Source organism: Mandrillus leucophaeus, unplaced genomic scaffold, assembly GCF_000951045.1.
Source record: "Mandrillus leucophaeus isolate KB7577 unplaced genomic scaffold, Mleu.le_1.0 Scaffold1433, whole genome shotgun sequence".
Classification (NCBI taxonomy): Eukaryota; Metazoa; Chordata; class Mammalia; order Primates; family Cercopithecidae; genus Mandrillus; species Mandrillus leucophaeus.
Window position 1 is genome coordinate 338,807 of NW_012101403.1, and position 72,089 is coordinate 410,895.

The following is a 72,089-nucleotide window of genomic DNA, read 5'->3' on the forward strand; positions in this document are numbered from 1 at the left end:
CAGCTTGATGGCATAGCATCAGAGAGGAGTCCGGCTGGGGACAGCTGATGGTGTAGCATCAGAGAGGAATCCAACTAGGGACAGCTGCACTTCAGGGAAAGATTACCTTCCCGCTCCATCTCCTTTTCAGCTCCCCTTCCCGTTGAGAGTCACTTTCAACAGCACTAAAATCCCCCTCATTTACCATCTTCTATTCATTCGTGTGACCTCCTTCCTCCTGGACACCAGGCAAGAACTCAGGTGGTCTGAGCATCTTGGCCCAATTCAGGGAAATCCTAAGGGTTTTGGCCAAGATTGTTGTTGGGTCTATAACAAACAGGAGAGGTAGACTTCTCCCACTGCCCAGTCTTGCTCTCTTCCCTTCCTTTCAACAGGCTTGGTCCCTGGGGTACTCTTGCACAGGGTATTCAGCGTTGGCTTTTCAGGGGGCCAAATCTGCAACAGGGCTCAAGTATGGGAAAAGAAAACTATATTTGGAATCCATTTCCTCTAGAGGAGAGGTCAAAGTTCTTGACATTCCTATAAGGTCCAATGCAGATGGAACCTCCCCTTCAGAGGTGCTGAGTGGATCAAGCATTCAACAAACTGTCACTGGCTTTCAAGAGGGCCCTGTAGGTGCATTTCAGAAAGTTCCTTGTCCTCATTTTTTTGGAAAGGCAACCCCCAGCAAGCAGTGCCACTCTGTCGGAGGAGAGGGAAAGAATCTGCCTCTGCTCAAATCGTCCAGCGGTATTAGCTCGTTGTTTCTTAGAATTGTGCTGTGTGATTTTGTCTCTCGTTGAGGCTGCACTTCAGATGAAAATAATCCCTGGCCCTTCTGACTCATGTTTCCTCACAGTTCTCCTAGAAGGAAGTGTCAAGTGTTTCTGATTTGTGTTGTACCATCTTCCCTAAATAAGGTGAAGGATACAAGCTCCCTAATCCCTCCACTGGTTTTATGAAGGAATTGGTAGTACCTACAGTGGGGCCTGAGGGCTTATGCCAGCTTAACCAGGAAGCCTGTCTTTCTTGGTTACACTACATTTCTCTTCAAGTGTACATATAAGTACACTGGGGACAAAGCAGCTTTTTTTCCTTTAGAAGGCAGATTTTCTTTTTCCAGAAAGAAGTTGTCAGAACTGGGCATACAGAAGGTTCTTTTTGTTCAATTTCCATGTGGCAGAGTCAGATTGCCTGGGTGAATTCATACAAAGCTTTAGCACATCCTGATTCTAGAGGTAAGATACTTTGTAATACTAACAGATGCTTTTCCTTCCCATATTACCTTCTATTCTTTGACTCTCTCTTCACAAATATTCAGCCCCCTTTCCCCAGTCAATTTCTATTTGGCTTTCTTGGTCCATTGCTTCAGGAAGGGAATGTGTAACTCAAAGACCTCAGGATAGAGATAACTTAGATTTAGGACAAAAATGTGAGTCAATGTCTCCATGATCAGAAAAGGATCCTCAGGTTAGGGAAGAAGGGAAACCAGGAGAGCTTTGGCGCTATCGCCTCATCCCCACTACCCCAGCATGTAGTTGAAGGGAGGTGGGTAGTCAAAAGAATTACCAGACAGGTTTGAGGGGTCTGTCAGAGGCGTGTGAACCAGAGAAACTCCATCTTAAATAGTGTTGGGAAAAAACTGAGGCAGGGCTTGCATGTCTGAAATAATGTCCTCTGGAATGTGTCTAGACTTGCTGGCTCCTTGCTACTAGCCCTCCTAGGCTCCTAGATCAATTGTATTCCCATTATCTCAAGCATCAGAACATGTTCCATATAAATGCTAAACCATCACAGCTGTAGATCATGCACCTGCCCTTTTAATCCCCACATTCTCACCACCTGTTTCTTTGTTGGTTTACCAATAAATAGCGTGGGCTCCCAGCGCTCAGGGCCTTTACAGCCTCCACAATCGCGATGGCTCACTGGTTCTACTTTCTCTCTCAAACTGTCTTTCAGTCCTTTGACTCTGCTGGACTTGGCTGCCCCCACAACCTGGTGTCGGGTCTGATCACCCCAACATTCCTGGCTGCCCAACATGGGGTGACAAAGACCCAGGTAAAGGAACACTACAGCATGTAAAAGCGGAGGACGTCTAAAAGAAGCTCGGGAAAGCTGAGTGCTCGGAAGAACCAGGGTAACAATGAGACAAAGTGAAAGCAGACATTCCACTTATTTAAATTTTTTAAGGCATTTATTACTGAGAGGTGGAGTGAAAGTTAGTACTCAGAATTTATCACTCTTTAGTGCAATAAAGCAGTTTTGCCCATGGTTCCTGGAATAAGGGACTATGGAGTTGGATGAATGGGAGAGAAATGGCAGAGATTTTAAAAAAGCATATAAAGATGGAGCAAAAATTCCACTCTCGGTTTGGTCAATGTGGGTGCTAATAAAAGCAGCTCTTGAGCCCTTTCAAACAGATGATGAGGCAGATTCAGATGAGGAAGAGGAGGATGAGTATAAAAACTAACTATAGATTCTGAATGTGAGGAACAGGAAATGGAGGAAATTAAAAGAACGGGAAACTGAAAAAAGTATGTTTTACTAGCCTGTCGGCTCCACCTGCTGAGTTAAGTGAAATGCCACCTCCTTTCTCTCCCCTTAATGGGCGAGAAGATGAATTAGCTACAAAACTTACTGCTCCTGTAGTTGCAACATTAAAACCTGGAGCAATTGGTGGTGCTATACAAAATTCTATTCAAAAGGCTAGAGCTGAGGGAGACCTTGAAGCATGGCAATTTCCCATAACTATAATCCAGCAGGGAGGACAGAATATAGCTAATTGGACCACCTTTCCTTTTAAGCTGTTGAAGGAATTCAAGCCATTAGTCAATATGGGCCAAACTCTCCTTTTGTGCAAACTTTATTAAAAAATGTTTCTCTTGATAATAGATTAATACCATATGATTGGATACTTTAACAAAATCTGTTCTCACTCCATCTCAGTACTTGCAGTTTAAAATCTGGTGGGCGGACGAAGCTCAAACTCAGGCAAGGGAAAATACACAAGCACAACCACCTGTGCCTGTTTCCTTTGAACAGTTAATGGGAGTTGGACCTGACTGGGGTCGATTAGAAAATCAAGCAGTAATGGAGGATGTTGCCATTGTTTGGCTGTGCTCTGTGTGCTTATGGGCAAGGGAAAGGATAAATGTTACAGGGGAAAAATATCCTTCTTTCAGTTCTGTCCGACAAGGACCTAAAGAATCATATATTGATTTTATTGCTCAGCTCCAAGAGGCTGTGTATAAAGCTATAACTGATAAAACAGCTCAAGATGTTGTAATACAGCTTCTTGCATATGATGATGCTAATGCAGAGTGTCAAACTGCTATTAAACCCCTGAGAGGGAAGGCTCATTTAGCTGGATATATTAAGGCTTACAATGGCATTGGAGGTAACTTACAGCTACTCTTTTAGCTCAGGTTACAGCTGGATTAAGAGTAGGAAAGAATATGCCCCATTTCTCAGGCTCTTGCTTTAATTGTGGGCAATTTGGACACACAAAAAAGGAATGTAGAAAAGGAAATCAAAAGGCAAGAGCTACCATCAATCAACAGAAAAGTCCCAGTGCATGTCCCCATTGTGAAAAAGGCCATCACTGGGCAAGTCAGTGTCATTCTAAATTTAGCAAAGATGGACAACCTCTTCTGGGAAATGGGAAGAGGGGCCCACGTCGAGCCCCTCAACAAACTGAGGCATATCTGGCATAGCCAGTGCCCTTACAAATGTACAAATTGTCCCCTGCCTCAAAAGGCAGTGCTGTCATAGACCTCTGCAACACAATTTCCGTCTCCCTATTTCCTGGAGAGCCACCAAAAAAGGTCCCCATGGGAGTTACGGGACCCTTACCCTCAGGAACAGTCTATTACTTGGAAGGTCTAAGTTTAAAAGGGGTTATTGTACATACATGAATAATTGACTCTAATTATACCGGAGAAATTCAATTAGTTATTAGTTCAACTCCGTGGTCTGCCTCCCCAGGAGAAAGAATTGCTCAGTTGTTGCTGTTATCTTACATAAAACTAGGAAGCAGCACAGTGAAAAGAACAGGAGGCTTTGGTAATACTAATCCAACAGGAAAGGCTGTATATTGGGTTAATCAAGTTTCTGACAAAAGACCTATTTGGACAGTAACTATTCAGGGAAAAGATTTTGAAGGATTAGTAGATACTGGAGCTGATGTCTCTATTATTGCTATAAATAAATGGCTCCAGCATTGGCCTAAGCAAAAGGCATCCATTGGTATTGCTGGAGTAGAAGCTGCCTCAGAAGTTTTTCAAAGTTCCTTGATTTTACCATGTCAAGGGTTGGATGGTCAGGAAGGGACAATTCAGCCTATGATTTCACCTATTCCTGTTAATTTATGGGGTAGAGACTTATTGCAACAATGGGATGCTGAAATATCTATTCCTATGGATCAATATAGTAGTAATAATAGACAAATGATGAGAAATATGGGATATCACCTCGGGAAAGGACTAGGGAAAGATAAAAATGGCCAATCAGAACCTTTAGAGTAAGTAAAAGGACAAACCAATTGGACCAGATTGGGGTGTCATTTTTAGAAGCAGCCATTGTTGAGCCTCCGGCTCCCATTCCTCTTGTTTGGTTAACTGCCAAACCGGTTTGGGTAGAGCAATGGCCAGTGAAACAGGAAAAACTGGAGGCTTTAAAAGAGCTGGTGCAGGAACAATTGCAAAAGGATCATATAGACCCTACTTTCTCCCCTTGGAATTCTCCTGTATTTGTCATTAAGAAAAAATCAGGGAAATGGAGAATGTTAACATATTTAAGGGCTCTTAATGCTATAATTCAACCTATCAGTGCACTACAACCAGGGTTACCCTCCCCAACGATGATCCCAAAATACTGGCCTCTCATAGTGACAGAGCTAAAGGATTGCTTTTTTACCATTCCTTTAGCTGCCCAAGATTATGAAAAATTTGCTTTTACTGTTCCCGCCATAAATAATAAAAACCAGCAGACAGATACCATTGGAAAGTACTACCACAAGGCATGCTAAATAGCCCAACTGTTTGCCAAACTTATGTCAGGAGAGCTATTAAGCAAGTTAGAGAACAGTTTAAAAAATGTTATATCATCCATTACATGGATGATATTCTGTGTGCAGCTGAAACTAGGGAAGAATTGATGTTAAGCTACAAACAGTTAGAAAAAGCTGTAAATGTGGCAGGGTTAATTATAGCTCCCGATAAAATCCAAACTTCTCCCTTTCAATGTCTAGGAATGAAGGTAGAGCAAAGAGCTATTAAGCCTCAAAAGGTTCAAATTCAAAGAGATAATTTAGAAACCTTAAATGATTTCCAAAAATTATTAGGAGACATTAATTGGATTCGTCCAACTTTAGGCATTCCTACCTATGCTATGTCTCACCTCTTTTCTACTTTATGAGGTGATTCTAACCTTAACAGTAAACACTCCCTGTCCAAAGAAGCACTGGAGGAACTTCAACTAATTGAGGAAAAAATTCAGCAAGCACAAGTAGAATGAATTAATCCAATATAGCCATTACAGTTTTTAGGTTTTTCCTACTAAGCATTCGACTACAGGAGTTATAATTCAACAGAATGATCTGCTTGAGTAACTTTTTCTACCTCACAACACAACCAAAACATTCACTCTGTACTTAGATCAAACTGCTGTGCTAGTAGGACAAGCGAGGGGGATATGATCCAAATCAGATTACAGTTCCATTAACTAAACAATAAATTCAACAAGCCTATGTAAATTCCCAAGAATGGTAAGTTAATTGGGCAGGTTTTGTTGGCATTTTTGATAATCATATCTTAAATCTAAGATATTTCAGTTTCTAAAATTAACATCCTGGATATTGCCTTCTATTACTGAAAAAGCCCCTATCAAAGGGCCATTACTCTTTTTACTGATGGATCTAGTAACGGAAAAGCCTAATTTGCAGGACCTCAACAACAAGTTTTGCACACTGACTTTGCTTCTGCTCAAAGGGCTGAACTTACAGCTGTGACAACAGTGTTAAAAACTTTTAAACAGCCAGTAAACATTGTTTCTGATTCAGCCTATGTAGTGCAAGTCACACAAAATATTGAATGTGCCTTAATTCGAAATGTGACTGATGAACAACGTAATCTGTTATTTCATTCTTTACAGCAAGTAGTACAACAAAGGCATTCACCTTTCTATATATCACTCACATGAGAGCACATACTAATCTCCCTGGCACTTTAACTAAACTTAAAGGGCGGATGCATTGGTGTCTGTGGTCTTTGCTGATGCACAAACATTCCATTCTTTAACCCACCTTAATGCTGCAGGCCTTAGGAAAAAATATCGTCTATCATGGAAACAAGCTAAAGAAGTTGTGCAACACTATTCTGCCTGCCAAGTCCTGCATTTGCCCCATCAAGGAACAGGAGTTAACCCTACAGGTTTATCTCCAAATTCCCTCTGGCAGATGGATGTAACACATATTCCTGCTTTTGGAAAACTGTTCTTTGTACATGTTTCAGTAGATACCTATTCACATTTTATCTGGGCCACATGTCAAACAGGGGAGGCTACCCCTCATGTTAAAATATATCTTTTATCTTGCTTTTCTGTTTTGGGAATCCCAGAAAAAAATCAAACTAATAATGGCCCAGGATAGTGTAGTAAAGCCATGGCTCCATTCTTTCAACAATGGAATACTGCCCATACTACAGGTATTCCAAATAACCCACAAGGACAGGCAATAGTGGAAAGGGCTAATCATACTTTAAAAACTCAAATACAAAAGCAGAAGGCAGGAGACCAGGAATATAAAACACCACATATGCAATTGCATCTAGCTTTATTAACGTTAAATTTTTTAAATTTACAAAAAGATCAACCCATAACTGCAGCAGAACAACACCTGACAGGACCAAAGGAAAATAAAAAGGCTGGGCAGGGTATATGGTGGAGGGATGCACATACTAAGAGCTGGGAAAGAGGAAAGATAATTATATGGGGAAGAGGATTTGCTTGTGTCTCTCCAGGTGTCAATCAGGTGCCTGTGTGGGTGCCCACCAAACATCTGAAGATCTACCATGAGCCACAGCATCTAGTGGACCCACCTGTACAGTGCAAACTGAAGTTCTGAGAAGCCTTGATTTGCTTTCTCTGTGCCTTCTGTTAGAAGGGGCCTGATCTCATTATCAGTGGCCTCCCAGCTACAGCCACAAAAATTTTTGCTTCTGTTTCAGTAGATTTACTAATGTGGGGGTGAGGGTATGCTTGTGTTTTTGCAGGAGACAAATGAACCATATGGATGCCCTCAAGATGTGTATGACCATAGAGTGGGAGACTGGAGGGACCCATGGATGCCAATCATGGACCGGGTTACCCCAGTGAGCCATGAGCCAGTTGAATCTGAATGGGAAGATGGAACAAGGACTGACTGGAGTCACGATGCTTAAAGGACCAATCTTTTCTAACTGAGCTCCTCTCTACCCTGAATACAAGAGACCGTAATAGGTAGGAATATTATTGCCCCTATTCAGCATGACGAAGTTACAGAAGACAGACCTTCATCCTTCTGCAACCCCTAGGATTAAGGATCCTCTTGTAAAAGGGAAAGGGGAGATATGTGGGAAGCATTCAAACCAGAGTGAGTCCATTTTGAATAAGGGCTAAGAAAAATGAAGCTGGATCACCAACCAGCAACCAAAGGCTGCACAGCCTGCAATTGCCTTGCTCAATTAAAAGAGGCCACCCTTTATGCTAGTCATAATGATAGCTAGTAATAATGATACCTTCTCTTTTGCAAAAAAGAGAAGGGGAGCATGTTGGGAAAAAGCTGAGTGTTGGGAAAAAAGCTGAGGCAGGGCTTGCATGTCTGACATAATGTCCTCTGGAATGTGTCTAGCCTTGCTGGCACCTTGCTACTAGCCCTCCTAGGCTCCAAGATCAATTGTATTCCCATTATCTCAAGTAGCAGAACATGTTCCATATAAATGCTAAACCATCACAGCTGTAGATCATGTGTCTGCCCTTTCGACCCCCCCCCCACATTCTCACCACCTGTTTCTTTGTTGGATTACCAATAAATAGCATGGGCTCCCAGAGCTCAGGGCCTTCACAGCCTCCACAATCGTGATGGCCCCCCGGTCCCACGTTCTCAAACTGTCTTTTTCTCAATCTGTTGACTCCACCAGACTTCGTTGCCCCCACAATCTGGTGTTGCCTCTGATCACCCCAACAAATAGGAGCTGGGTAAAATGAGGCTGAAACCTACTGGGCTGCATTCCCAGATGGTTAAGGCATTCTAAGTCACAGGATGAGATAGGAGGTCAGCACAAAATACAGGTCATAAAGACTTTGCTGATAAAACAGGTTGCAGTAAAGGAGCTGGCCAAAACATACCAAAACCAGCTGACCAGAGGTCACTCTGGTTGTCCTCACTGCTACACTCTCACCAGCACCATGACAATTTACAAATGCCATGGTGATGTCAGGACATTACCCCATATGGTCTAAAAAAGGGAACCAAGAATAACCCACCCCTTGTTTAGCACATCATCAAGAAATGATCATAAAAATGGGCAACCAGCAGCCCTCGGGGCTGCTCTGTCTGTGGAACAGCCATTCTTTATTCCTGTTGAGTGCATATACTCAGGTAAAGAATGGGATTGAGTTAGAGGCCCCAACTTAGGGGAGTTAAGACAGAGTGGGTTAGAGGCCCCTCTTAATAAAAGGCAAGGATGCTTGACTAACCTTGGGTTAGAGGCCCAACTTAATGAGGGTTAGAGTCCCTTCTAAGATTTAGGGGGTTAGAGGCCCCACTCAGTAAAGTCCCTCTTGGCTAAGTACAGGTTTGGCACTATAGGGTGTTAAATGCTATTCTCTTTGAAATAATCTGCCTTGCATGCTTTGCTGATGGCTGTGGGTGACAGGGTTAGGCAGGTACAGGACGTGGGGGAGGTTTCTCCTCCTTAAAAGTAGAAATTGGAGAGCTGATGGGACTGCTGGAAAAGATCTCCTTGTTACTGACAAGCAGTCAACTGTACTTTTCACTGTTGGCTGCAATGAGTGGGTCTTTTCTCTGGCCTCCCTAAACTCTTCACCTTCCCCACCCTGCCACAGGCAATACTTCTTTACTTTTCCTTCCCTATCTTTTCTGTTACTCAGGGCAACCATCTTGCCCAGAGACCATGTATTGAAACTCCAAGTCAGAGGTTGGATTAAAGATGATGGGGCCCATCTAGGGGCAAATTTAAGCCTTGCCAGTTTGATATTGGGTGCTAAGCAGAGTGGCTAATGTCTATGTTTTATCACATGTATTTTGCTTTGGCCAGAAAGAAAAAAATAATTTTCCTTTATGATGTGGCTTGGCCCCCAGGGTGATGCTGCTGCAAGCTGGATCACTAGGGCCACTCAGGAAAAGGGAATTCAGAAGCTTGGCATGCTGGCAAAAGGGTAAGAATTTCTTACCAGTCAGATTTCTGGCTTCTTTCTCTTTCTGCAAACGGCTGAATGAATGGGAAAAAACAAACCGGTGTTTATCTCGTCTGTAAAGTTTTGATTAATGAGAAAAAGAATTCTAAGGTTAGTCTTAAGCTGGTGTATTTTGTGCTATGAATTTGTTTTTCTGTGCTGAGGGGTACTTTAGGATAAAACATGGGCTTAGAACACCTGTAAGCCCACTTTTCTAAGACAACCCAACAAGCTGGTCAGTAACAAATTTGGTTGCAGGTTCCTGAAACAAACAAACAAAATTGGATGAAGTCTCCACCTCATTTTATGTCCTTGGAAGCTTGACCTTTTAACCATGTGGCAGTACTTTCTCTTGGTCTCTGCCTTCCAGGGAACAGAAATTTTAGGGTTCATGTCATAGTTAGCTCTAAAAAATCACATTAAATAGTTAAAAGCCTTTGCAAACTCAAAATTAATGACTCTAGACTCCTTCTGGTAAAGGAAATGGAGAGTGCCCCATGCTATATAGCTCACTAGCCAAGGTTTTGCACTTTTACAGTGGCAGTCCAGGTTTGATTCCCCACCTAGGAAGTAAGTAATCTCTGGTTTAATATATGTATGACCTGTCTATTCTCTTCTCCTCCTTGTACTGTCTTAAATTTTCTTTAAGCACCTGGGAGGTTACCTTTGATAAAGTTCAAAAGCCGAGTATCAGCCATTTGGCATAAGAAATTCTAAAAGGGCTTTATTAAAGAGTGCTATGGTTAAAATCAGTTTAATTAAAAGCAGATATTCAAGCTCTAACAGCCTGGAATTCTTGGGATAAACAGAAGGCACCACAGACCCTTTCCTGGCCCTGTTCTTCCAAGGGCTCCACCCTAAAGCTAGTAATCCAATTAAGAAACTTAAAAACTGGCAAATGAAAAACATTCAACTACTGTAGTAATCTTCTTCTGTCTTTGAGTGTAGCTATATATGTGTTGTATGTAATGTTTATATAAAAGAACTCTAATTGGCTTAAATAAAAATAAGCACTTAAATATTTTGAAAGTTAAATAAAACTGTAATGCCTTTTAGTTCAGGTAACTTTAGTAATCTTTGGGAAATAAAAACAGCTTTAAACATTATTGATAAAAACATTTAGTCTAAATTATGCAGGTCAGATATTAAGTTTGTTAAATGCAGTACGGTCATATAAACCTCCTCTAACTTTTAAAAATTGTTCAATTTATTAAAAATTATTGATAAAAATATTTAGTCTACGCAGGTCAGATATTAAGTTTGCTAAATGCATTAAGGTCATATAAACTACCTCTTTAACTTTTAAAAATTGTCCAATTTATTAAAAATTATTGATAAAATAGAAACATTTAGTATAAATTATGCAGGTGAGATTAAGTTTGCTAAATGCTTTAAGGTCATAAACCACCTCTTTAACTTTTAAAAATTGTTCAATTTACCTACCTTAAAGTCATTAGATTCTAGATAAGGCCTGGGGACATGTGGAATTAGCCATGCCCCCTAGCTACACAAAGATTATAAATAGAGAGATTTTATATAAGAAAGGATCTCATATGTTAAATTCTTGTCCTAAAGTAAAATGACTGGTTGTTTAAAAGGAGGGATATTTAGGGCAAGTCAGAAAGTCCAAGAATGTCTCAGATGGTTTGTGTAAGTCATGAAAGGGAATTTATGCAAGAACTGTTGTATAATTCAAAGGTTGTTAGACCTCCTAAATGCCTCATAAAATGCCACTATGGCTCTTACTATACAACTTGCTTGCTTAAGTAAGGTACGGCCTCGGGACATGTGGAGTTAGCCGTGCCTCCTAGCTATGCTGGAGAGTCAGCTCTTATCTGCTCTTCTGCCTGGTGTCTCCTAGGCTAGGCTCCACACCTAGCACCTAACTACAATCTTGAACTTCACCAAAAATAAAAGTTTCTAAGCATTAACATTGTAACATGTAATTGAGACTCTTGAAGAAACAGTTGTACATGCAAGATGTGTAAGAAAAGTAAAATGTGTTTATGGAAAAAAAAAAAAAAAGATTGTAAGAAGGCATGGAAATGTGGATTTTTCTTGCCTAAAGGATTAAAGGATTGTTTTAAGTTAGGATAAATCTGAAGGTGTAAGCAAGTTATGAAAGTTTTGTGAAAAATTAATTGTAAAAGAGATTCTGTGTGAACATATTGGCTAAAGTTAAAGGAGGATTCAGTTTTTCTGTAAACTTAACAATGGAATAAATGCAAACCAGGTTTTTCTTAGAGCAAAAACCTGCTTATGATCTGCTCTTTAACAAAAATTTGTAAAAATGGTGTTTGGTTTTCTTTGGGCTGTATTTGTATAAATGTGTTATTGGTATATGTGTTCCAAAATTATGGGAAACTCCTATAATTTTGATATGAGTCAGTGTACATTATCAGTAATAATTATAGTTGTTGTTTTGAATTATTGTATGCCACAAAGGTAACCAAATTTCTTTGTCAATTGTGTTTTTAACTGTGGCTATCCTAAGATGTTTTGTCATCCACAAACAATTGTTACCTTGTTTTAATCCTCTTTAGAAGGTGGTTTATAATCAATTATAGAACTCTAACAGGCATTCTTAAATGCAGGTTTTCTGATAACTGGAGACTGTGATATCAGAGTAGAGGAAAACATTTTCAGAACTCTCATGGAGAAATATAATGTTCATAACTATCAAACAGAAGTTAACTATATGGACTAAGCTGAAGAAGGCTAATCTTTTTAACTTTGCTTAAAATGCTGCTGATCCTTTGTTTTGCTTTTCAGAATAAATGAAACTTTTTTTTGAGCTATTTGCAGGTTTTAGCAATTGAGTAAAGTATGCTCCTTGAACAAAATTTGCAGCATATTTGTTTCTCTCTACCTGATTTCTCCAAAATGTGGAAACTGTGAGTATTCTTAATTTATAGCAATATAGTTATTTGCGTAAGTGCAACAAGAATCTGTTTTCTTTTGTAACAGGATACAATTGGAGAAATTGATTATTTTACCAAGGCTTTGACTGGAATGGTGTGCTTTCCTTTAAGGAATCAAACTTGACTTGTAGAGCCAATAAAAGCCCTTTGGGGAACTGGTCTCATACCTTGCCTTACACAGTCCCTGTACAGGGTTCCTGGCCTGTATAAGTAAAGAAGGGTAAGCAAAGAATGCCATGTTCTCACAGGTCCAGGAGCCCCAGGTTATCTTGGGACCTCAAAAGAAGAGAAATTTACCCAACTCATAGGTATTTGAGGATACAAACCCGTGGCAGGGCTTGGCTTTAAAAAAGTCTTATCTGAGACTGTGCTATGGAAGAGAGTTCCATCAAAACCAACTTAAAAAGAGTGTACATGAAAAATAATCATTATTCTTGTACTTTATACAAAGAATCAGGGCAAATATAATAACACAAATTGGTCTTATCATGCTTTGTCTTTAGCAAAAATTGGAATTATTAGATTCTAGTCTTATCAGTTGTTTTTAAGTTTGTCTCTGCAAGTAAGGCTAACCCTGCTTATTCCTGTGAAACAACTAGTAATCTCTGACTGCTACTCAGAAGAAACAAGAGGGTTGGGTAATGTAAAAATCTGGATCAATACTCTAATCCTGGGCACATATTGGAATCATCTAGCAACCGCGTATCAGCTTGGTTCCAACAATTGCCCAGTTCATGGAAAGCTTTCTAATTCAGTTTTCTTGGAATAACTTTGTTTTGCTTTACCCTTGTGGAATATATTGCTGTTATACTTTTTGTGTAGGAATACAGGACAAGCTTACTGAATGTTTTCTTAAACACTTACTAATCTTCCAGATATCACTTTTTGTCAAAACTCAAGCATTATGAATGGACCTTACCATACTGAGGCTTTCTGACTGAGCTCCTCTCTACCTTGAATGCAAGAGACCCTCATAGGCAGGCAGGAGTATCATTGCCCCTATTCAGCCTGAAGAAGTTAGAGAATATGGATCTTTGCCCTTCTGCAACCCTTAGGATTAAGGGTTCTCTTATAAAAGGGAAGGAGGAAATGTCAGAGGCTTGTGAACCAGAGCAATTCCATCTTAAGATCTGGGTAAAATGAGGCTGAAACCTACTGTGCTGCATTCCCAGACAGTTAAGGCATTCTAAGTTACAGGATGAGACAGGAGGTCAGCACAAAATACAGGTCATAAAGACCTTGCTGATCAAACAGTTTGCAGTAAAGGAGCTGGCCAAAACCCACCAAAACCAAAATGGTGACCAGAGTGACCTCTGGTCATTCTCACTGCTACACTCCCACCAGCACCATGACAGTTTACAAATGCCATGGCAATATCAGGAAGTTACCCTATATGGTCTAAAAAGGGGAGACATGAATAATTTACCCCTTGTTTAGCATATCATAAAGAAATAACCATAAAAATGGGCAACCAGCAGCCCTCGGGGCTGCTCTGTTTATGGAGTAGCCATTCTTTTATTCCTTTACTTTCTTAATAAACTCATTTTCACTTTGCACTGTGGACTCACCCTGAATTCTTTCTTGCATGAGATCCAAGAACCCTCTCTTGGGATCTGGATTGGGACCCCTGTCTTGTAACAGGTCCACAAAGCTGGAACTTCTGGGGGGAGTAGGAGAGAGACAGCAAGAGAGCAAGAGTGCATGTCAGAGCAAGGACGCAAACTGCTGGCAAGATGCAGCTAAATGGTATGTTTTAGTGAGCAGGGATGTTTCTTGTAGCCCACGGAGGCTGAAAGGTTCTCATATGCCTAAGAAGAGCCCAGAGATAGCTGACAGAACCAGGGCAAAACAGGCCTTCAAAGTAGGAGTAAATGATGATGCAGCAATAGCTTGGACCACAACTAAGGACCAGATGGAAGGATGTATGTTATCAGGAGATGCCAGCACAGACAGAAGACCAAATACTCCTTACACTACATCCACCTCACCCTAGCATCACTCCAGGAATTTACACAAAACTCTGGTGAAAGGAAAAGAATCTGACATTCTAGTAGAATGGGGGGGTCACATAAAATCAAGGTAAGATATAGAACTATAATTGTTTTTAAACATAAAGAGCCAAAATTTCTCGAATAGGCAGAAAACCCCAAATCTTGGTCAACTCTTCTCCCTTCTGCTCTGACTGGATTCCACACATGAGGGACTATAATGAATTTATTTTGTTAAAAACAATGCAAATGAAAAAAATGCAAATGAGAGACTTTGCTCCAACAGATTAAAACTCAGTTACTTAGCTCAGTCTTGTCAAGATTCTTGGTTGCAAAGAGCAGGGACCACTGTGGCAGAAAAAGATACCCCCTGGAGCTGCTCCTCTAGACACCAGCCACCCAGACTGCTGAGTCTCCTGACTCCCCCAAGCACATATCTCTAATTGTCCCTACTTACTTACACATTAGTGAGAACAGGGAAAGGTGGGGTATGGGGAATGGATATATGTATATACTTGAATACACACAAAAAAATAGCTCTGGAAGGATACACAAGAAACTGGATAGCACTGACTTCCCCTGGGGAGAACTGGGTGGTGGGGAGACTAGAAGGAAGATTTCTCACTGCTTGTATTTTAATATTTATTGTACCTTTTGAATTTTGATCCAGGGCAATAAATTACCTATTTCAAAAACCAACAACTAAAGGTTCCATCCAAGCCAATGAAAAACTTCAACCTTATACCTAATTTAAAGCTCCTCCCCCTCCCTCCCTCCCTGTCAGGCCTCTGAGCCCAAGCCAAGCCATTGCATCCCCTGTGACTTGCACATATATATGCCCAGATGGCCTGAAGTAACTGAAGAATCACAAAAAGAAGTGAAAATGCCCTGTCCCTGCCTTAACTGATGACATTCCACCACAAAAGAAGTGAAAATGGCCGGTCCTTGCCTTAAGTGATGACATTACCTTGTGAAAGTCCTTTTCCTGGCTCATCCTGGCTCAAAATCTCCCCCACTCCTGCCCACCAGAGAACACCCCTTTGACTGTAATTTTCCTTTATCTACCCAAATCCTATAAAATGGCCCCACCCTTATCTCCCTTTGCTGACTCTCTTTTCGGACTCAGCCAGCCTGCACCCAGGAGATTAAAAAGCTTTATTCTCACACAAAGCCTGTTTGGTGGTCTCTTCACACGGAAGCGCATGACACTCCCATGTCTGGCACCATCTGACTCCACAATCAGCAGCTGGGAAGGAAGGAGCTGAGGTCTGTCTCCCCCTCTTCTTTTACTCCTCCTCCCTTCACACCCTTGCTGTATGTTCCCGCAGTGGGTAGATTTGATTCGGATACAATCTCTTAGATGGTGTTGTTTGTGGTTCTCTCCTGATGTTCTATTCTCTCTTCGGAATGCTGGCTCTTTCTGAGCACTTCATGGATTTTTCAGAAACTCCTCTCCCACTCCCCTGCACAGTATCCTGATGTCAGTTGGGTACTCTTTGGCTGGCCTCCTTGTAACTCTTCTGCCTTCCTCCTCCCTCTGGGGGTTTTCTGCAGTCTTTTATGTTAGGGTTCCTTGCCTCAGAGGATGGCATGTCTCTTAGGGGGAAGTTCAACTTTCTTGGCATGCATTTTACTACAGGAAAATTAACACATCTTGATACACCAAATATTGCCCTGTCTGCTGATGAGGACTGCTCCAGCTAGCTTCCTGCCGTTGCAATTCTCTAGGAAGGAGGCAGACATAGCTTAACAGTTAGGCCTGCCTTCCAAATTCAAGTTTCCTCAAGCATTCTCTGACCAAGACCTATCTAGCTAACTAAGGTGGGCTCATGAATTTCTGCAGTCCTGTAGGGATTTATCCTGAAATTTAATACCACCAATGTTTTGGTAAGAAGCCCTCACCCACAAACTCGGCTGGGAGTGGAAGGAAACAAGAACATTAAACTGACAACTCTAGACTCAGAAGCATCAATCCCCTTGTTAATCCAAAATATCTGAGACAGGTCTCAGTCAATTTAGAAAATTTATTTTGCCAAGGTTAAGGATGCACCCGTGACTCAGAAAGTCCGGATGACATGTGCCCAAGGTGGTTGGGGGTACAGCTTGCTTTTATACATTTTAGGAGGGCATGACACATCAATATTTGTAAGATGTACATTGGTCCATCCAGTAAGGCAGGGACTTCTTGGTTAGAAGTAGATAAGCAACAAAAGGTTGCATTCTTTTGAGTCCTTGATCAGCCTTCCATTGAATACACAATTTAGTCTGGCTCAGTGAATCTGCATTTTTACATAAACAATAGGGCAGAGGTAGCAATCAGACATGCATCTGTCTCAGGTGAGCCTCAGAGGGATGACTCTGAGTTCTGCCTGTCCTTTATCCACAAGGAATTTCCTGTGGGCAAATTGTGAGGGAGGCATGTAGCTTATTATCTTTGTAGCTATATTATTTAGGAATAAAATGGGAGGTAGGTTTGCCTGTTGCAGTTCCCAGCTGGACTTTTCTCTTGGCTTGGTGACTTTGGGGTCCTGAGATTTATTTTTCTTTCACACCCTCATACAATGAATTCTAGTCTTCTGCTTATCTGAGCCGGCTGGGATGTGGGGGTGAGAATTCAAAGACACATTTGGCCACCTCCTATCAAACTTCAGAGAGAAGTAGCTCCTAGACTGCCCTCCTTATGGATGTGGAGGTAAGGCTTGTTGTCTTCAGCTTTAGAGCTTTAGACAAAGTTTTGAGACAAATAGAAATACCCTGTTCTAATTTGGTTACTCACTTTAGTTAAAACCTTTAAAACATGATCCTGCCATGTAAAAAAGACAGTTCTTTAATGATAATAACTACCATTATTGAATATTTGGTACAAGGTGACAGTAGCTTTATATACTAAGTGTATTAAATGTTCACAACCCTCTTAGGAAGTTTCATACCCATCTCAGTAATAAAACCTGAAACCCAGAGGTCACGTAGCCAGTGGCAGAGTTGGAATCTGAACCCAGACCTGTCTGATTCCCAAACTCAGTCTGCAAAGATGAGTGGTTGGTATTGACTAGTGTAGTTGTCCCCTACCTGTGAGCTACAGAATTGAGGTAGGGGTGTTCCCGGACCAAATTGAGGGTTGGGCTGCTAGTTTTTGTGGCCCAATAATGAGATGTAGATGAACTGGGGAGGAAGAGAGTTTTTATTTCTGCAACCGGTTACATAGAAAAGTCCTGGAAATTATCGCCAGACCAACTCAAAATTACAGTTTTCTAGAGCTTATATACCTTCCAAGCTATGTTTACGTGTAAGCGTGCATTTATCTAAAGACATAAGTGATTAACTTCTTTTAATCTATAACTAAGGTCTGAGCACTGAAGACCTTCCTTGGAGGCTCAGTAAATTTACTTAATCTACACGGCTTTAGATGCTGGGGTGATTACCCTTATCTTGTCCCCTGCTAAATCACAGAGGTTTGGAGAGTTCCCTCAGACCTCCAATAAACTTGTTTGTGGAGGCCTGGGGAGTTTCTTCAGATCCCCAATAAAACTTGTTTAATCTTAAATGGGTCCCGTTAAGAATTCCTTCATTAATTTGTCATGCTTTAAGGCCCAGGAAAGGCCTAGGCAAAAACCCTTGGTGGGCTTTTGTTACATCCCAGCCTTTGTACAAGGGCACTGGCTTTTAATATTTAACTTAGCTACTCAGTACTGAAACGTTGTTATGGAGGCTTGCATTAGTGAGACCTGGTCTGCCACAGGGGTGCAGTTATTACAAGAGATTGAAATATCCTAAGTTCATCAAACATTGTCTGTGGATCCAAAAAATAATCTATATACTACTATTCTCCCATATATATCAATTCAATTCAACAATGAGTTATTTGTGTCAAGCATTGTTCTAGGTGCTGGGGATACTTCAGTGTACAAAACAAACAAAAATACCCATCTTCATGGAAATACAAATTTTCATTAAAAGTGTACTGAAATTATACTTTTTGTCATCATTTTATCAATTAAATGAAACTAAACATATAACTCAGTTCACGAAGAATTTTGCTATATAAAATAGCAAGGGATTTTCTATTTATTTGCTATAAAAATGTCCAATTTGTTACAATGGATATATCTGGAAACCACTGATACTATTTAACTCTGAGTAATTTAATTATCACAAGAACATGATCCATGATCGAGGAGTTTATTTGCAGTGAAGTCCAACCTGATAATGGCAATAATTGGATCATAAAGGAAGTATTGGGCAATCTCCTTGGGTAATCCCACTCATCCATCCCACAGCTCAGTGCCAATTATAATGACTACCTAAGTAAATTACGATTGCAATTTTATTGACAATTCTGATGAGGAATCTCAGGAGCACGATTTTCGGCAGAGAGGCAGATTACTTCATCTCTTGTTTACCTTTTGACTCTGGGACTCCCTGAGGTTCCTTCTAAAGCTGTTACAGAAGAGGGAACTGTTTGTCCAAACAGGGAGCAAAGTCGCATTTGACCTCGAATTTCAGCCCTTAGGATACCCAGGGAATAAACACTCATACACTTAGTGCTAGTCAAACACTGCATGATTATTTAACTAGAAACTCCACATTCCAAGAAATTAACTGTCACTAAGATAACTTTTGTTTTTTCTCATCACGTCTTTCCCTTCACATGCCACCAGCGCCAGTTCGAATTCCCGTCCCCAGAGGCAACCCTTCCGGGTCCAGGCACAGGTACGCGGTGAGAAATATTATTCTTTCTAATAGCAAACGAGGAAAACGAAGGGGGGAGGAGATGGGCCTGGGATACAAAGTTCTGGCACTGCTCTTCGCACCTCACCTCGCTGTTTCTTCCCTCCTAGTCTTCAAGTCCCTTGTCTCCCCGGTCTCACTGCCGCTCTCCCCTCGCTCCCTTCCCGCAGCCTCACTCAAAACCTACGAACCAGTCGCGGCCGTCAGACTACATTGCCCACAATGCCACGCGCCGGCCAGTCTCACGTGGGGGTTTACCCCCAGCTACTGTTATAATTCATGTTAATCAAACCCACATTTCTAGGAAGGAGCCGAGTTATTATCTGCCTCTCCGACAGGATGCCTCTTTGTCTTCACCTGCCATCGCCGCTGTTCCGTGAAGAATCCTCTGTAGAAGGAAATTTGTTCAGGCGACTGCTGTGGCCACCCTCCGCCTAGGCCTCTGTCCCTGTGAGGTCCCCGGGGGCCTGGGAGTGTCATTGGCGGATGACCGCGACCCTTGCGGCTGCCGCTGACATCGCTACCATGGTCTCCGGCAGCAGCGGCCTCGCAGCCGCCCGTCTGCTGTCGCGCAGCTTTCTCCGTGAGTCCGGCCAGGACTGTCTTCCTTGCGCCCGCGGGTTCTTGGCCTCGCCGGACCCAGCGTCCTGGCCCAGGCCGCGGCTGGGCCCTCAGGGCGGGACCCCGCGGGGGCCTGGGAGCGGTTTGGGATTCCGGCTTCAAGTCGGCGACCCCTACGGAGGAAGGAGCTTTGCTGGATACGTGCGGTGGGGGGCATGACTTAGGCCGCTGGTAGATGGAGATACTGGGTGGCTGAGCCAGGATTCGGGTCTGGGAGCCCTGTAAATTTGGAAGCTTGCTTTCGGCCCAGCGGTGACAAGTGACAGGGTGGGGGTGGCGTCTAGACTGGCCTTATTTGGAGTTGGGGGTTAAGAGGTGGGGAAGGTAAGTGTCTGGGTTGAGAGGTAGGGGAAGTGTCTCAGTAGGAAGTTGGGGGATGAGGCTGTCCCTAGTACGGAAAGGTCCTACACTTCGAATTTCCCCTCCGCAAGATTGTACGTCAGGGGAAAGATAGTTTCTTTACACAGAGTGGGTCGGCATAGCCGCATAGACTCCTAGAAGCTTATGGTTGGCTGGGATCTAAACCAGCTTATTTGCAGTGCCTCCAACAGGCGGTTTGTGGACACATCAGTTCCCAAAAACTTAGCACCCAAGGTTGCTAGTCTTTGAGACACGCTGACTATGGAAAATTCTTGCTATATTCAAAGTCTCTGTGCTTGTCAGGTAGGTTATAGTAGAAAGAAACTTTGTAATCATCCACATCAGGGTTTGAAATCTGGCTAGTCCCTTTTCAGTCTGTGTAATAACCCTGGACACTTTTCTTAATCTGTTTTTCAGTGTTTCCAATCACATGAAAATATTAACACATTTCAGTGAGCCTGAAGCACCATCACTTGTAAGGTGGACCATTATTTTGTTTACCACTAACAATGAAAAACGATTGCTTATTAAAATTGTGACACACCAGTGATTGTCACATGTATCCTGGTTTTTTAAAAAGTGAAAAAAAATGTGCGTTTTAGCAATGATGATGTACAGGATGATCTGGCTTCACTGCAGAATAAGTGGAGCAATTTATATAAAGTATCTCGTATGTAATAAAGTTAGTTTTCTTTTTCCGGTTTGTTCTTAATTCTGCTTGTACTGAGTATTTTATGAGACTTAATTCCTTTCTTGAGAAGATTACATTCTAAAAGTGTGCATTGATGAGTGTGCACTCAGGAGCTAACACTTAGTTGCCAATCACTTGAGGACAAAGGTCTGGCTCTAGATAATGTTAGCAAGCATGAAATAGTTGGTTTGTTTGGTAAAGCTTTCTGGAGATTCTTGAGGGTGTTGTAGGCAGAAGGACAAAAAGAATTCGTTATACCCAGTAATCACTCAGGGCAATAGAGTTTGAGCACCAATAATGAAGTATATTGAATATGGTTTTAAACCAGCTTAATTTGAATAGATAGTGGGTTAGAATGTAGACGATCAGGTGCGCAGCACAACCACTGTGGTGGGAAACCCCAGGAAGAAGTTGCCCACCTGTGTCTTTCGCTTCTGTGGTCTTGCTAGTCTGAGGTTCTGCAAGATCCTAGCCTCAGGTAGGTCTGCTGTCTAGAAAAATCTAGAGAATAAAGGAAGAGTGTCTAAAAGATCTAGCTCCTTACTCCACCCTTAGCAGAACTCTCGATCCTCTTCCCACAGAAGTGGAAGTTCGTTCTTAGACTCCCAGGATCACTTGGCTTTAGAGTGACCATCTGGTTAAGTTTTGTTATTGGAGTGGGCTTGAATTATCTAAGTCATGTGATTAACTTGTTGTTAAGGGTCTGAGATCTAAACCAAGATATCTTCTATATCAAGAGGGGTTATGGACAACAATGTTTAATGTATAAACACCTCTAAATTCACAAAACTCTAACTCCTATTTCCCATGCCACATTTCTGAGCCCATTTTCACTCCCACTAGAAAAATAGTAGCTCCAACATCACCTTGCAAACTTTTTTTTTTAAAGGGGCCAGAAATTATTTAGACTGTGAAGCTAATAGAGCTGCAGATGTTAGGGAATTTTGTTCCCTCTGTTAAGTTTAAACTTATGGTACGTTACTTGCTGAAGGTCATAGTGTTGCAATATTGATTAGAGTTAACAGCAACAACAACAAAAAACTCAAGTGAACACTGGTAATTGTCTTTCAGAGCCCTGTTTTACAGCTTATGAAAAAAGGAAAAGGGGCCTGGCACAGTGGCTCATGCCTGTAATCCCAGCACTTTGGGAGGCTGAGGCGGGTGGATCACAAGGTCAGGAGTTCAAGACCAGCCTGGCCAAGATGGCGAAACCCCATCTCTACTAAAAATACAAAAATTAGCCGGGTGTGGTGGCAGGCACCTGTAATCCCAGCTACTCAGGAGGCTGAGGCAGGAGAATTGCTTAAACCCGGGAGGTGGAGCTTGCAGTGAGCTGAGATCGTGCCACTGCACTCCAGCCTGGGCGACAGCGTGAGACTCTCAAAAAAAAAAAAAGGAAAAGGATCCAGTTGAAGTGGAGAGAGAAAATACAATGAAAAATGAGAAAGATTTCTTCCATGAGAAAGTTTAAGGATTTCATAAGCACCCTTAAAGTTGAAATACTGACGTTTTAAGAGAAGCATAAAGTAATGCAAGGTCTTTTTAAAACTGGTCAGTAGTTTCTGTAACTTGAATCTTTTAGAATAAATAGGGAATAAGAGCCAGTATTTTTGAACCTCAGAACTTTGGTATTTTAATGCCAGAAAGTAAAGCTTAAAAGCCAACTGGTCCCAAACCTTTGTACGGCAGATGAGGAAATCCTGAAAGTTCCCAGTGAGTATCAGAAGGGGTACTAGCACCCAGGTCTTCTGACTCTGCAGTATCCTTTCCACCAGCATGTACCATGTGATAATTTAAGCTGCTTTCTTCGAAGCTCTGATTTTTTTTGGCAGCCTCAGTGATGTGTTGAGAAGGTGACTATTCTGCTCAAAGGTGTTGCCTTCCTTTTCCCTGTGTTTACCAGGTGTGTAGGCCTGTTTTTAGAATCAGAGATGCCTTTAAAGTGTAGTTTGGAAAAGGAGATACTCAACAGTGATGTTTTGGATACTAGTATCTGTTGCCATTGCATCTAACAACCAAATCTTTATTTCAGAAATACAAAATAGCTTTCATTCAAATGTACCAATGTAGCCATGAGAAAGTGATTTGATTTTCTGACATCAAATTTGTTTTTCCATAGAAATGTAATTGGGAATGTTAAAAATAATTTCTCTTAAGTGCAGGGCAACAATTTCATTTCATCAAGGGACTGGCATGCCATAGACCCACATTTTTTTTTTTTTTTTAAGACAGAGTCTCGCTCTGTCCCCCAGACTGGAGTGCAGAGGTGCCATGTCGGCGCACTGCAAGTTTCGCCTCCTGGGTTCACGGCATTCTTCTGCCTCAGCCTTCTAAGTGGCTGGGACTACAGGCACCCGCCACCACGCCTGGCTAATTTTTTTGCATTTTTAGTGGAGACGGGGTTTCACTGTGTTAGCCAGGATGATCTCAATCTCCTGACCTCATGATCCACCCACCTCAGCCTCCCAAAGTGCTGGGATTACAGGTGCGATAGACCCACATTTTTTTACATTATAACATTTCTTACGTTAGGATGTGTCTTATTATTGATATATATGTAATTTTTTTGAGACAGAGTTTTGCTCTTGTTGCTCAGGCTGGAGTGCAATGGCACAGTCTCAGCTCACGGCAACCTCTGCCTCCTGGGTTCAAGCAATTCTCCTGCCTCAGCCTCCTGAGTAGCTGGGATTACAGGTATGTGCCACCATGCCCTATTAATTTTGTATTTTTAGTAGAGATGGGGTTTCTCCATGTTGGTCAGGCAGGTCTCAAACTCCTGACCTCAGGTGATCCGCCCGCCTCATTTTTTCTTTTTTACCAGTAATTAATAGTACATCTTAAAAATCAATGGTGTGTTATATTTGATGAAATATGGTACTTACAGCTTATTAAACTTCACTTGTAAGTCAATATTAAATGAATATATAATTTAACATTTGAATAGTACGGGTTGTTTGGAGTTTAGGGGTAAGTGGCTGCTAGCTAGTCTGCTGTATTATAAGGTCCTGTAGGTGTAGACTGCAATAGCCTGTGTCTTACATATGCATAATGCATATGGTTAATAAGTGTGCATTTGTTAAATTCATGAGTATATGCATGAATAAATGTTTACCAGGGACACAGTTTGAGAGGTGAGTTGAAGGAGTATTGAGTATTGCATGAATAGAGCCTCGGGTTATTGGTTAGGAGCATGGTACTGGTCATACAAGGCCCATGGTTTGAGTCCTACGCTGGGCAGGTGCTCTTTGACCATACATTGCATCATTCATCCCATCAGCCATCTTATAAATCATGCAGTTACTATTATGGTGAAGAAGACCAGTATGTGGCTGACAGGTACAAATCTATCACCCCCGTTGAAAACACATCTCTCTCAGATTACTCAGCCTCTTTCCTTCATTGTCTTTATTACAGTTTGTACTGTTGGTAGTTTTGTTTTTCTTTGTGTAATGTTTAGCTCCTTTACAGGGCAGGAAACTTCACGCGGGTAGGACCCTGAGCCTGTCTTGTTCACCTGTGAATCCCTAGCACCTGACAGATAGCCTGTCACAGTGAACATCTCAAAGCAGTTTGGTCTACTCATTCTGCATCGGTAATAATAATGGTAATAAAATAGCTCTTAGGGATATAACACTTGCTCTATCCTAGGCACTATTTTAAATGCTTTATATATTACTAACTCATTTAATTCTCACATCAGCCTATGAAGTATATACTATTATTGTCCCTGTTTTACAGTGAGGGCTGCACCTTTACAAATGTATTATATGTTAAAAACTTAGAAGTATATTTGTGCATACTGCACATTATATGTAGACATGGATTAGTATTTTTATAAATAAACATGTAAGATGTGCACAAGGACATGTAGAAAACATTTTTGGCTAGACTTATTTGATTTAAAAATATGAACTATTTTTTCTCTCTTTTTAGGGAAAGATTTGCCTTTGTGTTCATGTAGGGTTATAAACCCAGTTTTGAAAGTGTACCAGACACTGTGCTACCTGGTGCCAATTTAAGGAGTAATTTCATATTAACATCACAGCCTCCTAGGGGCAGCTGTTTTCCCACTTTTAGATGGGAAGACTAAGGCTAAGGGAGATCAAAAGATATGCTCTGGGTTACATGGCTGCTGAAAGGCAGAGCATAAACTCAAGACCAGGCCTGTCTGATTCCTGTGATGATGTTCTCAGCTGCTCCTGGGATGCAGTCCTAAGGTTAAGCTGGACAATTTCTAAGAATCTGAAGATAAGGAGGTGGCCTAGGATGTGACAACTATAGCATTCGCCATCAGAAACTATTCCTGGTGGCCAACCTCACCTTTCCTGCTCTAATATTTAATTTAAAATACTTATTTTCGGCTGGGTATGGTGGCGCATACCTGTAATCCCAGCACTTTGGGAGGCTGAGGCAGGCGGACCACTTGAGGTCAGGAGTTTGAGACCAGCCTGGCCAACATGGTGAAACACCGTCTCTACTAAAAGTACAAAAAAATTAGCTGGGTGTGGTGGTGTGGGCCTGTAGTCCCAGATACTCAGGAGGCTGAGGCAAGAGAATCCCTTGAACCCGAGAGGTGGAGGTTGCAGTGAATTGAGATCGCACCAGTGCGCTCCAGCCTGGGCTACAGAGTAAAACTCCATCTCAAATAATAATAATAATAATAGTAATAATAATAATAATAATACTTATTTCTTTTTATTAGTAAAGCTAGGCATCTCATCATATATTGATTTGTAGTTTGTCATCCATTGTGTTTCTTGTTCATGGTCTTTATCAGTTTTTCTCTTAGGCTTTGAGCTCCACTTTTTGCTGGCTCTTCCTGTTGCCCAGGTTAATTCCTTGTCTGTTAAATGTTATGAAAACACTCCCCTGGTCTGTCATTGCCTTTAACTCTGCCTATGGTGTGTTTTACTCAGTCTGAATGTTTTCTTTTTTCATGTAGGGAAATATTCAATTTGTATTACTGCTTTTGGGTTTCATTTATTAAAAAAAATGTTAGCATGGCATTTGTACTAGATTAATGTAGCTTTGGGGACTGCCAGCAGCATTTTAGGGCTGAACTTCCATGCAGTCTCTATATGAATTTTAGAGAAACCTATTGTCTTTATATGTACAAAAAAGATAGAGAGTTCTTTTCCCTCTTTCCTGATACATGGGAGTTCAAGATTGACTTTTTCCAACTCACTGAAAAAGAGATGAACCTTATGATGTTTAGTTTGGTGTAAGTGTTTCTTTTGGAGACCCTTTTTTTTGTCCTGTAATTAAGTGAAATGCTTCCCATGCACCTATTGTGTGTAAGTAACTGACCATATACCATAGAAGATGAGATGACTGAGACATGGTCCTGACACTCATGGAGTTTACAGTTAGCAGTGCGAAAAGTATTTAGATGGTACTTGAAATAATCTTGAAATAAATTTAAGCTTAGATAATTTCACTTAGAAATAATGTGATAAAGAGAGTAAGGATATATGTGCACTCAGTAGTGTACTGTGTGATGGTGTTTATTGTATACCACATGAAAGTGTTCATAGCTTCTATTCTTAATCTCAGATCCCTTTTAAAGTCCCCCATTATATTCATAAATCATATATATCATGTGAAGATATAGGAATTCTTGACTGTAGTGTTTTATTTAAATGTTAATTTATATGGATTAACGTAAGTGAAATTCTCAGGAAGTTGAGGACATTAAATCTTTAATTGAAAGGTAAGAGATATTTGCAAGATGGTTTGGCTACCAATGTATGCCTTGTGTTCTAAATTTCACTTTAGGAAGTCACTTACTCTGGTAATTTGATGGCTTTGTCCCAGAGGTCAGGATTGTATTTAAAACCAAAATATGATTAAGTTGGGTTAAGCAGTGGACAGTGGAAGATTTGCAGTGTGAACTACTTTGCATTCTCTAGCAGAAGCAGAGTAGGCTACTTTTAATTACTTAAGGTATTTGCTTGATAATTTGGGTGGAGAAGAAATTCATTAGGGAAAGAAAGTGTAGAGTCAGTTTGATTTTAATATTTATAGCAGCTAGTGGTTTGCACTCTTTACCAGCCCAAATTAAGGAGAGTGGTGGAAGGATTTAAGGAGAGTGGTGGAAGGATTCTAGGAGGGAAGGTGGGGGTGTGGGGAGTCTGCTTTTGTGGGGAATCTCAAGCCTGGAATTCTGGGCCTTAAATTAGTTAAGGTGGGGAGGAATGAGGAGAATGACAGTGATTTAACATTTGGTGAGTTTTACTTGGAAAAGCATATTTTGCGTTATTTCCATTTGAATGCAAATACAGCAACAAAGAATTTCCTTCATTCTATGATGTCAACAATAGTAAGACTTGTCATTGATTTGATAATAGTATTGCCTCAAATATATCCACCAGTTGTTAGGTGTGTCATGGTAGCATGGAGTGGCAGGAGACTGAGAATTGGTTCTCTCTGGAGTGTGTTACCTCAAGCTGTTGAGGAGGCAGAAATTAAGTTGAGGAGTATTACATCATATAGCTCACCTTCAGGTCCTCCTTACAGCCATGACAGGTTGGGGAGCATGCTTGATATAAAGGGCCTGGGGTAGGGTGGATTCATCTTCTGATGTAGGTTGAGTTTCTGGGATTCAAAAGGCGTTTGTGGTGATTATGGTATACCCTCATGGCTTGCTGGGCTACTCACGGTTTTCCGCTGGGTTTTAGAGTCTGCTCTGATTGCCAACATTTCTCACTTGGCTGGCCTAACATATTAGAGCAGTATTCTGGAAAAGGAAGCATATGATGGTCCATGATTCCTTGTCTGGATCTCCTGTGACAAGTTAATTCCTACTGTGCAGGTGCAGCTATCAGTTTAGATGATAGGGGCTCAAGTTAGGTAGCATGGGCCAGGGCTGGGGCAGAGGTGAAGAGAGTTTTTAGTTGTGGAGAGGTCATAACAGTGGACCAGGAACCAGATGAACCTCTTTCCTTTCTTTAGGAGCTTGGAGATCAAGTTATTGGGGGTTTTAGTAGTGAACTGCTGATAACCTAGGTTTCAATTTGGAGGTAATCTCAATGAGGGATTCATTCCTTAACTCCACCTCTCACACATACATAGGCTTCTCTACCTTGAATAAGTGTGGGGAGTTTACCCCAAATTCCCAAGGCTTTTTTGTTGTTGTTGTTATAGTACTTTACACACTAAGCAGTTATGGCCGACTTTTATATCAGTTCATATAGATTGTGAGTTATTTGAGGGCTGAGACACTGTCATTCGTCACTTTGTCCTTGACACCTGACATTATGGCTTGGTATAGGTGCTCCCCAAATGTTGATTGAATCAATGAACGAACTCACATTTCAGTACAGATGATAACCTTGCCTGGCATCATACAGGTTTCTTGTCAGGATGGAATGTGATCAGGAATTTCACTTTCTTGCCATTGAATATATTTCTTGGATTTGCCTGTAAGATGATAATAGTCTATTAGTTCCAGCTTATCTAGAAGTGGGTCTGTATGAGCCTAGGCCTGGTGTGTAGATGGGGAGATCACACATGCATGAGTGCACACACATCTACACCTATGCATTAGAGGTTTCCCAAGATTTACTTCATTAGATGCTATAGGCTCTTAGGGGCATTGCACAGACTAATACTAAAAGGCCAGGGGATTGGGAGGTGAGCTGCTGTTTATCACACTTCTGATACACTTCTTATGAGCACCAAAGATGTGATGTTGTAAAATCTTGTGCTCCATAGAATTGATCCAGGAGATCTGGAGTTACTATGAGAAAGTAGAGATCTTCGTTGGTCTGTTATTGGAGCTGTGCTTTAGGGACACAGACAGACCTGTCTTTTCTCAGGGTGACTTCTGCTCCTTTCGAAGGAGAAGTGAATTGTCTGATCTATGTTAAGTTAGTGAGTATAAGAGTACTGGTGCAGAACCAAACTTTACCCAGAAAAAGTATTTTGTATGAACAAGTAGGGACTCCAGATATCCTGATCACAACATCTGATCTTATAATCAAATTTTCTACCTTCTGGTCTGAAAACATGTGATATGATAATGATATGATATAATATATGAAATGATATGAGCCTTTGTTGAAGATTCAATGGGAGGGACTGGTAAAGACGGTTCTTCTACTAGTTAGGAATTGTAACAGGGTAGGAAAGGGTATAGCTTCTACACAAATATCATGGTTGTAGGTGTTCAGCTGGGAGAAGTGGGAGCCAAGGGCAAGGATGGGTCTGGAGTGCAGCACTGGCGAGGGTGGGCTGTGCTGCACAGCTCAGTAGGGACAGAGTCTCAGGCCATAAATCCCTGCTGTGTCCACTGGCCTAGAGTCAGATGCTTAGCTGTGACTGCTGTGCCAGAACTTGACCTGCAAAGCCCATGGCCCCTTGTTGATCACAGTCTCGTCTGAGAAAGCTGTCTGTTACATAGCGGTTCTTTGTGTGTACCAAATATTATCCAGGTGGTAAGGGCTAAATCTGGGCCTGTCTCTTCCCTGGAGGTGTAATGGATTCCAGATACTTCCGCCAGAAGCAGATGTTGTTGCTCTTTCAGTTATGGAATGTGAGGTCAGGACTTAGGTGGGCATGAGGCAGTGATTTAAGGCAGAAAGCATGGAGTGGACTCTGGGCAAATATGTGACAGGTGTTCTTTTTTTGTTGTTCAATAGAGATTACTCCTTATGTTCTTTTCTTGGGCTGGCTTCGTGGACTACCACAATGATAGGCAGAAGGCCTGGCTACTTTGAAAGGGCCAGAGATGGGCCACAGAGAAGTCAGGTTGGTAGTATTAATGGACATTTAGGAGGTAGCCTACAATTTTAAGTCATCTATGTTCCTCCCCCTGTTTTTTGAAACATGGGGAGCTGGTTGTAGTAACTACTTAGATTTCTCAATTAATTTCCCTTTTAGGTAGGTTGCTTCAATAACCTAGGTTTGTTTTTTAAAACAAGCTTTTTCCTCTCTTGTCTACTTGCCTATTTATTTTATTTTCCCTGTTTCTTTTATACATGAGTTCATATCAGAAGAGATTAAGTGATTTTTTATTGTATTTTAGGTAAATTTTATCCTATGGCTTAACATTTAATATGTTGTTCCTACTAGAGAATAAGTTGCTGAGCAATTTTTACTTGTATTCCTGACAAAGTTTGCCTCTTAGCTTACCTATTTAAAGGTATTAGACTTCAAAAATTTGGGTCAAATGGGGAAACATGTGGCTCTTTAGTAAACAGTATTAAAAGGGGTGACACTTCGTTTTCAGTCCCTGGATTTAATTTTAACTATTTATCTTTGAGCCCCAGTTTTTTTCTAGGAAATAAAAATGATAAACATTAATTTTTTTTTTCCTCAGTTCAGAAAAAAACTACAAGATCATGGTTCTTAATAAAGAGGGGATCCTGGAGAATGGAACGATGTCTTTTTTGTTTGTTTTTCTAACTTATTACTGGGGTCACTGTGTCTTATTTAAAAGGTGACATTTAGGTTTGCTGTGATCACAGGATAGCTCGTGCATTAGAGGATTGTGTGTGTGTGTGTGATCAAGTTGAATTATTGTTCAAAAGTTTAGAAAAATTATAACGTGTCTTTTTTTTTTTTTTGGTTTTTTACATCTTAGTGGCACAGAATGGAATTCGGCATTGTTCCTATACAGCTTCTCGGAAACATCTGTATGTTGATAAAAATACAAAGATTATTTGCCAGGGTTTCACCGGCAAACAGGTATGTATATCTAGGTTTTTATTTTGAAATGTAGACTAGAGATATAACAAATTAACAATTTTTTTATTTTTAATATCACAAAAATAACACATGATTGTTGCAGAGAAATATACTGTACAGCAATGGGGTTGTATCTCAGGAGAAGGTTAGTTGCTATTGTCGGCCTATAACATAAAAATTGTGTTTAAACTTACCTTGCAAAGGAGTATATTGTAGGCTTACTAGGAGTATATTGTGCTGGAGGCCTATACACTTTCTTTCAGCAAATATGACACTAATGATTTTCCTCCAATGTTGAAACAGATCACCGGTTCTTTGACTAAGCACTAGGTAAACTAGATTCTTGTGTTTAGATTTTGTACAAACAGACAAAAAACCATACTGTTAAACACAGAATCCGTATTCAGTGTGGAGAAATGCTCAAACCCAGAGAGGCTCATGGGTACTGAGACAAGCAGAAGAACCAGCCCACTGACTTTTCCCATCTTATACTTTTCTGGGACCATGGCCTGGGACTAGCAGGCAAAATTGCCTGAAGTGTTTTAATTTGTTCTCATTTATTGATATTCATTCTCTCATCCTCTTTCCTGTTCACATCACAGATTTTGTATAAGTGTAAATAAATATATCTGTGATGAGATTCTATAATAAAATGCCACATAAGAATCTTCTTTCCTTTTTCCTACCTTTCTACTCCCCAGGAATTCCTTCTGTTAACAAGTTGGCATGTATCCTTTCAGATATTTTTCTTGTGTATACAAACACATTTATAGGTGTTTTGTAGTGTTTATTATACAGAACTATATATATTTATATAATATTATCCAGCATATAATATATATACAATCCATATTTCTATAAAATAGATACCTAAAAGTAAAATTGGATGTCATATGGTCTGTGTATTTATAATTTTAATAGCTACTGCTAAATTGAACTTTAAAACATTGGAACAAATTTATACTTCCACCATTAGTAGATGCACAGAATTTTTTAAAATGAGGGAATACTATCAAATCAATTAGAGTATAACCACGTATCTTAACCCAAAGTATCCCTTTTGTATTATTAAAGGAGCATGGCAAGATAAAAACAGTCAATTTTTAAAAAATAGTTTAAGGTTAATGATTTTTCTGTAATTAAAAGAATTGTCTTGTCAATTCTTCAGTATTTTGGTAATCTAGAGCAGAGGTCAGTAAACATATTCTGCAAAAGGTCAGATTGTAAATATTTTAGGTTTAGTGGGTCATACAGTCTCTGTTACAACTACTCAAAAGCATTTTAACAGCAAAAGCAGCCATAGAAAATATTGTCAATGAATGGACCTGGGTGCATTCTAATAAAACTCAATTTACAAAACCAGGTAGTGGGCCAAATCCTATAGACTGCAGCTAGCAGGTTGTTTCATGTGAAATGGTCCTTTGCTTTTCTATTTTATTTTCTGAAATGACAGGGCACACAAATGTGTTGCAGTAGACCTTTCTTCTTTTTCTTCTTCCAGTCCTCTATTACCATAAAAAAAAAATCCACCAATAACAAAAAAATGAAACACCCATAAAACCTTGAAATTTTGTTCCTCGTAAAAATGGCAGGGTGTGGTGGCCCACACCTGTAATCCTAGCAATTTGGGGAGCCAGAGTAGCAGGATTGCTAGAACCCAGGAGTTTGAGACCAGCCTGGGCAACATAGTGAGACCCATCTCTACAAAAAATAGAAAAATTAGCTGGCTGTGGTGGCGCATGCCTGTGGTCCCAGCCACTCAGGAGGCTGAGGTGGAAGGATCACTTAAGTCCAGGAGGTTGAGGCTGCAGTGAGTCATGATTGAACCAACTTGGGTGACAGAGTGAGACCCTGTCTCAAAAAAAAAAAAAAAAATAGGTTTATTCTGATAGCCAAATAATGTTATGTATGCCACTTCCCTTATATACATTCTAAGGAAAGTAGATCTTCGTCCAAGATTTGAAGTGCATTCTATCATCCCCTTCCCAACTGATGTTATATTCAGCCTGTTTTTTGTTATATATTAATATTATTAGCATATAATCAGATGTTTGATTAACCCAAATTCTCCACATAAATTTATTATATATAATTTTTTTTTTCTGTTTGCCAAGTATTATATGATTCTATGACATTTTAAGCTCTGAGCTTTTTTGTAAAATCCATTGCCCATGGTGTAAGCACTATTCAGAACTGTCTCTGTGTTCTAAATAAGGTAATGGTTTGCCTAAATATTTAAATCAAAGGGTAGTTTTAGTGTTTTTCAGTTACCTGCAGTTAACATTGTTTCTCATTCACTCTCCTTTTTCTTTGTTTTTGTTTTTAAAGTTAAGTGAGAGCGTTAATTGCCTCAGGTTTGTTGATTCAGATTCATTATAGAGATAATGATGATGTCTGAAGTTTAGAACTTACTTCCACAGTAAATCTGCATATTGCCTCATTAGTTTTTCTCAGTACACACATTGTTCTACATATGAATGAAAAATCTTTGTATTTTTAGAGTATGTTTCAGCAATGCAGTTTTCCAGTGGGTGCCATCTTGTTTCTTTTACTGGGTTTATAAGCTGCTAAAATTATTACTATTCCTAACTGTGTACTGGCTGATGATAATTGTAAAACTAAGGAAAATAAGCTTATTTTGAATAGATGTGTTATTCCTGTTTAGCACTACTTTAGGATTAAAATTTGGTACTTTTGAGTTTACCTGGCAGTGTAGTCTAGGGCAGTGCTTCTCAGTGTCTGTAGCCAAAAAACAGTGTAGGTGTTTGTTTTTAATTTTCAGTCTAATGTAGATCAATATTTTAATAAAATACAATAAAAGCTGTAGCAATGTCATACTGCTTTATTTGCAAACATTTTTACTTTTTTAAAAATTAGATTTTCCCCTTCCCTCTCCCCCTTCCTTCCTTCCTTTTTTTGTTGTTTTTCTTTTTCTTTTTCCTCTTACCTCATTGCAGAGCAGCAAGTCTGCAAACTATGCTTTGAATAGCACTGCTTTAAGAGAGAGAGCAAGCACTGGCCTGTGGTTCTTTCAAAACCCTGCCCCTGACTTTAGACAAGTTAATTAACATGCTTGGGGTCAAGTTTCCTATTTTGAAAAATAATTTGAATCAGAAAATTTCTGAAGTCCTTCCTAAGGCCCTGATTTGTATTCCTTTAATAGAACGTAAATAGTTGGGACCGCATTTTGAAGGTGCTTGAAATGACCACATTGATTCATTCATTTTTCAACAGCTATTTATTGAGTGCCTACTGTATGTTGATTTAGGTGTCATATTGCAATGAACAAAGTAGACACAAATCACTGTCTTCATGGAATTTACATTTTAGTGGTTGGGGGGGAATATATCAACAAAATCAATGAGTATATTATGTGGTATGTTACAACGTATAATTGCTTTGGAAGAAATAAGCCGGGGAAAGGAGGAGTGTGTGTAGTCCTGGTGGTTAGGATGGAGGAGAGGGCGATTTTATATCAGGTGGTCAGCAAAAGCTTGATCTCTGAGTTAAGATGTAAAGGAGACATAGGAGTGAACCAAGTGGATATCTTAGGGAAGGATATTCCATGCAGAGGACACAATGAGGCCATGAGGCAGGCGTGTGTCTGCTGTGTGTGGAAGCCGCAAGGCCAGCATGGCTGGAGTGTAATAAGGAGGCAGGTACAGGATTCTGATGTGGGGAGACAGCTTGTATATTGACTTGTAGGCCAGTATATGGAGTTTGGCTTTTACTTGACTGAAATCTGAAACAATCAGAGTGTTTGATTAGAGGAGTACTATGATCTTCCTTATGTTTTGACCAGATCACTCGGGCAGCTATGGAGATTAGATTGAAAGGGAGCAAGGGCAATAACCCATTAAGAGTTGAAGTGACTTAGACCAAGGTAATAGCAGTAGAAGGGGGAGGAGTTGTTGATTGTACTTTGAAGATAGAGCAATAAGATCTACTGATGGATCTAATATGGTACATATGAGAAAGAGAATAATCAAGGACGACTTCAGTATTTTTGGTCTGATTATCTGTGAGGCATGAAGTTGTCTTTAACTGAGATAGGGTAGATGGAGGGGGAGTGATCGGGAACTCAGTTTTGGACATGTTGAGTTTGAGATGCCTGCTAGTTCTCAAAGTGGAGGTGTCAGGTAGGCAGTTGACAATGTGAGTATGGAGTTCAAGGCTTAGATATATGTGGGGGGTGTGTGTCTTTGTGTATGTGGGAGGGGTCACCATATGGATGATATGTATTGCCATGATATGGGATGACATCACCAAGGGTATGAATTTAGATGAAAAAGAGAAGTCTAAGAAGAGAGAAAGAGAAGAGGGGAAGTCGAACCCCAGAAGCCTAGTGAAAATGAATCTCTCAGTCCTTGGAGCTGTTTTTGGTTGTCATTAATTGGATGGAGTTATGACAGTTAGGAGGGTATGCTAATGAGTGGAGCCCATGGTTGCTGCTAATTGTCCCACTAGGCACTGAATGACCTCTCATAAGAAAGAATCATCCTGTCCAAAATGTCAATAATGCTGAGACTGATGAGGAAAAGTGAATGGATAGAGAAATATAGGTTGTTGGGTGGGCAGTATTAAAGGCTTACTTAAGATGAGTGATCATTAATTTAAAATGAGACCAGTTGACATGTTTTTTTTTCCCCCTAGCCACTTTTTGGCTGCACATGTATAGACTTAGAGTAGGGGGAAAATTGGATATAACCCAGGTTTTGGTTTTGCCAGAGATTTAAGTTGAAGTGACAGAAAGCCAAGGTTGTTGTGGGAGGGTGATGATCTACCATGGATTTTAAACTGAGGAGTGTGAGCCCATGAGGAGTTGAGAAACAGGAAGTTTCTGGTCATCAGCCAAGTTTGAAAACGGAATCAAAGAGGCCCTTGTTTATAGCTATTTTGGTTTTTCAGAGGCTTGTTTTGCTTCAAGGTTCAAAGCTATGTTTAGTACATTGATGGGAATGCTTCGTATATGTTATTGTCTGGGAATAGCTAACCTATTTGTTTTTCTTTTCCTAAGTTGCCAAGATTGCTTTTGCTTCTCTTGGGCTTTCCAGTCTGCGGTTTCTCATGGATCTTGTGCTTTTTCCCCTCAGGGCACCTTTCACAGCCAGCAGGCATTGGAATATGGCACCAAACTCGTTGGAGGAACCACTCCGGGGAAAGGAGGCCAGACGCATCTGGGCTTACCTGTCTTTAATACTGTGAAGGAGGTAATTAGTGGTATCTGAGTTTGGCAAGATAAGAAAATCAAGGGAAGAGCAAGCATTCTTTGGGTAGAGATCTTAATTATGTTTCTTTTGGGAGAGTCACTTGCTGTTTGAAAATTCAGTAACCTAGAGAAATTTGAATTGCCCTCAAAACCTGTGTGTCATTTTTGTTTTTAGATATGCATCAGCTATTAAGGGAGGAAGTACTGTGGCCAGGCTCCTGTTTGGCTTTTTACGTTTCCTTACCTTGCTTCTTCCAGTGTGTTAGTAGTACAAATGTCAGCAACCACCCCTTAATTCTTCTGAGTGGGGACTATGCAGCCGGCACTGTGCTAGGTAGTTCATTCAAATTGCCCCATTCAGGCCTCACCACAACCCTCAGAGGTAAGTGCTGTTATCATCCTCATTTTAATGGTAAGGATGTTACTAGTGCAAAGAGGTTAGAGATCTCGTCCATGGTCTCACAGCTGATTAGAATGGCTTGGAGTTAAGAGTGGTCCCATGTGAATAAACTAAATTGTAGAGTCAGATTTACAAATCACAGTGTCCTAGATTCTCCTCACACTGCTGATTTCTTAATAATTACCTTTTAAAATTATTTTTAAGTTAAACTTTAATTATTTGTTACAAAACTGATAGGTACTTTTTGTAAAAATTCAGATGATACAAAAGGTAAGTAAATTACACAGTGTTTCTGACATCTCAGATTTTGCTTCTGTAGGGACCTAATTTAAGCTCAGTGTGTAGTCTTGCATTCTCTTTTGACTCTTATATGAATAGATACAAAACTGAGAAATTGTAGTGTAAATTCTTGGATATTTAATTTTAAAAATCTAGGAAATAAACTTAGTTCTTTGGGATGATGTATTGATCAGCCTTAAATGTATTCTTCCCCTCTTCTTATGCATATTTTTAAGGTATATTTTAAAGCATCACATGTTTTAAAGCACAAATTTAAAGTCCTTCCTGCTGTAAATTCTATTATGGCTGATTTTATAACCTCAAAATACAGAGAGGAGATATTTTTTCACAATTCTTCTAGGTAGACTTTTCTTTTGTCATGAGCCTCTTTTTGCTTTTTTTTTTTTTTTAAGAAAGTTCTTGTTGCTCAGCAATCCATTTATAATTTATAGTGACACAAGTAGTTGTGACATTTGGAATATTCTATAAGTTTTTTGACAGATATTGTTTTTCACCCATTCTGCTCTTTCAAAGAGCTTTTTGAATGAGTAGGGTTCGTACCTTTCAGCCATATGACTTCCCAGCACAATATTTGCTGTTGTCACAGTCTAGCTTCTGGCAGTATTTGTAGCCTTTAGAGGTAGAAAACTATGTACTGTAGGTACTTTTCAATAAAGTACCTACATCCCCATGATATGACTTTTTTTGGTTCCACACTAGTTTTGATATTTTTTTTGTCTCCCCCTCTATTATCGTCTTGAATAGAGTTTTTAAAAATTATCTTTTAACCCCCGACATCATTTGTGGATGATCTATCAGCATCCTTTGACTCTGTTTACTGTCAAGGTGCTTTCAGGTTTACTGACATGCCATAGAGAGTGAGATGTCATAGAAGCTTTCAATTCACAGTGGCATTCAAATTGGCTGAGAAAGAGCTATGCTTGATTCTGCTCTACTCTGACACTGTAGCGAATTTGAGAATGGGAAAAATGCTATGTCTCTGGGTAGTGTCCTCTTCTTACCCCAAGACATTATTAAAATGATGGTATTGAATTTATTTTACAATGTTTATGATTTAACCAATAATAAAGTGCTTCATTGTTAATGTTTCAGGCCAAAGAACAGACAGGAGCAACGGCTTCTGTCATTTATGTTCCTCCGCCCTTTGCTGCCGCTGCCATTAATGAAGCTGTTGAGGCAGAAATTCCCTTGGTTGTGTGTATTACTGAAGGAATTCCCCAGCAGGACATGGTACGAGTCAAGCACAAACTGCTGCGCCAGGGAAAGACAAGGCTAATTGGGCCCAACTGCCCTGGAGTCATCAATGTGAGTGCAAAAAATAAAAAGAAACCCAGATTAAGCCTCTCACAGGGCTAAACAGCTTTGAGTGAATGTGAGTGTATTTGTGTGTGTGACCTGTGAGTGACTTTTTTTTTTTTTTAACTTTTCTGAAAACTGTGATTTACTTTCAGCCTGGAGAATGTAAAATTGGCATCATGCCTGGCCATATTCACAAAAAAGGAAGGATTGGTGAGTTTGTTTGTTACATTCTTGTAGATTAAAACATTTGCCTTAAACCCTCAAAACTCACAAATAATTTTTGACTTTACAAATCAAATTTAATTTGACTTGAGTAGAATTTACCAGGGAGTTTTGTAGTCTATCAATTCTGTGTCTTGAATATAATGAGTTTATTTGAGAAGCCATTACAATTCTACAGAATCAATGAAGATTTTTTTGGTGGTGGGAGTTTGAAGATTTTTTTCCTGCTCAGCACTCTGTGGATTCTTCCATGTGTTTGCATGTATCAGTAGTTCATTTCATTAACTATTACAACTTAGTTATTGCTAAGGAGTATTCTATTGTATAATTATACCACAGTTTGTTTATTCATTTTCCCATTAATGAACATTTGGGTTGTTTTCATGTTTGAGCCTTACAAACAAAGCTTAGGTCAATATTTGTGTACAGGTCTTTTTGTGGAAACATTTTCATTTCTCTTGGGCAAAATGTGTAGGAATGGAATTGCTAAGTCATGTTCATATGAACATAAGTCGAATATGTTTAACTTTATAAGAAACTGCCAAATAGTTCTGCAAAGTGGCTATATCATTTTATATTTTCATCATTAATGTAGGAGAGTTCCAATTGTTCCATATCTTCACAAACATTTGGTATTGTTAGTCTTTTCATTTTTTAGAGACAGAGTTTCACTCTGTCGCCCAGGCTGGAGTGCAACGGCTTGATCTTGGCTCACCCCAACCTCCGCCTCCCAGGTTCAAGTGATTCTCCTGCCTTAGCCTCGCAAGTAGCTGGGATTACAGGCATGCGCCACCATACCCAGCTAATTTTGTATTTTTAGTAGAGACGGAGTTTCTCCATGTTGGTTAGGCTGGTCTCAAACTCCTGACCTCAGGTGATCCACTGGCCTTGGTCTCCCAAAGTGCTGGGATTACAGGCGTGAGCTACGATGCCCAGCCATTAACCTTTTTAAATGTAGCCATTCTACTGGGAGTAAAATGGTATCTCTTGTGGTTTGAGTGTCCCTGATGACTAATGACGTAGAGCACCTTTTCATGTGCTTATAAGGCCATTCACATACCTGCTCAATAATTACCTTGTTCTCTTAGATATCACAAACTTTCTTAAAATGTTTTAGGTTTGTAGGCACCTTAGAAAGCAGGGCAGTGATCAGAAAGGCAACTCACATGGCCTATTATAGGAAAATTGTACTCCTACTTGGTTAGTTCTTGAGGAAACAGCCAAAGCAACATTTCAAAGTTGCCACATTAGGCTTGTGTTTAGGCTTTACACCAAACTTTCTCTAAACTATACTGTTTTTCAGTCATGAAAGATGATTGACCGTATTTTTCTCTACCTATAAACCATGGCTACTAATAATAAGGGTAATTATCATAGTGGATGAGTGTCGGCTGTGCAGTTTACAGAACTGGGTTAAAGGTCATGATTTTTGTTTATTACCAATGTCTCTTAGAGCTGTCAGCCCTGCTGCCAGTGGCAGTACTTGATAATTTCACTTACGAGAGAGGTTACAGGGAGCTCCATAGGCCAGCTGAGTTCCAGTGGGGCCTGATCCATGTATTACTGGTGGTCTTGTACATACTTGAATATTTGTTATATTCCTGGGTCTGTTTTGAAGGCTGTGGTGTTAAGGTGAGCATGGAAGGAATGCTGTGTGCTGAGTTGCCTTTCTGATCACTGCTCTGCTTTCTAAGGTGCCCATAAACCTAAAAAATGAAAATCAAGAGAAGTTCAGGGATGTCCTTTAGACCTTGCCTTTGTGAATGGTCATAACCCATTGATGAGACAGTTGTCTGGGAGATTGCATTTAATTCCTTTGAAAAGGGACATTAAAAAAAAAAAAAGAATAAAATATGTGACACTGTGTCCAGAGTTGGTCCCTTCCAGTGGGTTCTTGGTCTCGCTGACTTCAAGAATGAAGCTGCAGACCTTCGCGGTGAGTTACAGCTCTTAAAGGTGGCACCGACCCAAAGAGCGAGCACCAGCAAGATTTAGTGAAGAGTGAAAGAGCAAAGCTTCCAGAGCATGGAAGGGGACCCGAGCGAGTTGCTGCTGCTGACTCCAGTGGCCAGCTTTTATTCCCTTATTTGTCCCCGCCCATGTCTTGCTGATTGGTCCATTTTACAGAGTGCTGATTGGTCCATTTTAAGGAATACTGTTGGTCCATTTTATGGAGCACTGATTGGTCCATTTTACAGAGTGCTGATTGGTCCATTTTACAAACCTCTAGCTACAGAGAGCTGATTGGTGTGTTTTTACAGAGCACTGATTGGTGCATTTTACAAACCTCTAGCTAGCTACAGAGCGCTGATTGGTGCGTTTTACAATCCTAGCTACAGAGTGCTGATTGGTGCATTTTATAATCCTCTTGTAAGACAGAAAAGTTCTCCAAGTCCCCACTCGACCCAGGAGGTCCAGCTGGCTTCACCTCTCAACACTACAAGATTTTTGAGGGGGTGAGGAGAGAAAGATGGTTATTTGTGCCAGCTATTCCTATTTTGGTACCATTGCTAATAGTCTCAATAACCTCCTTGACTTCAGATCCTTAGGTTGAGAGTTAAGGGAAAGGAAAGATTTTTCAGTCCCTTGGGTATTTCTGAATGGAATATAATGTAATGTAATAGCAGTGTAATAGAGCAATGGATTTCCAGTTTTTGTTAATAACAGCTAATATAATTGCATATCTGCTAATTGAGTGTTATTGAAGGAAGTGATTGGATTCCAAATTGATGATATTTAACTGTACCATGTTATTTTTTTCTCTTATGATAGACAGTTTGTTACTCTCAACCACATGTCACATACTTGACTCTTCTGCCTTCTTTTAAAATTTTAAACTGCCTATATTGAGATAACTATAAATTCATGTGTAGTTATAAGAAATAATGCAGACAGATCACCCTTTATCCAGTTAGCCCAATGGTGAACATCTTGCAAAACTGTAGTATAATTTCATAAACAGAATATTGACATTGATACAGTCAATATAGAGAACTTTTCCATAACCACAAGTATCCTTCATGTGGCCCTTTTCTAGTCACTTGCCTCCTGCTTCCACCCCCTTCTCAATTCCTGACAACCAGTAATCTGATCTCCAATTGTATAATTTTGTCACTTCAAGAATGTTATATAAGTGGAATCATACAGAATGTAGCCTTCTAGGATTGCCTATTTATAGTCAGAATAAGTCTCTAGAGATTCATCCAGCTTGTTGTGTATCAGTGATTTGTTTCTTTTTATTACTGAGGAGTATTCATGGTATGAATGTACTTCGGTTTGTGTAACCATTCACTTGTTGAAAGACATCTGGGTTGTTTTCAGTTTGGCCTATTACAAGTACAGCTGCTATAAACATTTGTGTACTGGTTTTGGTGTGAACATTGTCTTCATTTCTTTGGAATAAATGTCCAGGAGCATGGTTGCTGGGTTGTATGATACTTGCATGTTAGTTTTTTAAGAAACTGCTAAATTGCTATACAGTGTGGCTGTGCTATTTTCCATTTCTACTAGTAATGTATGAGTGATGCAGTTTTTCTGCAGCCTTGCCAGCATTTGATGGTGTCACTGTGTTTTTATTTTAGCCATTCTGGTAAGTGTTTAGTGATAGCTCAGTGTAGTTTTAATTTGTATTTGCCTAATGGCTAATGATACTGGTTATCTTTTTATAGATTTTTAAAATAAATTTATTTGTCATATGTTATCTTTTTCAGTGAAATGCCCCTCCTTGGGTTTTGCCCATGTTCTAATTGGGTTGTTTACTTTTTTATGGTTTATTTTTTAGAGTTCTTTGTATATTCTAGGTACTAATACTTTGCTGGATATGCAGTTTACTTTTTCATATTTATTTAAAAGGGATCTTGTTTATATCTGCAAAAACTCTTCTTGGGATTTTGATAGGAATACACCATTACATAAGTAGGTAGGCATTACCCGCCTAACATTCTCAGTGATGAAATGTCTCATAGAGGGGAGGGACCGTGTTGAAGACAGAGGATGTGGATGGGACAAAGGCACTGAGAATAGGGAAAAAGTGATAAATGAGACATATGGGGGGCGGAAGTTGTGGTGGTTGTCATTTGTTATGCATTAGGGTTCAGTAAATGAATAATCTTAAAACTATTGAAATTAAATTTCACTTAAGAGGGTGGTCTTACTCCATTGATGAGTTTTCAGTTTCAACTCACTTAGTAAACATATATGTGTACCTTTTGTGCCTGGAACTATGCTTTAAGCTGGGAACATAGAGGTTGTGAAGACTCTTACTTATTGACCTCCCACTGAAAATTATAGTCTAGTGAAGAAGGTATCTGCTACAGAATCCCAAGCACCACTGGGGGTCTCTTACTGAACCAGGTGGTAGGAGAATGTTGTTCTTAATTGGAGAATCAGTGTGTGGTCAGGATATTCAAGTTTCAGGCTGGTTGATCGAGCCTGACTATGAGTTTATTTGCCAAGCCAAAATTATTAGATAAAAATTAAAACTTGAAATTTATCCTTTCCTTTTTTCCTCATGGATGTTTTACAGATGGATCATTCCATTTTACTGTGTCAGCAGTAGGAGGCCATGTTATGTCGCAGACTTGAGGGCAGGGCTCAGGCCAGCAGGTAGTCTCCTTAGAGATGTTAAGCTGTTGATCAGAGGCACTGTCCTGCCTTCCGAATAAAGAGTTTGTGTTCGTTCCGTCACAAGGCAGGCTTTCTGTAACGCAAATATAAATATCTGCCCATTAAAGCTAGGTAGAATCAGTATTTTAGATCAGGTTTTAAGGATTTCTGCTTTTGGTAAAATTTTTGTTTTTTTAAAAGCATTATTATGATTTTAATATAATTCTTAACAGTGCTGAAAGTTAGCATTAGCTAAAAGTGACCTCAAACTTAGTAGTGTTTGCTATAACACTAGAAAAAAATAATTACCTGTAGGTTGCTGTAGGCCATTCAGTGTTCTCTTCATGATCCTCCCTCTGTCCTCAGTATTTGGCATCAGTACCTGCCTTGACCTCAGGAACAAGAAGAGTTGACAAGAAATGAGCCCTCTTGTTACCAGAAAGTACTGGGATTGTACTGCAAGAACTGCTGTTCTTGTTTTCTTAGAAGAAAAAATTCAACCAAGAGATGCACAGCCAGGGTTAAGTAGCAGAGTTTATTAAAGGAAGATAAAGTACATTCAAAGAGAGGAATGGCTGACCGGCTGGCTGACCTCCTGGAAAACAGCAGTAGCGGCAGTGTTTATTTAAAGAGACAGTACACCCTGAGAGATGATTCCGAACAGGCTGCTCAAAAGAGAGGATGAGCTAGCAGCAGCTAATGCTGAGGGACCCTCTTTATGAGAATATTGCATGATTATTCATGAGGGGGCGTGAGGGGGTATCATTCGCAACCATGTTTAAGCAGTCTCCTTGTGTGCATATGCTCTGTAGTTGGACATGCTAGTATACACCTCGCATATCTCATTAGCATTTAAAATCTCCACCCAGGGATGTGGTTTTTACTATTATAATGAGCAAAAGGCTACTCTAGGGCAAGTTATTGGAGGATTGCACACGCTCGTCAGCAGGGGAAGTCCCTACCATGATTATCTCCGACTAGGGCCTGATAAGACCCCTTCAGGGCCAGTGGATCCCAACCACATGCCAGAAGTAGCCAGTGTAGCCATTGCCTTTTTGCAGACGGTCAGTAGGCAGCGCCTCTAGGACTTTTTCCAGGGCTCCCCTGCTTGCTTGTTTCTGGCCATCTGCCTAACATTCTTACTGTGTCTAATGGTAGCGTTAGGGCGTATAGTGAACCATTCAATGAATGAAGTTGTTTCTACCCCAAAAATACTTATGGTTTCACAGTGGTAGGTAAGACACAACTTCTCCTTGTTATTTCTTAGTAATGAGGGCAGTAGGAAATATAAAAGCATTGAGGAGATTTAGAGAAAGAGATTATATCTCACTTCTCTTTGGGGGTGATCAGGAAAGACCTCAAAGAGAAAGTAGCATTTAATGTGGACCTTGAAGGATGATTAGAAGTTTTGTCACATGGTGGAGGTGAAACACTCCATTTTAAGCAGAACAAATATGAAAAGATAGGAGAGCATGAAATATCAGTGAGGAATAACCCAGTTTCACTAGGTAGGGAAATAGTAAGAAACAAGTCTGGAGAGGGAGGCTGGGACTGTGCTGGGCTAGGGAGTTAAAGCAGAGTTCCACATGAAGTGAGCCATCATTGAGAACGTAGTTGTCACTGTCTAGTGAAATGCATCTAAAAGAGCAATCTGACAGTGTTCTGTAGGGTCTGTTTAGCAATGACTAAGTTACGTACACACTGTTCTTTCAACTTGACTGGTTGGTATGGATAACCTGAAGTTATTGTGTGCCCAGATTCCTAGTGAGAAGATGCATGTATGCATAGGGCACACATTCAGTACGCGTTAGTATACAATAATGGTGACATAGCACTTTGCTTAAGAATGTAAACATGCTGTATGGAAGTTGAGGTAACTTATAGTTATGTTTTTTGTCTCAGGTTGACAAAAACTCTACTTGCCCTGGTAGGGTGACAATATTGTTAGAAAAGGGTCTTCTGAGTTCTTCAAAGTTGCTCCAAGGAAGGAGTTTAAGGAAAGTAAACCATAGACACCCTGGATTAATTTTTTTGTTTGTCTAAAGTATTACATAGATTGTGGCTTTCAATACATTACTTTTCTGGAAGCTCAGCCAAGCATAGTAAACTATAAGAGAAAACATCTAGCTGTCATTCCTCCCTGGCCCGCACTGGCTCTCTTCCCTCCACACACACTTAATCCTGATGTGAAATTGAGTGCTTTCATACAGATCCATTTATAAAAGAAATTAGGTGGGAGACTTGGTTCCAGAGGGATCTTGACCTTATTCCCCAGTTTTCTTTATATTGACTTGAAAGCCTATATATTGGTTGAAAATTATTGGGAAAATAGTTGTGGAGAAGATAGATAGTATTTGAAAATGTGACTAATAGTTTGGGTACTGTATTAGTCTGTTTTACATTGCCACAGAGGAATATCTGAGCCTGGGTAATTTATAAAGAAAAGAGGTTTGTTTGGCTTATGATTCTGCAGGCTGTACATGAATGGCACTAGCATCTGTTCAGCTTCTGGTGAGGCCTCAGGAATCTTTTACTCATGGCGGAAGGTGAAGGGGGAGTACGCATGTCACATAGTGAGAGAGGGAATGAGAGAGGCCAGGATCTTTTAAACAACCAGCTCTCATGTAAAGGAACAGAGTGAGAACTCACTCATTACCATGGGAAGGGCACTAAGCCATTCATGAAGGATCTGTCCCCATGACCCAAACACCTCCCACCGGGCCCCACCTCCAACATTGGGCTTCACATTTCAGCCTGAGATTTGGAGGGGACAAATACCCAGACTACATCAGGTAATATAAGTCTAATCTATTACATTCTGCCACTGTAGGTATGATTGTACCTACCAAATTTATATTGATATTATCCTCTTCATAAAGATTCTCAGAAGAGATAATTTAAGTCTTTCTTGCATTGTTTTTATAGTCATAACCTTAACTAATAATATACTTTCTCCTATGTCTACATTTAAAAACCTCCCTGCTTTAATTTAAGCCTTTCCTTTTCATTTCATCATTTGAAGATACTGTTGATTTTGATGGCAAATCATGGAATGAATTTTATAGCTATGTTAGTCACTCAAAGTGTTTGGTAATTTAGTTTACCATATTTTAGTCTAACATAGAAACACAATCTAATATTTTTGAATTCTCTTTCATTAAGGCATTGTGTCCAGATCTGGCACCCTGACTTATGAAGCAGTTCACCAGACAACAGAAGTTGGATTGGGGCAGTCTTTGTGCGTTGGTGAGGGATTTTTTGCTAAAATCATTTTATTGGAGTGTAGTGTCTTCATTGGATGAGTATAATAATTATTGATTTTATTATTTGCAAAATATTTTGATACTCTTATAAAAAGGATGTTATAATCTCAAATTTAATTTGCTTAAGTATAAAGTCGTTCTGTAGTTTTTCAAGATTCATGGTCCAAGATTTCATTTCTAGGTTGAAGAACTAACGTCTTGGGACATGTGGCTCCTGGAGCACCTTGGGTGCCTGAAAACATCACTTCATTTGATTGCTCTGAAGAAGTGGTTCTTTATATTAGGACTTTTGCTGTCATTGCCATTATGTTCATCAGTGCTTCATAGTTACTGAATTCTTTGCCAATTAGTGTCTCATTCTTAAGGCAAGCCTCTCAGGTGCCTCTGAGCTGGAAAATTGTACTGTTAGAACCTTATTGGTGAGAAAGTCAAGGTTGAGGAAGGTTCAGTTCCTCAGAACTTCTCTTTTTATCACACTATACTGCCTCCCATTTGAAAAAATACAAATTACAAGTTTTTACATTTTAAAATAATTGCATTATTTGTTGCCAAAAGCCAAGGCAAATTCCTCGTTTTCATATTAGTAAATATTCCTTCAAGTTCTTAGAATACCTCTTAACCTTCTAGAAGTATCTTTACCAAAAAATAACATATAGCTCTGGAGTGTTTTTATTAAGATCCAAATTCATAAATTAAATATTGAAAACATTAATTGAGCATTTCTACATGCAAAGCACAATCATAAGTGGAAGATACTTTAGTGTGACAGAGAATAAGAAAAGGTTTGAAACAGGCTTACTGATTCCTTCTTTTCCAGCTTTAGTTTTGATTTGTAAATGGAGGATAATAATGCCTGTCTCACAGAGAAGTTGAGAAAATTAGGAAATGACAGATCTAATGTGTGCCAAAGCATAGGACTTGACACACGGTTGGCACTTAATAAATGCCGGTTCTCTTCTTCCACTCCATTTTTCAGAGACGCAGTGAAAAGTAAGAAATCAATCCTGCCCTCAGTAAGTTTATAATTTAAAAATAAAAAGTGGCAGCCTCTCTGTAGGAAACATTTACTTTAACCCTGTCTAAGAACTCGTTCTTAAATGTGGTGTGTAGTACGGCTCTGATATGCAGGCTCTGTCATCACCGCTCTGGATCCAGAAGAGGAGGGATCAGGGCAGTCACTGTCACTCACTGGCACTTGTGTCTTAAAACTTCTGGGCAGTTTATCTGCAGCATACTTCATCAAATAGTTTCTTTGCTCAAAGAAATTTGTTAAATGTTTATTCTTTCCTCTGGTGTAACATCAGCATGCAACACAGATACACATTTTCTTAAAATGTTCATTTCTAAGGAGTTATCTGGGAATAATTTTGTGAGACAGAAGAGGCTTGATAAAGGAGCTAAAGCAAAAAGAGGGTTGTCTTCGTTACAGCCCTAGAATATTCCTAGAATATCAGGAACCAACCACCATTTAGCATTTATACAATATTACCAACAGAAATAAATGTAGCATTTTGTGGTTTTTAAAATATTAAATGCAAGAGTAATGATACTTTAAAAATATTAGGGAGAAGGGTAAGAAAAATGACAAACTAGTTAAAAACATTTATTGACCTAAATTCCAAGGTTCACTCTTAAATTTCCAGCTATTGATATTTTTCAACTTTTTCAGGCATTGGAGGTGATCCTTTTAATGGAACAGATTTTATTGACTGCCTCGAAATCTTTTTGAATGATTCTGCCACAGAAGGCATCATATTGATTGGTGAAATTGGTGGTAATGCAGAAGAGAATGCTGCAGAATTTTTGAAGCAACATAATTCCGTAAGTTTGGGTTTGGAAAAATATAGCTCTTTGCTCTTAATATCAGAGGCTTGTTTCAGAAGTTATTTTTATTTTTTCAAAGGTGAACTTTTTGAGAAAACATGAAAGACAAAACTTTTCTGAGCAGGGACTTCTATACCGGACACTCAGACAATTCTGTATTATTTCTGGGTGATTCTCTACTTCCCTGTTCTGAACTCTCCTCCCCAGGCATCATCCCACACTTTGTGGTAGGTAAGTTGTTCTTCTACTGAACAGATACATTCAGGCCATCAGCCCGAGAGCCCCTACTTGACCTGCAGAGTTGGTTTTCGCCTGTGACTGGTATTCTTTCTCCCGATCTCAGAGGGAAATAAGTGTTGTTTTCTCTTTTTCAAGGCTGACCTAAAGATCCTACCCCTCCTGCCTTTTTTTCAGGATCTGGCGTCCCTCTAGTTTTAGACTTTCCTTGTGGAATGGCACTTCCCTTCAGAGATCAAGTAGAAAAGCTTTACTGTCTATGTCCTGGGGAGGCTTTCCTTGTTGCCTTTTGCTTAGAATTAAATGTAAAGGAGTAGTGTTGAGTTGTGTCATCATTTCCTTTAGCTTGAGGGAATTAAGCCCTATTCCTGTGGTGAAAGGAGAGATGGGGGTGCAGTAGTGACTGAAGCAGTTTGGTGGCCGCCAGCCCCCACTCAGTGAATTTGTGCTGTGGCCATTGTTGTGTCAGAGAACTGTGGGAAAAAATCAAGCCATTGATTTTCAGAATTTATCTTACACTGAGGAATGAGGGAAAAATTCTCTTCAGGAGACCAGGCAAGAGAGTGGAGATAACTTTCTCTCTATGCTTATGAAAAAAATTCACTAGTGAATGAATTAAATGCCACGTAAAACTAATACTAGAGAGTTAAAGGAACCAATAATATCATGTACAGGGTGGTTTACCCAAAACAAGGCATATTTATTTGTGTTTTAAGGAATTTTCAAGGGCTATTTTGAATATACTTGATTTTCTTTTGTGGTGATTTTAAGCCCTAACTCCCATATTAGATATGACTCAACTTTACCCTCACTCTCTCAATCTCTTTCCTTACTTTTCTTTCATTCTTGAATCCTCAGCAGTCGGGCTCCTATCTGTCACTTAGAAGCTATATGACCTTGGGAATGCTTCTTAATCTCTCGTTGCCTCAGTTTCCTTATTGGAAAAATGAGGATATAGTAGTGCCTGCCTCCTAGAGTTACTGTAAGGACTGTAAGGTTTAAATGACTTAGTAATGTATAGCAAAGTAGTGCCCGGCACTCAGTAAGCACTCTTACTGAGCCGTTTGCTGCTGTGGAATCTTCCTACTCTCCTGACATTGTGTTTGCAGAGGTCACCAGCGGCCTTGATTCATTCGTCACCCTCTCCATACTCTTAGTTTCTTTCTGGTTTTCCTCTTCTTTTTCATTCCCTGGATCTATTTTCTGTGCTTATTTCTATGGCAGAAACCTGAGAACTAACTTTGATTTCTCTCTTCTCCTGTTTCTACTCAGTTACCAAGATCTGTCTCTGAGACATCAAAGGTTTGTCTAGATTCAGAGCCTTGTCTATGTTTAGTTCATCTACTTTGGTTTGGGTCCTCATCCCATCTCATCTGGACCATCTCAATGATTTCCTTCATGATCTCTCATATTTTCTCCAACCACCCCCCTTTACTCTTAGACCATTCTGCTTATGGCCACGCAAATTATCTGCTCTTCTGAAACATGGGTATTGGTGCTGTTTGTCCTTGGTTCACATCAGACAGTGTTTCCCATGTAATGTTTCCCATTACATGTCAGCTAAAGGGCAGATTTAGCATGGTGTTCCAGTCCTTCACATACCATTGAAACTTTCCCTTTTAGATCAGTTTTCCATCTGACATGCCAGTTTTCATTCTCACTTGCCTTTGCTTGTTCGTTCTGCAAGGCATGCTTAATATCTGACTTTCACTCTAGACTGTGTTATGGACTGCAGGGAACTGTTAATCTCAGTGCCCGGCCCAGTCCCCTGGCACAGTAGGCACCAATACAGGTCAAATAAATGGAGGAGTAGATTGTTAAGGATTGGAGTAAAATTTCTTGTGTTCAGAAAGTTGTGTAGTTTGAAATTTAAGTAAAAACTTACTTCTTTTGAAAAAAAAAAGGTTTGGGTTAATACAGCATTATGCTGTGTTAAATTGAATTTAAAATGTATTTGGGCCCAATTCTGAATCTCTTGAATAGCTTGGTATTTAGTGGGGAAAATGAAACATAGACATTTTGTTTCATTTGGCAGCATATTTCCTATTCCTGGTTAGTTCTTATGGAATTAATTTTTATTGAGAACCTAATGTGTACAAGATTCTAGGTTAAACAGTTCAGATGCTGCATTATATAAAATGCCTAGTGTAATATTTGGTGTAAACACTCGATAAACGTGATCTGCTGCTGCCTTTCTTGTTATCATTACAATGGTAATAATTATTAGCAAAAGTTCTGGTGTTTAACTTTTATCCTGATGCTTTGGCAAGATGTTTTTGTTCTCTCTTTATGAATGAGAAAACTGGTACAGGGAGATTAGTAACTTGCCAATGGTAGGTATACAGCAAACGAACCAGGGGTGAGATTCATACCCAGGTTTGCCTGACTTCTCCATTTCACCATGGAAGGATGAGGAGTCAGATTGAAGGAGTTAAGAACAAAGAGTCATCAGTCCTGGGCATAGGCTCAGACTATACTGATAGCATTCTAACTGGCCTTGCTGTTTTTAGACATACCTCTCATCATTTCTGTGTCCTATTTTCAGACTACACTTCCCCATAGTCTTTTAGTTGTAGTTCTCTCCACTTAAAAAACAGAAAACAAAGAAGCCTCCAATGGCTCTTTGTTAATGGGACAGATGCAGATTTGTTTGACATTCTAGGCTCAATAAAATCTTGATCCTTTCTAGTGCAACAATATTCTCACTTTTTGGGGAATGGGGGAGCGAAATCAAGTACAAATTAATGCCACTCAAACATGAGATTCTCATATTCTATGTAGATCTTATGAGTGAATGAATAAATAATCTGTGGAGTCTTTTTTTTTTTTTTAATTCTATACCATAGGTACTACAGTAGGTGCCAGGCATACCGAAGTTAGTGAAAATATAACCTCTGTGTTCAGGGAATTCATAGTTTAGTAGAAGAACACATGGGGAATAGGTTATAGCCAGTGTGCTGAATTTAATAGTAGAAAGGTGTAAAAGGCACAGCAGGGTCATTGACGAGATGATCAAATATGAGGGCATTTGTTGGGAGGGTGGGAGAGAGAGACAGAAAAGGCTTATGGGGGAAGAGGAAGCTAGAGTCACGTCTTAAAAGTTAAGTGGGAGTTTACCAAGTATCCAAGGAGGGTGGAGAACATTCTTAGCAAAGGCACAGAGCTAGAGCATTCTGTGCCTTTGTAAGATAAGGAGGAAGGGAGGAAAGGTGGCAGATGAGGCAGGAGTAAGCAGTGTCTGCCCACGTAGCTCCTTGTGTGCTGGCATCTTAGTGGGAATCGGGGCAGTCAGTGGAATCAGAGTAGCAGTCATTCACTGCCATGTACTACTCACAGTGCAAAGAAAAAAAAAAGCCAGTTTCACTTATGAATGTCCTTGATGAAGCAATACAAATTATTAATTTTATTAAATTATGACGCTGGAGTCAGTATTTTGTGATAAAATGGGAAGTAAAGCACTTTCACAGTTGAGTTGTGAGCTGAACTAGCTGTCCTTTTCGTTGGATACCAATTTTACTTGAAAGAATGACTGGCAGACAAACTGGTAATTCAGACAGATCTCTTCCCAAAAATGAACAAAGTAAACCTGCTGTGTCAAGGAAAACAGTTGATAGTATTTGTTGCTGCTAATAACATTTGAACTTTCAAGTGAATATTTAAAATTTCGGAAAACTTGCATCTGTAACTGTGATCTTGACAACTTCCTCCTACCTAGAGGCTTTTCTAATGAGCTTGGTGGTGATACTGATAACTGATTTGTGGTTATTAAATGATGAAATGTGTCAGCATTTGGAAGATCTGTGTAACTCAGTGAACCCATATTTCCTAACTGAGGAATGCATGTTACAAAATCATTGTGGTTAAAAGATCACTCAAAGTGCAAGACAGATTAATGAGTTTTAAATTAACAAGGGACAGAAAGTTCACTGATATGGTTTCAGATTCCAACATTGCACCTAACCTTTAAGAAATTACCACTGAGAGATTTGGGTAGTGTCAAAGAAGACACTACCCAATTATCTGTAAGGCAGTCAATTAAAATACTTCTCCCTTTTCCAATTACATATCTGTGTGAGGCTGGATTTTCCTTTTATACTTCAGCTTAAATAACGTATTGCAACAGATTGAATGTGAAAGCATTTATCAGAATCCATTTGTCTTTTATTAAGTTAAACATTCAAGAGTTGAAAATATAAGTGGTAAAATAATGCAACTCTTATCACTAGAATGGTTTTTAAAGTGTTAAAATGTTATTTTTAAGTGAATTAACAAATATTTATAAAATTTGTTTTAATTTCTAATATACTAAATATCATTAAATATAATACATATCCACAAAAGGTCTTTGAGATCCTCAGTAATTCTCGTAAGTATAAGGGATCCCTAGACCAAATGATTTGAGAACTGCTGGTCTAGGGGAAGATGATGGTACCTAAGTGAAGGCTCTCAGGTTCTACTCGTGCTCAAGTTCTGCCTTCTCCAGGCCTCTCTGTTTTACCTGGTTCCTTATTATCTCTGGACTTCTGTTATGAACATGATATTACCATTAATTGTGAAACGTAATCATTTATTCATATATTAGTTTATGGTATCTTTTTTTTTTTTTTCCCAAGACAGAGTCTTGCTCTGTCACTAGGCTGGAGTGTGGTGGCATGACCTTGGTTCATTGCAACCTCCGCCTCCCGGGTTCAAGCGATTCTCCTGCCTCAGCCTCCCGAATAGCTGGGACTACAGCTCGAGCCACCATTCCCAGCTAATTTCTGTATTTTTAGTAGAGATGGGGTTTCACCATGTTGGCCAGGATGGTCTCGATCTCTTGACCTCATGATCTGCCCGCCTCGGCCTCCCAAAGTGCTGGGATTACAGGCCTGAGCCACCATGCCTGGCCTTTGGTATCTCTTAATGGATTGAGGTATATACATATTTTATATTATGTCTTCAACTACTTTGCAAGTCTAGAGTACGGAAATTTTTATATTTTCTTTGTATGGGTTTTTTTTTTTTTTTTAAACCTCAGAATCTAGTACATAGAGATTATACATTAGAATGGATTTTTGCTGAATAAAACTAATTCTGATCTTCCCTCTTAGACATAGAATTCCAGAGTAGAAAGGGCTTTTGGGCATCAATCTAGTTGGGCCATTTCATTTCATAGTTGAGGCAGCAGAAGTCTGGTTCTCAAGAAACCTTGTCCAAGGTCATGCAGCTTTTGTCACTAGGAAATTAAGTCCTAGGTCCTTTCCAGTGTACTTCCCACCTCATCTTTTTCTTTTAGCACATTTATTAAGGGTGAACTAATAATGAATTAACATAATATTAGGTTGAAGTAAAGCAACCCAGTCTTGTGTCTTAAATTATTATTATTACAAATCATATAACATATTTTCCAGTATGCTCTTTTACTTTTCAAATGAAAGAGTCACATGTGTATTTGTGAAGTGGGAATTTTATATTGAACAGATACGAACATTGGCACAGTGTTGTATTCCTGAGTTTGTATAGAAAGTTAACTCAAAGGAGAATGCAGTGGTTTCTATCATGGTTTAGTATTTGTGTTGGTTTTCCTAGGATGAATGGTGGGCTTTCCCCTGCCCAAGTCATTTACCATTTACCAGCAGAGTCAAGACTTTGAGGTCCAGTTTTGATTGACTTCTTCATTAGAGCATTTAAAATATTACTTACTTTCCAGGGTCCAAATTCCAAGCCTGTAGTGTCCTTCATTGCTGGTTTAACTGCTCCTCCTGGGAGGAGAATGGGTCATGCCGGGGCAATTATTGCTGGAGGAAAAGGTGGAGCTAAAGAGAAGATCTCTGCTCTTCAGAGTGCAGGAGTTGTGGTCAGTATGTCTCCTGCACAGCTGGGAACCACGATCTACAAGGTGAGCTCCAACAGTGGCCCACGTGCTCTGAGGCTGCAGGCTTTCTGTGTGTGTGGCCATACTGGGTACCTGGAAATCATGGCCTTTGCTTCTGGGACTTAATTGGTTTTCTGATGTGCAGCTTAATAGTTTTTATCAACTCTATTGATGTCCTAGTGCCCTAATTAGGCATGACCAGGAATAATGTTCTTATTTTAAAGCTTTCTTCTTTAAACATTGGGATTTGTATTTTTATAAGTGGCAAGATACAACATACAAAAAAAGCATCTTGAAGATCATATGTGTCATAATTTCCATTTTGAGGGTTTGGAAGGTAGCTGTGCAGATAACTGCTTTTTGTTTTGTTACTTGTTTTTTTCTTTGGGATGTAGCCACCCTGACCCCATGGGTTTCTGTTTTTAGGGAGAGGAGGTTGGAGGCTGAGTAACAAGAAATGGAAATTGGATGAAGGAGTTGGGGTGGAGGGAGATCTAAAGAGGGTGAGGAGATTGGCCCTGGCTATGTTGTAATACCATTGTTACTTAAAGGTTGAAGGAGTGACTTCTTAACTGTTTTTTTTTTTTTTTTAATTTTCCTTTTTTAATAGGACATTCTGGGTTAAAATATTCTAAGTAATTTGATGTCTTTTATAATCTCTTTGTACTGATTTTCAGCTTGTCTCTTTGAGTGGTCATTTAAGGCTGTCTCTCCCTCATTAATTTTATGATGGTATACCCCCGCCACAAAAAAAAAAAAAAAAAATCTCCACTTAAGCATGCTGAAAATAGATACCTGTTGGTCTCCTAGAAGGGAACAGCATTCAGAGAAAATTTCAAAATCCTGATTTGGTGGTCTTCTTTGCCCTTGTCTTAGGGATGAATAAAGTGGACTCCTTGTTTTATTGAATCTTTACATGATCCTGCTTTTGGAATAGAACACTATGTGCCAAAGTGTTTGAAATAAATCTAGGTGCTTAGTGAGTGTGAGAAAGAATTTTATTTGAAGGTGGGGGTAAAGAGAAAAGCCAATGCTTAAATTCACATTGGAGATGTGTGTTACCATTTTCTTCCAGTAAGTGGCAGCAGGGATCTACACATTTTATCCTAATTGTTAAAATCTAGAAAAATAGGATTTTTGGTATTGTTTCCTTAAACACTACTTTGCTTAAGGTATTTGTTTGTTTCAGGTATTTCTAAGGTTCTTGACATTTTGTTCAAATCCTAACAATCTGTCTTTAGCTTTATTCTCTGAGAAACTGAGCAAACCTGTTTCCATTGCCTTATTAGAAGGGCTGGATGTAGTTCATGTATATAGCACTACAGTTTGGATAAGCACAATGAAGTTTCTCAGATCCTAAAATTATTGTTATTATACTGCTGTGAAAAAATACATATTATTCAAAACCTCCCTCTCTGCTTCTAGATTTAGGAAATATAAAGTTGAAGCTCTGCGTCTTGTTTCATGAAATTCAAGCTGACACAGACTCATTTTGAAAGCTGTTGTTCTGTGTTCAAACACCCTCATCCTGGTACATTTTTCTTCTGTAATTTGGTTGTTCAAAGGATCCTAAAGATAATAGGTTTCAAAATCATTTTGACCATAAATATAATTTGGATCTTTTATCTTTATTCATTCCATCTCTCTTCTCTCTCTCTTCTGTTTCTGAAGGAATTTGAAAAGAGGAAGATGCTATGAAAGAAAAAAAAATTCCTAAAACTGTGGAATGAATCACTTAGACATGTGACCCTGCAGCAGTTTGCTTCTGTTGTCCACTGATTATCAGCCTGTGTGCCTGACACTGGTCTTGCAGTACAACTGGACGCCAAAATAAGGTGGAGGATGTCCTGAATGAAGATGTTTTCACCTCACTGTATAACAGAGACAGCCAATAAATCTACAATTTGATTTCAGTATGGTTTGGGAGACTTCTTATTGTTCCAGTGTGAAGGATGAAAAGAGTGGGAGAAATGGAGGTGTATTTAGGTGTGTGTATGTTTTAATGGGTTCTGATTGTTTGTTTGTTTGTTTTTGGAAACAGAGTCTCTCTCTGTCACCCAGGCTGGAGTACAGTAGTGTGATCTTGGCTCACTGCAACCTCTGCTTCCCAGGGTTCAAGCAGTTTTCTCTGCCTCAGCTTCCCGAGTAGCTGGAATTACAGGCGCCTGCTGCCACGCCTGGCTATTTTTTTTTTTGTATTTTTAGTAGAGATGGGGTTTCACCAAGTTGGCCAGTCTGGTCTTGAACTCCTGACCTTGTGATCCACCCGCCCACTGCACTGGGCCTTTAATGGGTTCTTTAGAGAACATTGTAACCAAAACCTCTGGGGGAATGAGTCTGTAACAGTGTCAACATTGCGTTGTCTAGCTTAGACATAGAATGACTTCAGGTATCTTTTGAATTATTGTTTTCTCATATATGTATATATCTCCATCATGCAGGGTAGTTCAGAGGGTTGGAGATGATGCATGAAGTCCCTGGCATGTAATAAGGCAACTCAATTGTCATCAGTGCCTCTATCATCACTACCATCACCACCACACCATCATCATTATCATCATCAGGATTAGAGGCAGAAGCTCATTTATATTTCAGTTTCTGCCTCATTGGGGAAATGAGAGTCTTCACCAATGCCATGCTTTTCTGTGGTTCTGCAGAGAGCCCATCCAGAGCCTACATTCTTTGTTTAAGGTTGAAGACATTCACTACAAGAAAACTGGAAAGCTGTTAGCCATCCTACTTCGTGTTCAAAAGGGAACTTCTTAACAAGAAGTAATCCCAGTGGGTAATTGCCACTAAACAAGACAGAGGTGGTGCCTGTCATCAGGAACTTACATTCTGGAACAAAATATCAGATAGTGTAACTCTCCTGAAGGAAACAAATAAGAGCATAAAAAAAAAATAGTATTAGGGAGAAGCCCCTGAAGAAATGCGGACGGGAATTCTCCCTGGGGAGGGGACGTGCGTTGGGACCTGAGGACTGAGAAGGTACCAGCCATGCAAAAACGGAGTGTGAACACTCAGGTAAGGGAACAGCCTGTGCAAATTCAGGGAGGGGGAAGAGCTCATTTTGAGGAGGTGAAGGAATACTGGATGGTTTGAGATGGGTTAGAGGAGGTTTGATGGGCCTGAGGAAATATGTTTTGGGAGCTTGCATGACCATGCCCAGGCTGCTGCTGAGAACACAAAAAGCAGGTGTTAGGTGTCACAGACCAAGGAATTCTGCCCAGACCAAGGGACACATGGTGATTGACTTTCAGATCAAGTAGACTTTAGTTTCTGCTTATTTCCTCAGCTTAAAAATGTGGAGAATGGCTCCCATGCCAGAGGGTACCTGGGTATACGTTATGTGGTGTGTGAGGGTGCTCATCACACAGGCTTGGCTAGGGCTTGGCGTTGCTCCGTAAACTTGAGTGTACCCTGCTGCTGTGCTTAGGACAGCCCAGGGTGACACTACTGGTCCAGAAAGGAAGGCATTTCCTCCTTCCTCTAAACCAAGGACCCTATAAGGAAAATGTCTTGGTTGAACTCACTGGGGCTTTGTGACAGGGACACAACTCAGATGATAGGTAGGTGACCTGTCTTAGCTCAGCTCAAAGTGCTATAACAAAATACCATAAACCAGATGGCTTAAACATTTATTTCTCACAGTTCCAGAGGCTGGGAAGTCCACTGTCAGGGTCCAGCAGGGTTGGGTTCTTGGTAAGGGTCTCTCCCTGGTCTACAGACAGCAATGTTGTGTCCTCACAAGGTGGAAAGAGCTAGCTAGCTTGCTGGTCATTTATAAAGGCGTTAATCCCATTCAGGAGGGCTACACCCCCATGACTTAATTACATCCTAAAAGCTCCACCTCACAATACCATCACATTCTGATTAGGGTTTCAACATGCAAATTTGGAGGGGCATAAACATTCAGTCCACTGCATGACCCTAACAGAAGGCATCCTTTTCAGGGTCCACCCTGACCCAGGGTTGCTCTGGGATTGCCTCAGCACCCTGACCTGTCCTCTGAGCATCTGTCCCAAGACTACGTGTCTCTTTTCACTCCTCTGTTCCTGTTGCCCAATCCAGGGAGCTCAGTGTCCCCATGACTCTTTCATCTTCTTCCACCACCACCTCCATCTTCCCATTCCCTTTCATCTTGCTTTTCCCACCTACCCTCTCCACTCAGGATCGTGTGAGGCCACCTTCTCCTAACCAGCTCTCTCACCTCTCTCCCCTCCTACAACACCGCCACTACCTCTGATCTGAGAGCTCAGATGGCAGTGGGTAGAATTTTAGGTTCTGGTGTTTCCTATTTCAGTTTTATTAACAAAAAAAACTGAAAGGGCTACTCACAACTCCCAGTAAATTTGAAAAACTTTTGTTATGTAAACTTTAAAACATTTACAAAAGAATTGTGATGGCATAATGTACTCCCATGTACCCATCACCTAGCTTTGAAAATTATCAACAGTCTACCATTATTGTATGATCAGTAAGAGTAATCTCCAATCCATGTCCCATAGTGGTGATGTTGTTATAAGAGTTCTTTTGTTAAGGTAAATTTTACATACTTTGAAATGCATAAATCTCAGCCATATACATTAGAGAAATGGATGAACCCATGGAACCACATTTTCCTCATAATATAGACCATTTTATTATCTCAGAAAGTTCTATCATATCCTACCTAATTGCCTCCTCTCTGTAGGTTACCTGTATTCTTTCTCACCTGAAATTAGTTTTGTCTGTTTTAGAAACAGATATGAAGGGAATCATATAGTATGTCGTCTTTTAGGTCTGACTTCGTTCACTCAGCATAGTATCTGTGATGTTCACCCGTGTCATTGTGTAAGTAGTTCATTCCTTTTTATTGCTGAGTACTATTCCATTGTGTGGATACTCCACATTGTGTCTATCCATTCTCCAGTTGCTGGCTTTTTTGTTGTTTCCAGCTTTTGGCTGTTAGTAAATAAAGCTGCTATGATCCTTGTGTGTAAGTCTTTTTGTGAACATATATATTCTTTCTTCTTGTAGACATATGTAGGAATAGAATAGCTAGATGTAATAGCATGTGTATATTTAACTATCTTTTTTCCAGAGTAGTTGTACTATTCATGTTCTATCCCAAGAAAATATGAGCGTCTGTTTTTCCGTACCTTCTCTGACATTTGGTATTTTTGTTCTCGTTAATTTCATTCTAGTGGGGATGTCAGTGATATCTCATGCTTAAATTAGTGTTTCCCTGAATAATAATTGTGCTGAGAGGCTGAGACCTTTTTTTTTGAAGATGGGGTCTTGCTGTGTTGCCCAGGCTGGTCTCAAACTCCTGGCCTCAAGCATTCCTTCCACCTCAGCCTCCCAAATTGCTGGGATTACAAGCGTAAGCCATCAGGTCCAGCCTAATGTTGAGCACTTCTAAGTGTGCTTTTTGGCCTTTGGTATTTTTTTCCTTGAGAAGTGTCTTTGCCTATTTTTTATTTCTTTGTCTTTTTAGGACTGAAGTTCCAACAATTCTTCCTATATTCTGAGTACAAGACCTTTCTCGAATCTATATTTTAAGAACATTTTCTCACACTCTATGCCTTGCCCCATTCATTTCCTTACTGGTGTCTTTTGATGAACTAAGATTTTAAATTTTGATAAAGAGCGACTTATCTTTTTTTTTCTTTTTTGTTTACTGCTTTCTCATCCTAAGAAATGTTTTTCTACCCCCAAGTTCATGACACTATTCTGCTTTCTTGTAAAACCTATATTATTCATTATTTAGTTCTTATATCAACTTTGAATTAGTTTTTGTTTATTGAGTGAAGTAGGGGTCAAGATTGAGTTCTTTCCTTATGGATATTCAAGTGGGTCTAGCAATATCTGTTGAAAAATCTGATCTTTGGCCATTAACTGCTTTCATTTGTAGTAGAAAGGTCAATTGACCATGTACGTATGGGTCTGTTTCTGGACTGTATTCTATTAGGCCTTTTGTAATTTAAGATAAATTTTAGAATAAGTTTGTCAATTTCTATGGAATTATGATTGTGATTGAGTTGAATTCTGTATATTATTTTGAGAAAAATTTTTATTTAACAATAGTTTTGCATGTTCTTTTTTTGTTGCAGAAATACACAAATATGCATTGATTTTTGTACATTGAATCTAAAGCTTTGCTGATGATTTTTTAGATCTAATAGTTTTAAAAATTAGATTCCTTAGGGTATTTTTTATATAGAAATTTGTCATCTATGGATAGGGTAAGTTTTACTTATTTTCCAATCTTCATGCCTGTTTTGAAGATTGCTAGAAGTTGCTAGCTTAAAGATGTTCATAGATGTCCTTTAAACATGTGAGGTAAATTCCCCTTTATTCTAAGTTAGTTAAATGTCTTTGTTATTGTTGTGGGGCTTTTTTGTTGTTGTTGTTTCCTTTTCTTTTTCTTTTTCTTTTTTATATGGAAGAGGTTTCACTATGCTGCCCAGGCTAGTCCCAAACTCCTGGCTCCAGTGATCCTCCTACCTTGGCCTCCCAAAGTTCTGGGATTACAGGCATGAGCCACTATGCTCAACCTTGTTTATTTTTAAAATCATGAATGGCTGATGAATTTTTTCCAGTGATTTTTCTGAGTCTATTGAGATGACCATGTATATTTTTTACTTTATTTTGTTAATATGGTCAATTTAAATGTTTGATTTTTAAATGTTAGCTTGCGTTCCTGTTTGTAATTGCCACTTGGTCATGATCTTATCCTTGTCATACATTGATGGATCAACTTGCTAATAGTTTGTTAAGAATTTTCGTGAACATGATCATGAGGGGTATTGATCTTTATTTTCTTGTAATAAATAAAATTTCATACGTCCTTGCCAAGTTTGGTATCAGGGTTATATTGCCTTTATACAATAATTTGGGAAATGTTCTTTTTTCTTCTGCTTTCTGAAAAAGTTGGTGTCAGGTTGATATTGTTTCTTCCTTAAATTTAATAGAATTCGCTAGTAAAACCATCTGAGCTTGAAATTTGCTTTGTGAAAGCTTTTGATTATAAATTCAATTTCTTTGATAGATAAAGGACCTTTCAGATTTCCTATTTGACCTTGTACCAATTTTTGGTTTTTACTGCCTACTGCTTATTGGAGAAGGCCTTTAACTTCTGCTACAAACTCAGAAATCTCACCCATTGTAGTGCCCCCTTCACAGGTAATCTCCTTCACTGTATGCATGATTTGGTCACTCTACAATGCTTTCAGGTAATTGTTGTCTTATAAATAATTTGTCCTGATTTAGTAATTGTTATCTGCAGGAAGGTTAGGTGGATCAAGCTATTCCATCATTGCCAGAAGCTGGAACTCTACTGCATCTTTTAACAGAAATGGAAACCCCCTCTTCTTGGCCAGCACTGCTACTCCCCTAAAATGAGTAGCAGTGAACAGAGCAAGGCATGTCATTCTCACATGTAATCAGATTTTTCAAGTTATTTCACTGAGGGTGTCAGATTTCACCCTGTCCTGTGAAAGTCACATGCAATGGCTTTCAGCTACATTCACATCATGGGTGAAGTCCATGACCAAGATTTTAACAGATTTCTGTAGTCTAAAGCTGTCTTGGTCACTTCTGGTCTGGTGTTATATTGCCACTGCTTTACTGCTTTGAATATCTCACACATTTCCCATCTCCCTAGGTCTACACTTCCCCAACGCAGAATGTAGCCCCTTCTTGAATTCTCCACAACCCATTCTAGAAGCTTAGTTTGTGGTCGACTTTTGTCAAGAGAGGCAGCAGGGTGTGCTCAAGCTGGGAGTATCAGTCATACCTTTCTTGAGTCATACCAAGGCCACAGAGAGATCCTTTCCAGGAACTCTTCTCCTGCAGCTCCTGTTGCAAGCCTTCTCCTGTCTCAGGCTCCCCAAGCTCCCCTGCCACAGCTCTGCATCTCCACGCTGCTCCAGTGCCAGCCATTGCCAACTCTGAAAATCACTTTTATTTCCTTGGTAGAGCTTTTAGCACTTACTGCATCTTTGCCCTAGCATGTACCAGTTTTTCAGGATGTCTTGATCTTCAAAATCAAACATGTTAACACTCTCTAAACAATCACAATTACAGGTGTCCCCCTGGGGGGACGAAAATACAAAATACAGTACAAAATAGGATTCTCTTTTTGTCCTGTTGCCCCAGATTCCAACCTGTAATCTGGCTGATTCCAGTTCACTGTTACATTCCAACACCAATTCATTGACACCAATTAGGTGTTCTACAGTTCAATTCAATTCTGACACTAACTACCTGAAGTTAACACAGACCTCATGGGTTAAGGGGCTCAGCCCCATAACGCTGTTCCCACTTCCAATGCCAGTCAAAAGTCCTGGTTTTACCTTTGCCACCCACACTTTTGTCTTACTTGGTTACGAATCTGGGGCTTCCCATAATCCCCTTAAGAGTCAATAATTTGCTAGGATAATTCAGAGCTCTCTGAAGCCACCACACTTATGATGGTTACAGTTTTATCATAAAGAATACAACTCGAACAGCCAAATGGAAGAGAAAGGCAAGGTCAGGAGGACCTTCTGTCTCTGCAGAGTTGAGGTGTACCATCCTCCTGGTACACAGTGTTGGTGCTGAGATAGTAGACAGGAGCTGAGATATTTTCCAAGAAAAAAGAACGCTGAGTGGTAAAATAGGATTAACTGGAAATGATTATCATTTTTGGCCCCAGATCCTTTTTCAAATTCGATGAATACTATGGACTCTTTGCCCAGAAATGCATACCCTTGCACATCTTTGGCACTAGAGTTAGATCCTTTGACTTAAAGCTCTTCCCTGAGGCATATGTATCATAATATTCAGCTCTTGCAGAAGCAAAGACTAAATCTTACATGGGAATTACAGGATTCATTGTGTCCCTCATCCTTGAAGCTAGTCTATCCTATTCAGGCAATTTATACCTGCTGCTAGACAGATGAGCATAATTTCCCATTGTCAATCCTTTTGGCAGCAGTTTTGCTTGTTTCTGACTGGGTTTATTTGGTCCTGTCTTTTCTAGGTTCTGGCCTTCTGGCTTTGCATCACTTACTTTGATTCCTGGTCTGACTCTTGCACTGGACATTAGGACCTATTCTCCTATGTATTTGAAAGTTGGCTTTCCTCAGTGGATTTTGGCTTGGGTGACCCTTTAGTTTTCACCACCCTGAATTGTCCCTGGTAGGTGTCCGACGGCACACCCAAAGGTGAAGCTCCCTGCTATCAGCAACAGTGAGACGTCACTGCCGTCTTTAGACATGAATTGTCAAGGGGTGGCAACTGTTCCTAAAGCTGATGAGAGGCCTCAGGCAGAAGCTGTGGCCCTGTGTAGAGGAAAGCAACCACTACCCAAGTCAAACCTGATGTGGAGGGGTGAAGGGAATAAATGCCTCACACCTCTCGAAGCTCCTGTCAGTAAGAGGATTGACTGAACTCAACTGGAAGGCAGAGAGTGGGCAAGTGCCGATTATGCCATGCAAAGAGCAGTCTGCTGGGGGTACACGGCAGGGCAGAGAAGGGTGGAAAATGGATCCAGAAGGCTGACTGGAAACATCCCAATTCCAAGTCATCTACCCTGACTCTCACACTTGGCCACCATCATGGCCAGTGTAGCAGCAGGTCCCTTTTTGGGGGAATTTGGGGAGAAACTAGATATTAGATACTGTGGGAGGTTAGCGTGGGGCACAGTGGGGCAATACCTGATGCCTCCATGGAAGTTCTTGGTGGAATTTGGCATTACCCCCTATACTAAGGGATATTCTCCAGGAAAAAAAGAATGTTAATATTTGGTGTGCTCTCAGAAGATAAAAGGGCATTTGCAGGGAAGTATACCATGGTATTAGGTTTCTTGAGTGACCCATGAAACAAGTAAAAATAGCTTTAGGACTGTTCAGGAAGTGAGGGTTGCAGCTGCAGATGAGCACCCTGGAGCCCAGGAGGTGAAAGGCCTGGGACCTGAGAGGGGAAAGGTCAGGAGGCTGGACCAATGCAGTGTCCCTGGAGAGTCCAGGACTCACACTATATAGTTTCCCAGAGTCTTGATGGTAATTGTGCAGTTGTAAGTTTTTTGGTCCTAGGCTGCTCTCTGACTGGGTTTTCTTTTTCTTTTAGTTTTTATTTTATTTTATTTCGTTTTGTTTTGAATTTTTTTTCCTTCAACTTTTATTTGAAGTTCTATGGTACATGTACAGGATGTGCAAGTTTGTGACATAGGTAAACATGTGCCATGGTGGTTTGCTGCACAGATCAACCCATTACCTAGGCACTAAGTCCAGAATCTATTAGTTATTCTTCCTGAGACTCTCCCTTCCTGCCACCCAAGGACAGGCCCCAGTTTGTGCTGTTCCCCTCCATGTGTCCATGTGTTCTCATCCTTCAGCTCTCAAAGTGTTTCTCCCAGCGTCACCTGGTAGGGAACATTTTGCCCAGAGCAAGACAGACAGGATGGGACTTCTCCCTGAGGCTCACAGGCAGGTAGCACTGGCCAAGGACACAGTTCCCTTTCTGTGGTTTCTGTGTGGTCTTTGTCTCTTATTTCCTGGATGACGGAGAGGGACTGTAACTAAGAAGACCTCTAAAGATTGACCTAGCCTTATTTTCTAGATAGGAGAGCTGAGATTCATGGAGATAAAGCCTAAAATCAAAACTGAGTTGGTGACAAACTGAAATTTGAACTGGAGTGGCCTCTCCTGTCTCTTAGACCTGTACCTCACTTTGGCGAGGGGCTTGCAGAGGGCATATGAGCCAGTCAAAGTGGTTCAGAGGTGAAGGGGTGTGGGGGTTCAGTCAGGATGGTGGGAGAAATTGTAAAATTATAGGAAATAAACACAAACCCTCTTGGAAGGCCTGGGAGTTTGCATAAAGTGTTTGGCTGAAGGCAGCTGAATTCTCTTAAAAGCTTAGGGCATAGAGACATGGGAATGTAGAGTGGTTTATCTAAATAACTTGTTTACTCTTGTGGTCCTAAAACTAACCTTTCATCATTCACGGGCAGGATGGCACTCTTGGGGGGAAGGTAACCAGGTTGATTATCCTCTAATGGTGTTGACTCAAAGCCATTGTCATTTAAAGTGTGCTAAATAAATGCTGCAGGGCCAGCGAGTCAGGGCCATGGCTGCAACTCTTTATAGCACTCTTCTTGGAGTCTGTAAGTGGCCTGGATGCTCAGACAGACTGACAGGCATAATATCTGTGTCTGTGTATGTTGTTCATCCACTGTTGGGTCAGGGTCTGCGGGACAGACCCCTGAAAAGGGGAGGAGCTCAGAATAGGCAACATTTTTAGGGACATCATAAGCCACAGAAAGTTATTCAAACAGTGTGAATTACGCTTGTGACCTACTCTCTTTGAATTTTACATATGAATAGGTTTGCACTGAGATGGAGGCACAGTCAGAATGTGGTCTGTAGCCATGAGACCGCATCAAAACAAACGACTGGGCAGGAGTCAGGACCTTGCCTTTGGCTTCAGGGGTTCAGAGCTCAACTCTTCTCACTAATGAGCTGACCACAGACGACTGAGATAGATGATGCAGGAGGGTTATGGTAGCTTTAGGAAATGCCACTGGAAAAGGAATGGCAGTTCCACATCAGTGTCACTTCATCAAGAATTCCATCAAAGCTCTTCAGGGATGGGCACCTCTGATGTCAGCTCTGTGCTATCTGGAACTGAGATTTGAAATTGCTCGTGATCAAAAGCCTGGTTAGTTATGCTGTAACCCAAGGGAAAATTGAGCTGATAATGTAAAGGTCAGTACTCATAGCTTTTATTAAATAAAGGAGTTCTACCTTTTAATAACTTTTTAGCTCATTAGTATTCTGATATTATGGAAAGTAAGGCATCTTCACAGCAGCTGAATTAATGATGTATCAATATTTGAGAACTTTCATTTTGAAACAGGGTAGGGAGGGCCTCTGCAATTCTATGTGGTTTTTTCCTGGCAATTCCTAGCCACTGGGGAAGGTTAAGCAGTGACTCAGAGAAGAGTATGTCCCCTCTAACCAGGCATCTGCAGGTGACAGGTTTCCAGTGATGGGATGAAGTGAAGGAGGTGCCCACAGGAGAGTCATCCTCAAATATCATCCAAGCCTGGTGTTATTTTGTTGGCCAAACCCTAAGATAAACCATGTATGTTTTGTCCTTCCCTTGACCACCTCAACTGCTTAAAATCCATCTTCTTATAAGTCTATACTTTAACCCAAATGCCACCCCTCCTTTCCATCAATATTTTCCAAACCCCAATGTCAAAAGCTCTTAGGGACTATGATTGGCATTTGAATTCCTGTAACCCAAATTTTCTGTGCTCCTCACGGTGTTCAGCTGGGCCTGCAATTTATATTTCCTACATCTACCTATCTTGTGCTTCCCAAGCAGACTATGTTTCTGAAGGGCAGAGCCTGCATTTTATGTTGCTGTGTGTCTCTCAGAGTCATGCCCTATACCTACTTGGTGTTCAATAAATATTAAAGAATAAATGGTACTTTTTAGACCCAACTCTGCAGGCTCAAAGGAATTGTTTTATGCACAAAGTTAAGAAAGAAAAAGCCAAACTCCAGCAAAATCACTTTCTTTTGCACTCTTCATTTTGATGAGGTCTCTAAGGTGTGGTTTTCTAGATTCTTTATGCCCCTAATATACTCCAAATTACCTTATATTTCTGTTTTATCTAAAAATAGGAGGTGACATGTGAGGATACAGAGCCCCGGTCACCTAGAGTCATATACCAAAATCTGTCAGAGTAATCTCAAAGACAGATCACACCAGAACGTTTTATTAAAGGCATTTACCTTGCACCAGGTAATTAGGCATTATAAAGTTAATTCATACTGGAAAGAAGCAACAGGAATTTTGGGTGTGTTGAATGTAATTCAGCCAATTGAGACAATGATGATTAGGATTACTCTGGGAGAAACTACTGTATATCATTCTGGTCCAGGCACTATTTGGAGGTCACTGAACAGATGCCATTTGAGATACTGCTATACGCTAGGAAAGCAGGAAAGGGAGAAAACAGCAGAAGATTTTAAATGATTCATATTCTGTGTCCAAGGTATTTAAACCTATAAACTCTTTACTGCCCTCATTGCAGGGGCATTCAAAGTCAATCCGTTGAACCTTCAACCTGAACTCAAATTAACCTACACTTTACTTTTACGCAGTAAGTAGATAAATGATAATAGTTGAGGATATGTCCCCCTCTAAAAGAATTTTTTTTAAAAAATGAGGGCTGACCCATTTCTCTCTCACAGTCATTAGTCACCTGAGTTACTTTAGGGCAGTTGGCTACTCAGAATCAGCTCACAGGAATCCAGCTTTCAGCAAGCCACAGCCAAATCCTGCTCTTAGGCTTCTTTGCTGAAAAAGACCATTACCACATCACCACAATCCCACCTACAGAAATTCTGCCCTTTACTTCCTCACCAGGCTCTATTTCCACCTATAAAATCAAATTTGACTAATTGCTAAGTCCACCTAAACTGTCTTACACAGAGGAATGTTTTATTATTATACATAATATATATGTGTATATGAACACACACACACAATTTGCAAAGATGCAGCAATCAGCAGAATCCTGGGAGTCAAGTGCACCCATTTCTCTCACAAGGCAGTCTTTCTATGAAAGTCTTTGAGATTGTCCTGCTTTTATAGGATGTCATAATCTCAGCTTTCTCTTTCTCAAAAATTGCAAAGACAGATGAAAAATGCTCAATTTCTGAGACCAACAAGTGTGTCTATCTAATTCACAACTGTAGCCTCAGAATCTGGTAGACAGTAGATGTGAAATACTCCTTGGGTCATGCCCGTAGACTACTAAGTGCTCTATAACAGTCGATGAAGATGACACATTTAAGATTTAATCTAATAAATACATGTGAATTTGTTAAATGACCAAATGAGTCCTGACTGCCTACACTATTGCTTTCTTTTCGATGCTGGCCGAAATGGGAATGAATGTGGTTAGAAGGGAGTGTTAGGTCTTAATTAGATAGTTCCATTGGGAAGCATTCACCCGACTCAAGGCAATGGAGCAGGATGCAAATAGAGGTAGCTGGGCAGGCTTACCATGAAGCCAATCAAGCTTAAGCTTCAAGGCTTCTTATTGCCCTTCCAAGACTCTGTGAGGGGCCTTGGTGATTCTGTATTCCCCATCTTGCATTCCTTTAAAAAAATATTTCATTAACACATCCATCACTACCCATAGTTACTCTGTGTGTGTGTGTGTGTGTGTGTGTGTGTGTGTGTGTGTGGTGTGAAGACACTTAAAATATGCTGTCATCAAATTTTAAGTAAACAGCACAGTGTTACTAACTATAGTCACCATGCTGTAGAGTAGATCCCCAGAACTTATTCATCTTATAACTGAAAATTTGTGCTCTTTGATCAACATCTCCCTAATCCCACTACCCTTCACCCCTCAGCCCCTGGTAACCACCATTCCACTCTTTGCTTCAGTGAGTTTGACTTTATTAGATTCCACACATGAGTGAGATCATGTAGTAATTTGTCTTTCTATGCCTGGCTTATTTCACTTAGCACAATGTCTTCCAGGTTCATTCAAGTTGTTGCAATTGGCAGAATTTCCTTCTTTTTAAAGGCTAACTAATATTTCAGTGGGTTTGTGTATACATTCATACACCGCTTAACAATGGGGAAATGTTCTGAGCAATGTGCCTTTAGGTACATTCATTATGTGAACATCACAGAGCATACTTACACAAACCTAGATGGCATTGCCTACTACATACCTAGGCTCTATGGTATAGCTTATTGCTCCTAAGTTTCAAACCTGTATGGCATGTTAATATGCTGAATACTATAAGCAATAGTATCACAATGGTAAGTATTTATGTATTTAAATACATCTAAACATAGACAAAGTACAGTAAAAGTACAATATACAAGAAAAAATTAGTACACCTGTATTACCATAAATGAAGCTTGCAAGACTGGAAGTTGCTGTGGGTGAGTCAGTGTGTCAGTGAGTGAATAGAGAGTGAATGTGAAGGCCTAGCACATTAGTGTACACTACTGTAGAGTTCATAAACATTTTATACTCAGGCTACACTAAATTTATAAGCATTTTTTTTCTTCAATAAATTAACCTTAGCTCACTGTAACATTTTAATTTTATAAACATTTAAAGTTTTTAACTGTTTGATTCTTTTGTAATACTACTTGGCATAAAACACAAACATATTGTATGGCTGTACAAAAATAATTTCTTTTATTTCTTTGTATCTTTCTTCTATAAGCTTTTTACTATTTAATTTTTTTTTTTTTTTTTTTTTTTTTAAGTAGAGATGGGGTTTCACCATTTTGTCCAGGCTGGTCTTGAACTCCTGACCTCAGGTGATCCACCTGCCTTGGCCTCCCAAAGTGCTGGGATTACAGGCATGAGCCACCTTGCCCGGCCAAAAAATGTTATATTTTTACTTTTTAAATGTTTTTCTTAACAACGAAGAGACAAAACACATATATTAGCCTAGACCTGCGTAGGGTCAGGATCATCAATGTGACTGTCTTCGGTCTCCATATCTTGTCCCATTAGAAGATGTTCAGGAACAATAACACACGTGGAATTGTCATCTCCTAAGATAACAATGCCTTTGTCTGGATACCTCCTGAAGGACCTGCCTGAGGCTCTTCTTGAAGCGGTGTCACTCTTTTCAGAAATATGTCCATAGTGGCTTGCTTGGTTTAGTTCTTTTTTTCATTGTAGATTTGCTTCTAAGCATATAATGCACCATGAACATTCCTCTCTATTAATGAAAACCCTTCAGTGTGAGGGTCCATGCCTTCAAAGTTTTTAAGGAGCTTGTTGAGGTCTGCAAAAGCTTCTGCTAAACCATTCACTGTGAATTTTCTTGGGGGTTCTTCTTTTTCTTCTCCTACAATTTCCTTTTTCTTGTTTCTTCTTTAACTATGTGTTCCTGCTCCATTATAATATTATGTGGTTTGTCATTGACCAAGATATTATGTGGCTCATGACTATACCAAAATTTTTTATCCATTTGTCTGTTGAAGGACACTTAAGTTGTTTCCATATCTTGGCTATTGAGATCAATGCTGCAATAAACATGATGATATATTATAATATCTCTTTGAGATACTGATTTCATTTCCTTTCGATATTTAGGCAAAAGTGTATAACCCAAAGTGAGGTGGCTGGATTGCATTGTAGCTCTATTTTTAATTTTGGAGGAACACCCATGCTGTTTTCCATAATAGTCGAATTTACATTGCCAATAGTGTGCAAGGGTTCCCTTTTCTCCACACCATCACCAACCTTTGTTATGTTTTTTCTCTTTAGTAATAGCCATTCTAAGAGGTGTGAGGTGATATCTCATCGTGGTTTTGATTTGAATTTTCCTAGTGATTAGTGATGTTGAGCATCTTTCCATATACCTGTTGGCTACTTGTATGTCTTCTTTGAAAAATTGTCTATTCAGGTTTTTTTCCCATTTTTTAATTGGGCTATTTGATTTTTGCACTGAATTGTGTGGGTACCTTATATATTTTGGATTTTAATCAAACCTTTATCATATACATGGTTTGAAAATGCTTTCTCCCATTTTGTAAGTTGCCCTTTCATTTTCATTGTTTTCTTTGTTGTGCAGAAACTTTTTAGTTTGGTGTAGTCCCACTTGGTAAACATTTTTGCTTCTGTTGCCTATGCTTTTAGTGTCATGTCTACATAATCATTGCCAAGATCATTGTGAAGGAGTTTTCTAGTTTTCTTTTAGGAGAAACTGTAAAACTCCTAAAAGAAACTTTAATGCATTTTGATGTAATATAAGGCTCCAATTTCATTCTTTTGCATGTGGCTATCCAGATTTCCCAACATCATTTATTGAAGATCCTATTCTTTCCCTATTGTGTACTTTTGAAGACTTTCAGGATTAGTTGACTGTATATGAGAAGATATATTTCTGGGTTCCTATTCTGTTCCATTAGCCTATATGTCTATTTTTATGCCAGTGCTATGCTGTTTTGATAACTATACCTTTGTAATATAGTTTGAAATCCCAGCCAGTATCATGCTGCTATGATAACTATACCTTTGAAATATAGTTTGAAATCAGTGTGATGACTCCATCTTAGTTCCTTTTTCTTTTTTTCTTTTTGAGACAGGGTCTCCCTCTGTCACCCAGGCTGGATTGCAGCAGTGTGATCACAGCTCACTGCAGTCTCTGACTTCCTAGGCTTCCACAGTCTCACTAATGACTGTGAGAGAGAAGTGGGTCAGCCCTCATTTAAAAAAAAAAAATTCTTTTAGAGGGGGACATATCCTCAACTGTTATCATTTATTTACTTACTGCGTAAAAGTAAAGTGTAGGTTAATTTGAGTTCAGGTTGAAGATTCAACGGATTGGAATGCCCCTGCAATGAGGGCAGGTTGAAGAGTTGATAGGTTTAAATACCTTGGACACAGAATATGAATCATTTAAAATCTTCCAACCTCAGCCTCCTGAGTAGCTGGGACTACAGGTGCATGCCACCATGCCCAGCTAATTTTTGTATTTTTTGTAGAAATGGGGTTTCAATATGTTGCCCAGCCTGGTCTTGAACTCTTAGGCTCAAGCAATCCACCCGCCTTGGCCTCCCAAAGTACTGGGATTACATGCGTAGGCCCCTGTGCCCAATCCCATCTTAGTTCTTTTTGCTCAATATTGCTTTGGTTATTAGGGGTCCTTTGTAGTTTCATACAAATTTTAGGATTGTTTTACTATTAATGTGAAAAATGTCATTGGAATTTTAATAGGTATTACATTGAATCAGTCTATAGATTGCTTTGGGAGACATGGACATTTTCACAATATTCTTTCAATTCATGCACACAGGATATTGTTCTATTTATTTGTGTCTTCTTCAATTTTAATTTAATTTAATTTTTTTAGAGACGAGGTCCCACTATGTTACCCAGGCTGGTCTTGAACTCCTGGGCCCAAGCAATCTTCTTGTGGCCTCCCAAAGTGCTGGGATTACAGGCGTGAGTCACTGTGCCTAGCCTCTTCAGTTTCTTTCCTGAATGCCTTACAGTTATGAGTGTTCAGATCTTTTACCTTATTAGTTACATTTATTTCTAAGTATTTTATTTTTTTTGATGTTGCTGTAAATGAGCTTGTTTTCTTAATTTTGGGGGGATCGCTCATTATTAATATAGAGAAATGCTACTGATTTTTGCATGCTGATTTTGTATCCTGCAACTTTACTGAATTTGTTTATTAGCTCTAACAGTTTTTGGTGGAGTATTTGGGGTTTTCTATACATAAGATAATGTCATCTGCAAACAGACAATATAACTTCTTTTTAAATTTGGGTACTTTTTTTAATCCTTTGGGTATATACCCAGTAATGGGATGGCTGGGTCATATGGTACTTCTAGTTCTAGATCCTTGAAGAATCGCCATACTGTTTTCCATAATGGTTGAACTAGTTTACAATCCCACCAACAGTGCAA

At 39.8% G+C, this 72,089-nt stretch overlaps 1 protein-coding gene across 2 annotated transcripts; it reads left to right on the forward strand.

Annotated features, from left to right (window-relative positions):
* Window positions 1–19,344: 19,344 nt before the first annotated feature.
* On the forward strand, window positions 19,345–55,554 carry SUCLG1 (succinate-CoA ligase, alpha subunit). 2 transcript variants are annotated; one of them, XM_011974267.1, is made up of 9 exons: window positions 19,345–19,652; window positions 30,325–30,428; window positions 35,522–35,638; window positions 37,430–37,642; window positions 37,789–37,846; window positions 45,626–45,709; window positions 47,396–47,547; window positions 53,477–53,665; window positions 55,313–55,554. In XM_011974267.1, exons 1-9 carry the CDS (start codon window positions 19,556–19,558, stop codon window positions 55,337–55,339), a joined length of 1,041 nt encoding a protein of 346 aa, XP_011829657.1. In that variant the 5' UTR covers window positions 19,345–19,555; the 3' UTR covers window positions 55,340–55,554. The 2 variants fall into 2 exon arrangements, with proteins under 2 accessions (XP_011829657.1, XP_011829656.1); XM_011974266.1 differs by lacking the exon at window positions 55,313–55,554 and having other exon boundaries at window positions 53,477–54,179.
* Window positions 55,555–72,089: the final 16,535 nt, after the last annotated feature.

What these genes read in the sequence shown, in the direction of transcription:
- SUCLG1 (XM_011974266.1), top strand. Translation starts at nt 19,556, where the DNA reads ATGACCGCGACCCTTGCGGCTGCCGCTGACATCGCTACCATGGTCTCC. An exon ending in TCTTTAATACTGTGAAGGAG is followed by an intron (nt 35,639 to 37,429) that starts GTAATTAGTGGT and finishes TTAATGTTTCAG; the next exon opens with GCCAAAGAACAGACAGGAGC. An exon ending in GGGGCAGTCTTTGTGCGTTG is followed by an intron (nt 45,710 to 47,395) that starts GTGAGGGATTTT and finishes CAACTTTTTCAG; the next exon opens with GCATTGGAGGTGATCCTTTT.